We start from the raw sequence: 60,356 nt of genomic DNA, 5'->3' as shown, positions 1-60,356 counted from the left end.
ATCATGAAATTTGGCATGTAGGTAGGTCTTATAGCACAAGTAAAGGAAAAAATCTGAAAATCCTGAATTTTTGGTTTATCACACAAAAAAATGTGTTCACGAAAAATTTAACTTAGGTACTAAATCACATATAGGTGGCGCAGACCGTTATTAACTTGCAGAGTTCTACATAAAGGTGTTAGGTATATTATCTTGTACGATGGCACGGAACCCTTTGTATGTGTGTCCGACTCGCACTTAACCCGTTTTATTATGTATATGTCTAGCTAGTAGAAAATATTATACGGGTGCCCGCGGGCTTACAGCAAAGACTAAAGCGACAAAGTTTGGCCTTGTTACGTCAGTTGTGCAAAATATCCTAACGACTTGTTGGAAGATAACATGGCAGGCTTGCAATCCAAACAACTTCCTTCCTGTATTGATAGATAGATACCAAATAATAAATAGGTACCTACCTACGTATAGGGTTGCCAATTTTAAGTAGGAAGTTTTGAATGAATTAAAGAAGTTTTATAGGTAGGTAAACCAACTAATTACATAGTACATGATATTATGATTGTTATAAATAAACTCCTAAGTTGATTGTTAATTAAATACCTTGTACCTGTTAATTATTTACTTTGCAACAGTAACTAAGATTTAAATTGTTTAGGTAAGTATATAAATACAGGCTACAGAAATATGACTCTACTGATATTCAACTTTCTCAAATTTTTATTCATTTTAAATTTCAAGCCACGTAAATTATTTTAATACAACAAATGAACAAAACTTACGTAACACTTCAGAGCCGCAACGCACACCTTCAGAGTGGAGTTGGCCCACTGGCCAACTCCACTCTGAAGGCGTGCGTTGCGCAGAGTCTTTTTTGATAGCAGCTTTATTTTAATTTGATTTAGATTTTTATATGTATTATTTCACAAAAAATAAATGCAAGACTACAATTTTTGCTAGGCATATAGGCATAGATGGTTTATATTACTATGCTAGTTAAAAATATAATCCTAACAAGGAAGTGCTTAGACACTTTGTGTTACGAGTGTCGTCAACCTCCTCCGCACCTTGCTACATAATATGTTATACTTTCTAGCTTATTTAAAGATGTTGTTAACTTCAATTAATTAGCATATTGTTTTCTCACGGATTAATTTATCAATTGTTGTTTTATAATTATAACGTAATCATTACTACTCAGTTATTTAATATTTATTTACATAATTAGAAATCAATATGCATGTTATTAGTTATGTGTGTGTGTGTTTCTAAATGAAGCTGAATTTAAATTGTTATAAAAAAAATCCTTGCGCTGCTGTGCCTCGGCTCCACTGCTCTCTGTAGGTGTGCATTGTATCTAACGAACGCTTTGAATATTTAACTAGATACAAAATACACCTACTTAGGTATTTCATTTAGATTATTTAGAAATATACGTATATTATTTTTATGATTGCAATAAAACGCGTTTGCTTAATATAGGTTACAGGAAATAGCATTGCTATGTACTCGTAATATGATAATTTTTTGATGTAAGAGGTGCTATTTTTAACTGATTATTTAAACAGGAGGCACTCAAGGATGACCTAAAGGTTCTCAAAGAATTTTAGACGACCCCGACCTACCCTTTCTATTACAAGTGATGACCGAAATTATCTAATAATAATTAATTTTCCTTCATACCGTTGAGCTATTGAGGTTTCTGAATAAATAAAAATTTATTAGAAAGGAAAACTTGAGGGAAAAATAAATTGTGGTTTATTGATGTTTGCACAGAAGGGATTATTTCATAAACATGTATGTACCTAAGACCTAGGTACCACCACATAAGTAGATACGTAGATACCTACTAGGTATAGTGTATTATAGAATATTATTTTTATTTTGTAAAAACAGCACATACAAATTAGTACTTGGTGCTATTTTGATTGATAAAAGTATCTATCTGTATGTTTGCTACTTGCTTATGATCCAACTGCCCAATTCAATTTTTAGTTAGCACAAAGCTGAACAAAACCTGGAGAAGACTGATACTTTTAATTTCGGAAAGTAATTTTTACAGGTTTAAAAATCTGGATTCACATGGGAATAGTCATGGGCAAAATAAGTACAATTTAGTTAGTTTTAGTAGCCTACATCAAAAGTTTTAGTTTTTCCACAAGAAGAAGTTGCCACAAATAAAGACTTTTCTTTCTGTTTTTCTATTCCGTACCTAACTGTGTCACAGAAAGAACTAATGGGGATGCTAAAATGGTTTTAATTTATAAGAGACTGCTTAATTGTTTTAAATACCAGTTCCCCCTGGCAGAATCAGAAAAACTATGTTTCAGGGGTGAAAAATGTAAACCGGAAAAGCTCGCGGCTGGTAAAATTCACAGTGCCTTACCTAGTTGCAGGAAAACGGAACACGAATGAAATCGAAAGGCTATCACTGAGTCAGCGTCTTAGCTTACGTTTAGTCTGTACCAGTTCACCTTGACAATGAAAGTGAATTGGACAATGTGAACCAAGCTTTTGTATAAAAACCGGAGCACAACTTCAGAAATTATTCAGTTGCCAGCATAACCAGAATAAACATGTACGCTAAGGTGTGTTTGTGATTTCAATTTGAATAATTCATTTTTTTATGAGCTTAATAGATATAATTATTCTAATATATTTTTTATCGTTTACAGTTGATCATCGCTCTTTGCGCTTTAGGCGTTGCCCACGGTAGCGTGCTGCACTCCGCCCCAGTGGCGTACAGCAGCCACGCCTACGCTGCTCCCGCGGCCGTCGTCTCCAGGACTATCACCCCCGCAGTCAGCTCTGTGTCTTCCTACTCCAGCCAGACCTCTCACGGCTCTCCCGTCGCTACCTACGCCGCGGCTCCCGTCGCGACCTACGCTGCGGCTCCCGTCGCCACCTACGCCGCTGCTCCCGTGGCTACCTACGCCGCCGCTCCCGCCATCAGCACCTACGCCGCTGCCCCCGCTGTAGTGACCAGGACCATCTCTCCCGCCAGCACCTCCTACTCTTCCTACTCGACCTCCACCTCTCACGGTTCCCCCGTCGCGACTTACGCCGCCGCCGCTCCCGCCGTCGCCTACGCCGCTCCCGCCGTAGCCGTGTCCCGCACCATCGCCCCCGCGGTGTCCTCTTACTCCGCCTACAACACCCAGACCGCTCACGGAGGTATCGTCGGAGCCAGCTACGCTGCCCCCGCTCTGGCCTCATACGCCAGGACCTACGCCGCCCCCGCCATCGCATCTTACGCCAGGACTTACTCCGCCCCGGCTGCGTACGCTAACTACGCTTCTCCTCTCGTCTCCACCTACGCCGCGGGCGCTCCCATCCTCCGATCAGCTGTGTCGTACTCCGCCGTACCCGCCGTGTCCAACATTGCCTACAATGCCCACGGTGCCAACTACGGCTGGTAATCTGAATCAAAAAAAATTGTACCTGTAAATATTATACGAATAAAATGACTTCTCGATAAGTAAAGTTACTAAGTGGTTTTAATATCCTTCCAAACGATGTGGAAAAACAAGGTTTTCATTATGTAAATAGAATTTAGGTAGAGAAGTTACACGTTGCATTGCAAAGTTACACCATATTCAACTTTGATTTATTTTTCTTTTGTGACTGAACAAATAAAAATCTTACCGTTAGGTACCTACTCTAAAAATTCAGGATCATTATTTCAATAAGTAATAGAGACTTTTAAAAAGGGAATTTTCTTTGCAATTTTATTACTTTTATTTTTTGAAATTGATTTCCTATTTATTTCCTTGATATCTATTAGGTATAGGTAGGTACTTGGTTAATTTAATTTCAAGCGGATAAGAATATTAATTAGTTTGATTAAATTAATATCCGTAATCAAATTACCCATTAAAGAATTAATTAAAGGTGAAGCAGTTTTAAAAATAGTCTTTTCAACAATAAATTAGACATTTTTAAAACCAGAGCACCTATTGACATTCCTGGCATCAGATTAAGGCTTAGGTTAAGGTCAAACACGTGTCACTCGAAGAAATATTACAAGTCATAAGTTCAATCAAACATGCGAAGACTTACCTATAGTTTTGTTTTCATTTTTTACTAGCTGATGCCCACGACTTCGTCCGCGTGAATTAGGTTTTTAAAAATCCTGTGGGAACTCTTTGATTTTCCGGGATAAAAAGTAGTCCATGTCACTCTCCAGGTCTTAAACTCACTGTACCTGTACCCATGCAAAAAATTACATTGAGCCATGACAAAGTAACATAAATAACTTTTTTTTTTCCTTTTTTTTCTCTTTTGGCTTTACAAAGATTAGCCAATGTCAAGTTTGTAGTTATTTACAAGTTAGGGAAACTATATAAGTATGGACTTCGACTGTGCCGGCGCTCGCCAACATACGCGCGGCACCCCTTTAGAGCGCTTCCCAGTCAGTTTCACCACCAAAAAACATCGATGAAACACAAAAACCAGCAAAAAAACACTCCAAAAAGACACCGCACGTGCGCCAGCTAACGCCACCACAGACGACATAAATAACTTTTGCATAGATATAATAAGGGTAGTGATAGGATCAATATTTTAACGTTTGTAATTTATAGACTAGCGCTTTGCTGCAATCAGACACGCAAGCAAGGCTTCATCATCAGCCTACGATAGAGCACGCTTACCAAAAACTATTAAAGTGTCAGTAACTATACTGTCAGAGTGAACTAGAGTTTGGGAACTCTCGGTTTAATCCTGATATGTCAAATATTAGGCTATGGTGACGTGAAATCATAAAAATAGGCTACCATGACGGTACCTGCGTCAAATGTAGGTACTAACATTTGACGCCTGCCAGTGACGTCGAGGTCTCAATGTTATAAGTTCCCTAACTGTCGTGAACTGTGCAACTGTTGCGAAGGAAGACACAAATAAAAAACATGGATAATAAACTACAACTTAAAAAGTCATTCAAATAAGCCGTCGATTTATTATAAATACTTAATAAATAATACGAATAATTTTTTAGGTACCTAGTAGGTATAGTTAAGTGTAAATAAAGATATTTTTCATTTTTTTCATAGTTAGAACCACAGAACCACACGTAGGTATAGTTAGAACGGTTAGTTGGAATAAAGTGACGATAGCCTGGGTAGCGTCGTCTTCAGACGTCTGGCATAACGTTCGATACCGCACTTACTTTTTACTTTTCGGAGTTATGTGCGTTTTAATATCAATGAAGCAATTAAATATCACTTGTTTAGCGGTGACGGAAAACTTCGTGAGGAAATCTGCATGCCTTGGGAATTCTCCATAATGTTCTCAAAGGTGTGTGATGTCTGCCAATCCGCAATCGGCCAGCGTGGTGGACTGTCCAAACCTTTCTCATTCTGAAAGGAGCCTCGTGCTTAGTAGTGTGTGAGGCGGAGTTGATTATAGTGTTGATGTTGATGATGATAGTTAGAATCGATAAAGATTGCACTCTAGGTACCCCAACCCTAGTTCGTTTCGAGGGCCAGAACCTACCTTTTTTTTCAAAATACTCGTAATAATAAAATATGTAGTAGGTAACTAATTTATAATATTGAATTATTAATAAAAACAGTGCACTAAATTTGACTAGTACCTACTATTATCGTACTAAGTACCTACACTATCCAACACACCTATAGGCTTTAAGCAGTAAGGCCGCCTTTGCATACAATCGTTTTAACCGACTTCAAAAAAGGAGGACGTTCTCAATTCATCGGAATTTTTTTTTTGTTTTTTTTTTTTATTCTTTATGTATGTTCCCCAATTACTCAAAAGACGCCTGGACCGAAATTATTTTTTACTTTTTAGTGTTTGAAGTTGGTTTTATTTATTTTTTGAAAAGTTTTTTAGTTTTTTGTTTTTTTTCGGGTTTTCCTTTTTTTAAAGCCTCTTATTAGTTTAAATTCTTCTTCGTATATTGTTATCGAACTGTTAAACAATTTTTCGTCTACCTACTCCAATGTTGAAATTTTGCAAAAAGATAATATCTATTATTGGGCTTGGATTATAATAGATGAGGTTTCAATGAGCATTTATGTTATCATGGAGGTGGGAGTGAGACATTATCTGATGATGGCATAATATTATGGAAGGGCAGGCAATTTCGGACTCGTTTGCATTTTTCATGTATATTTTCAAAAATACAATTCCAAGAACCTGTTGATGAAGATAAAAGTGGGCACTGGAACTCCCTGATGGCATATGGCAGCATAGTCATGTTTAACTTCTATATTATGAATGAATGAATGAATATACTTTTATTGTACACCACAAAATTAGTACAGATTATATTATTATGTTTTCATAAATAAGTTTTTAATCGTTATAAGTAGTAGGTGCGAGTTTAGCTTTACATTTAGCTTATTCCATTCAATCCAACTGATTTATGAGAAGTAGATCCATAATATTGTATGCGATAAAATCACTAGCTGTTGTCACACCGACGACGTTCAAGCCGATCAAAGCCTTATCGAGTGTGGCTAAGACCATAGACGACTCAGTACACAACAGCTATGATGATATATAATACCTTGCAAGATGTATTGAGATGACAGCTAGTGTACATATATATATCCTTTCCATAAAATCAATACGATAAGTGAAATATTATATTTTTAACCCCCGACCCAAAAAGAGGGGTGTTATAAGTTTGACGTGTGTATATGTGGCATCGTAGCTCCTAAACTGATGAACCAATTTTAATTTAGTTTTTTTTTAATTTAGTTTTTTTTTGTTTGAAAGGTGGCTTGATCCGAGAGTGTTCTTAGCTATAATCCAAGAAAAATGAAAGTTATCAGCTCCTTTCTAGTTACTGTAACCTTCACTTGTCGGGGGTGTTATAAATTTTTAATTTACACTCGTACATGTATGGAATAGAGTATATTGATAAAGGATTACCTATCTACAAGTAGATGGTACCTAAATTCCTTCACTTGTCGGGGGTGTTATAAATTTTTAATTTACACTCGTACATGTATGGAATAGAGTATATTGATAAAGGATTACCTATCTACAAGTAGATGGTACCTAAATTGCAAAAATGGAAAACCTCTGAGTTTTTTTGAGCGTGTCAGCGATGCACCTACTTATGGTTCCTAGTAGTTTTTTAAGATTTGGAAAAAATCAAACAACAAGTAGATATTATATTTTGTCGTAAGTACGCTGTTAAACTTGAAAACAATCGAAAGGCTATCACCAAAGTCGATCCATATATATACATTTGCCCAAAAAAAGCTGATCCTTGCTTGCCTTGGCAGTGAAAGTGAAACTGAAGTAGTTAATATTGTGAATGAAAATTTTGGTATAAAAACCAGAGCAATCGCTACGGAAATTACTCAGTTTTTGAATTCAATAACATAAACATGTACGCTAAGGTATGTATGCCACTTATATTTAAATATAATTAACTTATTATGATATTAATAATCGAGAAATGTTGGCATCACAAGGAGCTTGGATAGCAACTGGTAAATGCAGCTTTTGTAAAACTATTACTAACTGGATTGGACGGACGATCTCAAGCTGAGAGCCGCTGTTATCCATCGCGTTTTGTCGCGCTCCTTGCGGGAGACCTGTGACCATCTGTTGAAACGTCCAGTGTGATAAGATTCTTCACCATTTTTGCAATGTGAAAGCTTAATTATTCCTCTTTCTTTGTTGCAGTTGATCGTAGCTCTGTGCGCCGTAGGGCTTGTTCGTGGCAGCGGCTTATTGGCGGCCGCTCCTATTGCATACAGCAGCCACGCTATCGCGGCACCAGCTGCAGTCGTCTCCCGGACTATCACCCCCGCGGTCTCCTCCATCTCCTCCTACTCTACCCAGACCGCGCACGCTGCCCCCATCGCGACCTACGCCGCGGCTCCCGTCGCTGCCTACGCCGCTCCCCTAATCTCTAGGAGCTACGCCGCTCCCGCCATCAGCACCTACGCCGCTGCCCCCGCTGTAGTCACCCGGACTATCGCTCCCGCCAGCACCTCTTACTCTTCCTACTCGTCCACCACCTCTCACGGTTCCCCCGTCGCCACTTACGCCGCCGCCGCTCCGGCTGTCGCCGTTGCCGCCCCCGCTGTAGCCACTTACGCTGCCCCAGCTATCACCTCCTACGCCAGGACTTACGCCGCCCCCGCTATCGCCTCTTACTCCAGGGCGTACGCCACCCCCCTCGTCTCCACTTACGCCGCGGCCGCTCCCGTCCTCCGCTCAGCTGTGTCGTACTCCGCTGCACCCGCCGTTTCTCACATTTCCTACAACGCCCACGGCGCCAACTACGCTTGGTAAACTGAGTTCCTGTTACACGACAATTGATAGTCAAAACAAAATGTATAAATAAATAAACATGTTCATGTTATAATCTATGGTTTTATTATATGACGAGTAGGTAAGCACTAATATTATTCTAACATGCCATAAAAGCAAAATATCAGAAAGGTGCAAAACAGTCTTTTTAATATTTCATAAGACAAAGCTCGCCTACCTAGTACCTAGGCATCCAATTCGACTTTTATGAACAAGTTACTGCTAGTATCTAGATTATGATCTTGAAGTTAGTAAACGTATGCATTTAAATATTAAAGGTGTTCCGTTCCTACTATCTACGTCCTACGTTAGTAAAAATCACAAACTTCATTTCTTTATATAAGTGTATATACAGCGAGCTAACGAGCAGATGGGTCACCTGATGCTAAGTGATTACCGCCACCCATGAACAATTGCTGCACCAGAGTAAACGCCAAAAGAAGCCGTTGCTGGCATTTCAGGAATTTGTTGGTTCGCCCCTTGAATAACCCATGTTGAAATCCAGTGGTGTTTCACAAAGTATTTTCTTTATATCGAACGAAAGCCATACTTAATTATTAATTTTATCGGTTGGATCGGTATTAATTTTAACTCTCAATAATGAAGTTATGAGTTATCCTTTAACAAGCTGATTCAATGGAACAAGCGAAAACACAATTATTATAATTTTATTTAAATGCAATAATTAGGTATGCTGATTAAAATAATATTTTTGTCCATGGTTATTATTTTATTGAGTTTAACTTCCTAGCACATACCTACCTACGCATTAGCTTTGCATGGGTCTTCGGGTCTAGGAGAGGACTGTAAACTCTGAAAAATCTTTAGTCATCTGATTTTAATATGATCAGTAGGTATAGAGTGAATTTGGAACTGTTGAAGGCGATTAGGTCTTAGGATTGATTAGGTCTCTAAACCTAGGTAAGTAGGTTAGAGACCTAATAAACATTTCGTGTTCCTTCACACGCGCTTACCTATATTCCATAACTAGTGTTTTGCTCGGTGCGCGAGCTGCTAAAGCAGCTCGCGTGACGTGGTTAGGTTTATGAGTTGTATTAAACCGATTTTTTTTATTAAGATACAAAATTCATCCCAAAAACACCATAAAACGATACCCATATCGATTTTTTTCTTAAAAAGTGCATGTCCGCCATCTTGGATTTCAAAATAAATGTCATTATCAAAATCAGCACCCTGGAAAACCCTGAAAACGACATCCATATTATTTTTTGTAGATTAGGATAATAATTTAGTAGGGTGCGTGGGTGCGCGGACCACTAAAGTGGTCCGCGAGCATGCAGAGTTTGTTCCACCGAGTAGACCTTCGGACCCTGATTATCTTTTGCCAAGAAACCACTCTTCCATCTTTTATAGCCTCCGAGATAGACACCGACGAAATTTGTACGGCGGCCATCTTGTTTTTCCAAAATTTTCCACTTTTTCTATTAATCGTTTACTACATTCTTCAAAGATTGCGAGTTTCAACGAAATCGGTTGGAAAACAAAAGAGTTGCAAAAATCATATAGGCCGCCATCTTGTTTTTCTGAAATGTCATAATTTTTCCCTACTCGTCTCCCCCACCCGAACACATCTCGCCTACATTATCGTATCGTTTTTTGTCTCTTTCCAGGAGAATGAGACATTCAATATTCGCCATACAAAATGTATGGGAAAATAAATTCCGCCATTTTGAATTTTTTTTCTATTCATCGAGTAGACCTTTGGATCCTGATCCTCTTTTGCCAAGAAACCGCACCTCCATCTTTTATACCCTCCGAGCTGGACGCCGGCGAAATTTGTATGGCGGCCATCTTTTCTTCGCCATTTTGAATTTTTTTTCAGCTTTTTGGCAATTGGATGATGTCATGAATGACATTTGGTCGAGCACCCCCCACCTATCTTCAATACCTTGAGCGGACCCTTCACCCGTCTTCGACATCCTCGATCATCAGCTATTTCCAAATTTTTCCTCGATTTTTTTTTTATTTTCTATACGAAACCATCAATGGAAAAAAAAATTTCATACAAAATTTTACAGGAGGAGTTTTTGGGGAAAATTTCGAAAAACTCCCCAAATGTGGCAACACCGTTTACATATTTCGATACTGCTGGTTGAGTCACACAATCGATTCATACATGTCGACTTTCCAAAATGTTGCCAACTGCTTCAAAAACGTGGTCAAAATTTCGAAAAATTAAAAAAAATACAAAATGGCCGCCAACTCGTTTCACAGAAAGATTTTACACTGTTTCATAATTTTCCTATTAACTACAGGATATACCGCTCCCGATGACGTTTCAATCTCTCATCTCGCTCGCACCCACGCGAAAGGGGATACCGTGAAAAAGACCGTGTCGAAAATCACTTTTTCTTTGATAAATTCCAGTGTTGCCAGTCTCCGGCGACAAAAATACCGAAATGTCATTTGTATGATCAAAACACATAATCGCTCATACTCGGATTTTGCGAAAATTCCGTATTTCGATTTTTTTCAATTTCCCGAAAATCTTGAAATTTCCGCAAAAAATGGGGTAATTTTTTCCTCCAATCTATACCTCGAGCCTATACGTACAATCGCTTCATAGAAGCCGAATCGCTCCGATGTTTTCAACCTTGGGATATTTAACTTTAAAAATTGCGTTTTTTCGTACCTCTAACATAATGGCCGCCACGACAGCCGCCATCTTGAATTTTTAAAAACTACCCCCATTCCGTCAAAATTAAGGATAATCGTGGGCGAAACCAGAAAAAAATTATAAGTTTCAATTTCCCGTTTCGGGTCTGTGGCGCCGCGGTTCGGGGTCGAAAAATCAAAAATTTTAAAACGCTACGGCTCGGCCGCCATCTGGTTTTTCCAATTTTTTCCACATTTTCTGGTAATCGTTTACAACATTCTTTGATAGTTGCGAGTTTGAACGGAGTCCCTTAGAAAACAAAGGAGCTGCAAATATCACCTCGGCCGCCATCTTGTTTTTCTGAAATGTCATAATTTTTCCCCAGAGGGTTCCCGAATCCGACCACATCTCCCCTACATCACTATATCATTTTCCATCTCTTTCTAGGAGAACAATTATGTCAATGAGTCAGTCAGTCAGTGAGTGGTAATCGAGCTATATATAGTATAACTAGTGTTTTGCTCGGTGCGCGAGCTGCTAAAGCAGCTCGCGTGACGTGGTTATGTTGACTTTATTATATTTAACCAAATTTATTTATTAAAATACACAATTCACCACAAAAACACATAAAACCCACACCCATATCAATTTTTTCTTAAAAAGTGCATGTCCACCAGCTTGGATCTAAAAATGAATGTCATTATCAAAATCAGCACCCTGGAAAACTCTGAAAACGACATCCATATCATTTTTTGTAAAAACGGGGTAGTTGAGGTTAATAAAGTAGGGTGCGTGGGTGCGCGGACCACTAAAGTGGTCCGCGAGCATGTAGAGTTTGTTTCACTGAGTAGACCTCCGGATCCTGATCATATTTTGCCAAGAAACCACTCTTCCATCTTTTATAGCCTCCGAGATAGACACCGACGAAATTTGTACGGCGGCCATCTTGTTTTTCCAAAATTTTCCACTTTTTCTATTAATCATTTACTACTTTCTTCAAAGATTGCGAGTTTCAACGAAATCGGTTGGAAAACAAAAGAGTTGCAAAAATCATATAGGCCGCCATCTTGTTTTTCTGAAATGTCATAATTTTTCCGTACTCATATCGCGCATCCGAACATATCTCCCATACATCAATGTATCGTTTTCCGTCTCTTTCTAGGAGAATGAGACATTCAATATTCGCCATACATTTTCTATGGGAAAATAAATTCCGCCATTTTGAATTTTTTTTCTATTCATCAAGTAGACCTTCGGACCCTGATCATCTCATGCCACGAAACCACACTTCCATCTTTTATACCCTCCGAGCTGGACACCGGCGAAATTTGTATGGCGGCCATCTTTTCTTCGCCATTTTGAATTTTTTTTCAGTTTTTTGGCAATTGGATGACGTCATGAATGACATTTGCTCGAGCACGCCCCACCTATCTTCAATACCTTGAGCGGACCCTTCACCCGTCTCCAATATCCTCAATCATCAGCTCTCTCCATAATTTTGGCTTACTAAGTTTTTGTTTTCTATATAACACCATCAGTGAAAAAAAAATTTTTCATACAAAATTTTACAGGAGTTTCTTAGTTGAAAATCTCGTAAATCTCCCCAAAAGTGGCAACACTGTTTCTATATTTCGATATTGCCGACTGAGTCACACAATCGATTCATACATATTGACTTTCCAAAATGTTGCCAACTGCCTCAAAAACGTGATCAAAATTTCGAAAAATTAAAAAAAATACAAAATGGCCGCCAACTTATTTCACACAAAGATTTTACACGGTTTCATAATTTTCCTATTAACTACAGGATATACTGCTCCCGATGACGTTTCAATCTTTCCTCTCGCTCGCACCCACACGAAAGGGGATACCGTGAAAAAGACCGTGTCGAAAATCACTTTTACTTTGATAAATTCCAGTGTTGCCAGTCTCCGGTGACAAAAATACCCAAATGTCATTTGTACGAGCAAAACACATAATCACTCATACTCGGATTTTGCTAAAAGTGCGTATTTCTATTTTTTACAATTTCCCGAAAATCTTGAAATTTCCCTAAAAATTGGGTAATTTTTTCCCACCGATCTATACCTCGAATCAATACGTACAACCGCTTCATAGAAGCCGAATCGCTCCGATGTTGCCAACTTTGAGATATTTAACTTTTAAAATTGCGTTTTTTCGTACCTCTAACATAATGGCCGCCACGACAGCCGCCATCTTGAATTTTTAAAAATCACTCCCGTTTTGTCAAAATAGAGGATAATCGTCGGCGAAACCAAAAAAAAATATTATCTTCGATTACCCCGTCTCGGATCTGTGGCGCCGCGGTTCGGGGTCGAAAAATCAAAATTTTCAAAACGCTGCGGCTCGGCCGCCATCTTGTTTTTTCAATTTTTTCGACATTTCCCATTAATCGTTTACTATTTTCTTCAAAGTTTGCAAAATTCAACAAAATCGGTTGGAAAACAACGGAGCTGCAAAAATCACCTCGGCCGCCATCTTGTTTTTCTGAAATCTCATAATTTTTCCCCAGAGGGTTCCCGAATCCGAACACATCTCCCCTACATCATTATATCATTTTCCGTCTCTTTCTAGGAGAACAATTATGTCAATGAGTGAGTGAGTCAGTGAGTGGTAATTGAGCTATATATAGTATAATATAATAACTAGTATTTTGCTCGGTGCGCGAGCTGCTAAAGCAGCTCGCGTGACGTGGTTAGGTTGATAAGTATTAAAACGAATTTATTTATTAAGATAAAATAAAATATAAAAAACCCATAAAATGACAGGCATTTCTATTTTTTGTAGAAAATGTAAGTCCGCCATCTTGGATTTGAAAATAAATGTCATTATCAAAATCAGCACCCCGGGAAACCCTGAAAACGACATCCATATTATTTTTTGTAGATTAGGATAATAATTTAGTAGGGTGCGTGGGTGCGCGGACCACTAAAGTGGTCCGCGAGCATGCAGAGTTTGTTCCACCGAGTAGACCTTCGGACCCTGATTATCTTTTGCCAAGAAACCACTCTTCCATCTTTTATAGCCTCCGAGATAGACAACGACGAATTTTGTACGGCGGCCATCTTGTTTATCCAAAATTTTCCACTTTTTTTATTAATCGTTTACTACTTTCTTCAAAGGTTGCGAGTTTCAACGAAATCGGTTGGAAAACAAAAGAGTTGCAAAAATCACGTCGGTCGCCATCTTGTTTTTCTGAAATGTCATAATTTTTTCCTACTCATATCGCGCATCCAAATATATCTCCCATACATCAATGTATCGTTTTCTGTCTCTTTCTAGGAGAATGAGACATTCAATATTCGCCATACAAAATGTATGGGAAAATAAATTCCGCCATTTTGAATTTTTTTTCTATTCATCGAGTAGACCTTTGGATCCTGATCCTCTTTTGCCAAGAAACCGCACCTCCATCTTTTATACCCTCCGAGCTGGACGCCGGCGAAATTTGTATGGCGGCCATCTTTTCTTCGCCATTTTGAATTTTTTTTCAGCTTTTTGGCAATTGGATGATGTCATGAATGACATTTGGTCGAGCACCCCCCACCTATCTTCAATACCTTGAGCGGACCCTTCACCCGTCTTCGACATCCTCGATCATCAGCTATTTCCAAATTTTTCCTCGATTTTTTTTTTATTTTCTATACGAAACCATCAATGGAAAAAAAAATTTCATACAAAATTTTACAGGAGGAGTTTTTGGGGAAAATTTCGAAAAACTCCCCAAATGTGGCAACACCGTTTACATATTTCGATACTGCTGGTTGAGTCACACAATCGATTCATACATGTCGACTTTCCAAAATGTTGCCAACTGCTTCAAAAACGTGGTCAAAATTTCGAAAAATTAAAAAAAATACAAAATGGCCGCCAACTCGTTTCACAGAAAGATTTTACACTGTTTCATAATTTTCCTATTAACTACAGGATATACCGCTCCCGATGACGTTTCAATCTCTCATCTCGCTCGCACCCACGCGAAAGGGGATACCGTGAAAAAGACCGTGTCGAAAATCACTTTTTCTTTGATAAATTCCAGTGTTGCCAGTCTCCGGCGACAAAAATACCGAAATGTCATTTGTATGATCAAAACACATAATCGCTCATACTCGGATTTTGCGAAAATTCCGTATTTCGATTTTTTTCAATTTCCCGAAAATCTTGAAATTTCCGCAAAAAATGGGGTAATTTTTTCCTCCAATCTATACCTCGAGCCTATACGTACAATCGCTTCATAGAAGCCGAATCGCTCCGATGTTGTAAACCTTGGGATATTTAACTTTTAAAATTGCGTTTTTTCGTACCTCTAACATAATGGCCGCCACGACAGCCGCCATCTTGAATTTTTAAAAACTACCCCCATTCTGTCAAAATACAGGATAATCGTGGGCGAAACCAGAAAAAATAATTATCCTCGATTACCCCGTCTCGGATCTGTGGCGCCGCGGTTCGGGGTCGAAAAATCAAAATTTTGAAAACGCTACGGTTCGGCCGCCATCTTGTTTTTTCAATTTTTTCGACATTTCTCATTAATCGTTTACTACTTTCTTCAAAGTTTGCAAAATTCAACAAAATCGATTGGAAAACAACGGAGCTGCAAAAATCACCTCGGCCGCCATCTTGTTTTTCTGAAATGTCATAATTTTTCCCCAGAGGGTTCCCGAAACCAAACACAACTCCCCCACATCATTATATCATTTTCCGTCTCCTTCTAGGAGAACAATTATGTCAATGAGTCAGTGGTAATTGAGCTATATATAGTATAACTAGTGTTTTGCTCGGTGCGCGAGCTGCTAAAGCAGCTCGCGTGACGTGGTAAGGTTAACTTTTTATTATATAAAACCAAATTGATTTATTAAGATACATAATTCACCCCGAAATTCACCATAAAAAGACACCCATATCGATTTTTTTCTTAAAAAATGCATGTCCGCCATCTTGGATTTCAAAATAAATGTCGTTACCAAAATCAGCACCCTGGAAAACTCTGAAAACGACATCCATATCATTTTTTGTAATAACGGGGTAGTTGAGGCTAATAAAGTAGGGTGCGTGGGTGCGCGGACCACTAAAGTGGTCCGCGAGCATGCAGAGTTTGTTCCACCGAGTAGACCTTCGGACCCTGATCATCTTTTGCCAAGAAACCACTCTTCCATCTTTTATAGCCTCCGAGATAGACATCGACGAAATTTATACGGCGGCCATCTTGTTTTTCCAAAATTTTCCACTTTTCCTATTAATCGTTTACTACATTCTTCAAAGATTGCGAGTTTCAACGAAATCGGTTGGAAAACAAAAGAGTTGCAAAAATCACGTCGGCCGCCATCTTGTTTTTCTGAAATATCATAATTTTTCCCTACGCATATCGTGCACCCAAACATATCTCCCGAACATCATCGTATCGTTTATTGTTTCTTTCTAGGAGAATAAAACATAAAATATTCGCCATACAAAATGTATGGAAAAATAAATTCCGCCATTTTGAATTTTTTTTCTATTCATCGAGTAGACCTTTGGATTCTGATCCTCTTTTGTCAAGAAACCACACTTCCATCTTTTATACCCTCCGAGCTGGACGCCGGCAAAATTTGTATGGCGGCCATCTTTTTTTCGCCATTTTGATTTTTTTTTTCAGCTTTTTGGCAATTGGATGACGTCATGAATGACATTTGGTCGAACACCCCCCACCTATCTTCAATACCTTGAGCGGACCCTTCACCCGTCTCCGACATCCTCGATCATCAGCTATTTCCAAATTTTTCCTCGATTTTTTTTTTGTTTTCTATACGAAACCATCATTGAAAAAAAATAATTTCATACAAAATTTTACAGGAGGAGTTTTTGGGGAAAATCTCGAAAATCTCCCCAAATGTGGCAACACTGTTTACATATTTCGATACTGCTGGTTGAGTCACACAATCGATTGATACATGTCGACTTTCCAAAATGTTGCCAACTGCCTCAAAAACGTGATCAAAATTTCGAAAAATTAAAAAAAATACAAAATGGCCGCCAACTCGTTTCACAGAAAGATTTTACACGGTTTCATAATTTTCCTATTAACTACAGGATATGCCGCTTCCGATGACGTTTCAATCTTTCCTCTCGCTCGCACCCACGCGAAAGGGGATACCGTGAAAAAGACCATGCCAAAAATCACTTTTTCTTTGATAAATTCCAGTGTTGCCAGTCTCCGGCGACAAAAATACCCAAATGTCATTTGTACGAGCAAAACACGTAATCGCTCATACTCGGATTTTGCTAAAAGTGCGTATTTCGATTTTTTACAATTTCCCGAAAATCTTGAAATTTCCCTAAAAGTGGGGTAATTTTTTTCCTCCAATCTATACCCCGAGTCTATACGTACAATCGCTTCATAGAAACCGAATCGCTCCGATGTTGCCAACTTTGAGATATTTAACTTTTAAAGTTGCGTTTTTTCGTACCTCGAACAAAACGGCCTCCATGACAGCCGCCATCTTGAATTTTTAAAAACCACTCCCGTTCTGTTAAAATACAGGATAGTCGTGGGCGAAACCAAAAAAAATAATTATTCTCGATTACCCCGTTTCGGATCTGTGGCGCCGCGGTTCGGGGTCGAAAAATGAAAATTTTGAAAACGCTACGGCTCGGCCGCCATCTTGTTTTTCCAATTTTTTCCACATTTTCTGTTATTCATTTACTACTTTCTTCAAAGTTTGCAAAATTCAACAAAATCGGTTGGAAAACAACGGAGCTGCAAAAATCACATCGGCCGCCATCTTGTTTTTCTGAAATGTCATAATTTTTCCCCAGAGGGTTCCCGAATCCGAACACATCTCCCCTACATCACTATATCATTTTCCTTCTCTTTCTAGGAGAACAATTATGTCAATGAGTGAGTGAGTCAGTGGTAATTGAGCTATATATAGTATAACTAGTGTTTTGCTCGGTGCGCGAGCTGCTAAAGCAGCTCTCGTGACGTAGTTAGGTTTATGAGTTGTATTAAACCGATTTTTTTTATTAAGATACACTAATTACCCCGAAAACCCCATAAAACGACACCTATATCAATTTTTTTCTTAAAAAGTGCACGCCCGCCATCTTGGATTTCAAAATAAATGTTGTTATCAAAATTAGCGCTCTGGAAACCTCTGAAAACGACATCCATATCATTTTTTGTAAAAACGGGGTTGTTGAGGTTAATAAAGTAGGGTGCGTGAGTGCGCGGACCACTAAAGTGGTCCGCGAGCATGCAGAGTTTGTTCCACCGAGTAGACCTTCAGACCCTGATCATCTTTTGCCAAGAAACCACTCTTCCATCTTTTATAGCCTCCGAGATAGACACCGACGAAATTTGTACGGCGGCCATCTTGTTTTTCCAAAATTTACCACTTTTTCTATTAATCGTTTGGTACTTTCTTCAAAGATTGTGAGTTTCAACGAAATCGGTTGGAAAACAAAAGAGTTACGAAAATCATATAGGCCGCCATCTTGTTTTTTTAAAATGTCATAATTTTTCCGTACTCATATCGCGCATCCGAACATATCTCCCATACATCAATGTATTGTTTCTTGTCTCTTTCTAGGAGAATGAGGCATTCAATATTCGCCATACAAAATGTATGGAAAATTAAATTCCGCCATTTTGAATTTTTTTTCTATTCATCGAGTAAACCTTTGGATCCTGATCCTCTTTTGCCAAGAAACCGCACCTCCATCTTTTATACCCTCCGAGCTGGACGCCGGCGAAATTTGTATGGCGGCCATCTTTTTTTCGCCATTTTGAATTTTTTTTCAGCTTTTTGGCAATTGGATGACGTCATGAATGACATTTGCTCGAGCACCCCCCACCTATCTTCAATACCTTAAGCGGGCCCTCCACCCGTCTCCGAAACCCTCAATCATCAGCTCTCTCCATAATTTTGGCTTACTAACTTTTTGTTTTCTATACGACACCATCAGTGAAAAAAAAATTTTTCATACAAAATTTTACAGGAGTTTTCTAGTTGAAAATCTCGAAAATCTCCCCAAAAGTGGCAACACCGGTTGCATATCTCCATACTGCAAGCCGAGATACACAATCGATTCATACATTCTGACTTTCCAAAATGTTGCCAACTGCCTCAAAAACGTGATCAAAATTTCGAAAAGTAAAAAAAAATACAAAATGGCCGCCAACTCCTTTCACAGAAAAATTTTACACCGTTTCATAATTTTCCTATTAACTACAGGATATACCGCTCCCGATGACGTTTCAATCTTTCCTCTCGCTCGCACCCACGCGAAAGGGGATACCGTGAAAAAGACCGTGTCGAAAATCACTTTTACTTTGATAAATTCCAGTGTTGCCAGTCTCCGGTGACAAAAATACCCAAATGTCATTTGTACGAGCAAAACACGTAATCGCTCATACTCGGATTTTGCGAAAAGTCCGTATTTCGATTTTTTACAGTTTCCCGAAAATCTTGAAATTTCCCGAAAAATGGGGTAATTTTTTTCCTCCAATCTATACCTCGAGCCTATACGTACAATCGCTACATAGAAGCCGAATCGCTCCGATGTTGCCAACTTTCAGATATTTAACTTTTAAAATTGCGTTTTTTCGTACCTCTAACAAAACGGCCGCCACGACAGCCGCCATCTTGAATTTTTAAAAATCACTCCCGTTTTGTCAAAATAAGGATAATTGTGGGCGAAACACGAAAAAATAATTATCCTCGACTTCTCCGTCTTGGATCAGTGGCGCCGCGGTTAGGGATCGAAAAATGAAAATTTTGAAAACGCTCCAGCTCGGCCGCCATTTTGTTTTTCCAATTTTTTCTACCTTTTCTATTAACCGTTTACTACTTTCCTAAATAGTTGCGAGTTTAAACAAAATCGGTTGTAAAACAACGGAGCTGCAAAAATCACGTCGGCCGCCATCTTGTTTTTCTCAAATGTCATAATTTTTCCCCAGAGGGTTCCCGAATCCAATCACAACTCCCCCACATCATTATATCATTTTCCGTCTCCTTCTAGGAGAACAATTATGTCAATGAGTGAGTCAGTGAGTGGTAATCGAGCTATATATAGTATAATAACTAGTATTTTGCTCGGTGCGCGAGCTGCTAAAGCAGCTCGCGTGACGTGGTTAGGTTGATAAGTATTAAAACGAATTTATTTATTAAGATAAAATAAAATATAAAAAACCCATAAAATGACAGGCATTTCTATTTTTTGTAGAAAATGTAAGTCCGCCATCTTGGATTTGAAAATAAATGTCATTATCAAAATCAGCACCCCGGGAAACCCTGAAAACGACATCCATATTATTTTTTGTAGATTAGGATAATAATTTAGTAGGGTGCGTGGGTGCGCGGACCACTAAAGTGGTCCGCGAGCATGCAGAGTTTGTTCCACCGAGTAGACCTTCGGACCCTGATTATCTTTTGCCAAGAAACCACTCTTCCATCTTTTATAGCCTCCGAGATAGACAACGACGAATTTTGTACGGCGGCCATCTTGTTTATCCAAAATTTTCCACTTTTTTTATTAATCGTTTACTACTTTCTTCAAAGGTTGCGAGTTTCAACGAAATCGGTTGGAAAACAAAAGAGTTGCAAAAATCACGTCGGTCGCCATCTTGTTTTTCTGAAATGTCATAATTTTTTCCTACTCATATCGCGCATCCAAATATATCTCCCATACATCAATGTATCGTTTTCTGTCTCTTTCTAGGAGAATGAGACATTCAATATTCGCCATACAAAATGTATGGGAAAATAAATTCCGCCATTTTGAATTTTTTTTCTATTCATCGAGTAGACCTTTGGATCCTGATCCTCTTTTGCCAAGAAACCGCACCTCCATCTTTTATACCCTCCGAGCTGGACGCCGGCGAAATTTGTATGGCGGCCATCTTTTCTTCGCCATTTTGAATTTTTTTTCAGCTTTTTGGCAATTGGATGATGTCATGAATGACATTTGGTCGAGCACCCCCCACCTATCTTCAATACCTTGAGCGGACCCTTCACCCGTCTCCGACATCTTCGATCATCAGCTATTTCCAAATTTTTCCTCGATTTTTTTTTTGTTTTCTATACGAAACCATCAGTGAAAACAAAAAATTTCATACAAAATTTTACAGGAGGAGTTTTTGGGGAAAATCTCGAAAATCTCCCCAAATGTGGTAACACTGTTTACATATATCGATACTGCTGGTTAAGTCACACAATCGATTGATACATGTCGACTTTCCAAAATGTTGCCAACTGCCTCAAAAACGTGATCAAAATTTCGGAAAATTTAAAGAAAATACAAAATGGCCGTCAACTTTTTTTGCAGAAGCAAATTACATAGTTTTACAATTTTTCCATTAACTGCAGAATATACCGCTCCCGATGACGTTTCAATCTCTCATCTCGCTTGTACCCACGCGAAATGATCGTCCCTGAAAAAAGACCCCGTCGAAAATCACTTTTTCCGCCATTTTGAATTTTTTTTCTATTCATCGAGTAGACCTTTGGATCTTGATCCTCTTTTGCCAAGAAACCACACTTCCATCTTTTATACCCTCCGAGCTGGACGCCGGCGAAATTTGTATGGCAGCCATCTTTTCTTCGCCATTTTGAATTTTTTTTCAGCTTTTTGGCAATTGGATGACGTCATGAATGACATTTGGTCGAGCACCCCCCACCTATCTTCAATACCTTGAGCGGACCCTTCACCCGTCTCCGACATCCTCGATCATCAGCTATTTCCAAATTTTTCCTCGATTTTTTTTTTGTTTTCTATACGAAACCATCAGTGAAAAAAAAAAATTCATACAAAATTTTACAGGAGGAGTTTTTGGGGAAAATCTCGAAAATCTCCCCAAATGTGGCAACACTGTTTACATATTTCGATACTGCTGGTTGAGTCACACAATCGATTGATACATGTCGACTTTCCAAAATGTTGCCAACTGCCTCAAAAACGTGATCAAAATTTCGGAAAATTTGAAGAAAATACAAAATGGCCACCAACTCTTTTTGCAGAAGCAAATTAGATAATTTTACAACTTTCCTATTAACTACAGGATATACCGCTCCCGATGACGTTTCAATCTCTCCTCTCGCTCGCACCCACGCGAAATGTTCGTCCCTGAAAAAAGACAATGTCGAAAATCACTTTTTTTTTGATAAATTCCAGTGTTGCCAGTCTTCGGCGACAAAAATACCCAAATGTCATTTGTACGAGCAAAACACATAATCGCTCATACTCGGATTTTGCGAAAAGTCCGTATTTCGATTTTTTACATTTTCCCCAAAATCTTGAAATTTCCCGAAAAATGGGGTAGTTTTTCCCCACCAATCTATACCTCAAGTTCATACGTACAATCGCTTCATAGAAGCCGAATCGCTTCGATGTTGCCAAGTTTGAGATATTCGAATTTTAAAATTGCGTTTTTTCGTACCTCGAACAAAACGGCCGCCATGACAGCCGCCATCTTGAATTTTAAAAAACCACTCCCGTTCTGTCAAAATACAGGATAATCGTGGGCGAAACACGAAAAAATAATTATCCTCGACTACCCCGTTTCGGATCTGTGGCGCCGCAGTTCGGGGTCGAAAATTCAAAATTTTCAAAACGCTACGGCTCGGCCGCCATCTTGATTTTCCAATTTTTTTCACATTTTTTGTTAACCGTTTACTACATTCTTTAATAGTTGCGAGTTTGAACAGAGTCCCTTAAAAAACAAAGGAGCTGCAAAAATCACGACGGCCGCCATCTTGTTTTTCCGAAATGTCATAATTTTTCCCCAGTCGAATCCCGCATCCGAACACATTTCCCCTACATCATTATATCATTTTCCGTCTCTTTCTAGGAGAACAATTATGTCAATGAGTCAGTGAGTGGTAATTGAGCTATATATAGTATAATACTTACATACTATTTTCTACTTGTATTCGAATCTAAAAAGTATTTATTTACTAACATTTACCGTACAAAGTTTATAAAAAATCGTGCTCGCTTCGCTCACGTTAAACGACCTACGATCATCGACGACAAACGAAAAGGATCTGGATGAGGCCAATCCGGTCCTCTGACGGACTAAGTCTATGTCTGACCACCAATTGTACCTAAGTACCTTATTTGATGATGGGCGTGTGAGGTAAGCATGGGTAGATTGCAGTATGTAGGTAGGTTACTATAGCACATAATGGCGTATGGTAGAACAGCTGAGTACATGGATAATTTTTACTGTCGTGATAAATTTAGATAAAAGCTTGTTACAAAAGTTTTTTAGGTTTATTTTATTTTATTTTGATACATTAGCAACTTAATTGCTCAACTTAATATCAATTGATCTAAGATTAATGATTCAATCCTTAATCTTAGGTTCAAATCTATCTAATATATGTTAAGAAGGTGAGATTGGACTGGATTCAATAAATTTGGCACGCCATGCTTGGCAGGATATATGCGATTTTACCTAATTTTTAAGACCAATGTACATGCATTATTATATTTATATATATGGTACCATATTATAGCTACAAAAACATTTATTTATTTATCAAGTCTAATTAAAACTTCTTTCTATAGCACAGTTTTTTTGTGCAAATGAAAAATCTACTTTAAATAAATGTGAAAATTCAAAATTGTGAAATGGTTGCTCGGTTTCCTATTTTTTACACGACTACCCTTAGTTCACCCTTACTTCTATGCCTACAAGATTTGAAGAATCCTTTTTTATCCCGAGTGACATTGGCTTTAATTTTTTTGAAAAAAAATCATGAAATATATAAATGTGATTTTTTTTCTTCGTTTTTTGGCAGTTGTGTTTTTATTCGGTACAACTCCTTTATCTTATCATACAGGTTCCGAAAATAATTTAATTTAATAAAATAGTACTTAATCAAATAATATTTAAGCTTAAATTTTGTGTTTCGTTGACATTTACCTTTTACGAGGAATTTCCTCTGATAGTCTGAGATCCGATAATTATACCTAAACGCCATTGCAACACTTTTCGACCAAAGCTTCCGACCGTCCCGACAAATAATATTTAAGCTTAAATTTTGTGTTTCGTTGACATTTACCTTTTACGAGGAATTTCCTCTGATAGTCTGAGATCCGATAATTATACCTAAACGCCATTGCAACACTTTTCGACCAAAGCTTCCGACCGTCCCGACCAAACAGTTACTACCACTCTACTGATTGTAGTGATAAATCTACCTGCTTTTGGAAAACTAAACTGATTAAGAAACAACTCTTTTTTTGGCGAAAAATTACTACTTAATCATGTACCCCAGTACTTACTACACACCATAGCAGGTTTTTGTTCAAAACCTGTTGTTTTAATGAAATCGAGAAAAAAAATACCTACCTAAATCAATGTTAAAAACAACATTTAGATAAATGTTCAAATCACTCGTAATAAAATTATCACAGAATGTTTATTGAATAAATAAGAACTTGCAGTTTTTAGGCTTCCGTAGTGAACAAGGAAACGTTATAGTTTTAATGGATAGTAATCTCTAGAAATTGTATTTAAGGTGAGTACACAATGGGTTAAGACTTCATTCAGTAGGCTCTCAGACTATGATTAGTGCATGCTGCAAGTTTGTCCCAGTTTGTAATAAATGTGAGCCGGGAGTACATAGGTATATGCATTATGTATCGTTTCATATAATTGCACTCAAAATGACGCAATTTCGATTTAAAATTTCATATGAACTAGGTCGCAACACATAAGGATTTCGGCGCCTACCTATTTAATTTATTGAAACTTACATGAGTCCAATTATGCGTATCTATATTTATGATCTACCTATTCTTTAAAAGGTAGATATGATTTTTTGAAGATCTTTTTGGCGCTGTGGTGAGGTCTGTGATCTTATAAGCGGGAGGGCTAAGGTTTGGATTTGGAACCTTCGCCAGTGGTTTAATATGAGTACAAGGTCACTGTTTAGAGCAGCGGTGAACAAAATCCAGTTAACCTTAATGATTGTCAACCTCCGATAGGAGATAGCACTAGAAGAAGATAAATCTGTCTCGTTTTAACTGAAACTTAAGTCTGAACAAAGTCGGCTTAGCTCTAGCTGCTCTAGGCGGCATCAGATTCGCTAGTCTGGTCGTCGTTGGTGCAACCCTTCCAACAAAAATATGCCACCAAGCGATTTAGCGTTCTAATATGATGCCGCGATGATTAGGGATGGGCTTGATACAATTTCAGTCAGTTTCTACAAAAAACTGTAAAGAAAAACTTAAAACAAAAACTAAAATAATTGCCGTAGGTGTCTACCCCCTCGAGGCGAGCCCGCTGTCATCTTAGACTGTTTCATCACTTACCACCAGTGAGATTAATCAATGGTGAGAGGGATAAAGGGTCATGTCATTGAATACAAAAAAATATATTAGCCCGAGATCCTTTGGGATTTTTGAGCTGTTTAATTAAATCTGATTGCTGACTATTAGAGGTGGTTTTTTGCAATTGGAAATTAAACCCACCTGCCTGGGTCGATCGATGGTGGGTTCGAAATTTTAGAATTTCAGGTGGAAAAAGCTCTCAGCACCGTAATTTGACGGCCAAAATAATATGTCATTCGCAATCACTTTTGATTGGTGCTAATTGCTAGGAATAATGGCTCCTATAACTATATAGTTATGTAAGGGAGATAAAAAATCTAAATCCATACGGATGAAGTCGTGAGCAAATGCTATACCAGGCAAAGGATCATAATAATTCTGTAATACCGGTCTATTCGTTACTAGAATTGGGTAATCTCACTATCAAACTGTTGAATTGAAATATAGTAGCACATACATTTATAGGCGAACCGGGCACAATTTTACCCTGACATTGTTGCAGGTTACATAGGGTTTTAGGTCCCTAGTTGCATGACATGACTGGCAAAAAGTAACCTTATCATAAAAACTATAGGTGCATTTTCCTAAGTTAAACCAGTGAGCTTTGGAGTGCAATAAGCTTCTGTAAGAATTGGGTACCAGTACATTCGGTTTAGTATAAAAGTGAATGCATGTGTTTTCCAAGTTACTCTGTAAATAGATTCCATAACTTTAACATGTACTCTAAGGTAGGGATAGTTTTTTTAAATTTTCCATAAAAAAATCTGTTCAGTAACTAAAAGTTTATAAACAATTTCAAATACTTACTCGTATAATTAGGATACATACTGTGTATCAAGGACCTATTTGTGCTATTTCTATATATTTTGTTAGTGTTTGAGAAATTATCATCGCTATCATTGTATCACACCTATTCCTAGAATCCAATAAAGCCAAATTACAGTTTATTTTATTACTGTTCAATTGAAGAGCGATCAATTGTACTAATTATATCGGTTGGTTTGGTCGGTTTAAATATTAGGCTATTTACCATTCAATGGCATACGTATTAATTAAAACCATTCATCCATCGCGGCAACTATTTCAAAAATTTCAATTAATTTGTAGCTATACTGACCCGTCTGACTATATTATTGTAGAATTTGCACGTAGCTAGTTTTCTCAATAACATAAAACTCCCACTATATTATAAAATTTTACCTGAACGCAACCAAGGCGTTTCAAAGACGGGTTAGGTTAGGTTAAATACAATTAAAATAAAAGCTAATCGCTGATTTTTTGTTTCAGGTCATCATTTTCCTTTGTGCCGCGGGGATTGCTTCCGCTGGCAACCTACTCCATGCGGCCCCGGTGGCATACAGCGCCCCTGCCACATCCGTATCTTACTCTACAACCACCACGTCACACGCGGCCCCTGTAGCCGCATACGCAGCACCCGCGGTTTCGTACGCAGCACCCGCGGTGTCATACGCAGCACCCGCGGTGTCATACGCAGCACCCGCGGTGTCATACGCAGCACCCGCGGTTTCGTACGCAGCACCCGCGGTTTCGTATGCTGCACCCGCGGTTTCGTACGCAGCACCCGCGGTTTCGTATGCTGCCAAAGCGGTCGCGCCTGTTGCAACATACGCCGCGCCAGTAGTTGCCAAAGCAGTTGCGCCAGTTGCTTACGCCGCCGCACCATCTGTGTCCCACCAATCAGTGTCGATTCAAACGAGTCCCGTAGCGTACGCAGCTGCTGCTCCCGTGTTAGCGAAGAGCTATGCTGCACCCTTGGTCGCTAGGACATACGCTGCTCCCGCTCCCATTGTAAGGACATACGCAGCCGCTGCTCCCGTTGTAAGGACATATGCCGCTGCCGCTCCAGTTTACGCTAAAAGTTACTCCGTACCTGCGATCTCCAGTTACGCTGCACCTTTGGCTCGTACAATCTCTTACGCTTCCCCAGTGTCATATGCAGCTCCTGCGTATTCGACCTACGCTGCTGCCCCAGCTGTGTCTTACGCCGCAGCTCCCATTTCCGTCGGATATGCTGGCCACGGATGGGCTCGCAGCGCATGGGGTCACGGTTGGTAAATAATAAGGAAAGCATTTTGTAAATACGTACATTTTACCTAAACTAATTAAGACATAAATCTGTTGATTAATATTATTGTTATGGGCGACTATTTAAAAATCAAATAAACTAAAATTATCTAATACGATTTTGTTGTTTTTTTTTGTGTTACCTGTTTGTTGCAATAAATGGCAAATGTAGACATCGACAGAATAGTCTTGAAATTTGGAATTGTTCTAGATTTGATGTTTAGGTTGGATTTTTCTGGATTTGGTTTCCGTGCCCGGATGGGGCATGGTTCAAAGAATTATAATAATGGCATTGGATCAAGTTGGCATGCTAAACAGCGCCGCGTCCGTACCTCATCCAGGCACAAATTATGTATTGTAAACAATTAAAGTCTCAGATAGTAAAATCAACCCGTATAATGCAATGTGAATCGGTTGGAGCGCAAACAGCAACTGAAGCTTGTCGTTCCACGCCACGTCCTCGCCCTAGCGCCATCTTTTTCGTCTCGATGGAGGGGGCTCTGACGTCACGACCACAGCATAACCACCAACACCAAGCAACACCGAACGTGAGAACGAGTTGTTGCCAACACGGCCATGCTGCATGGTGCCCGCCCCGGGCACCCCACGAGTCGGGATAAAATTACTGCAAAATAAACAACCGTTAACACCTGATTCACATTACCTACTTGTAAGGATCCTTCCTAACTTCCTAAGGACTATTGCCCATTCATTGTCACTTATCACTTAACAATCATACGACAGCTCGCAACTTAACAAGATACCTCCACTATGTACTCGTAAGATCCAGGAATATTGTCCATTCGTTATCACTCATCACAACAACAGCTTTCAATTTAAAGAACAAAACAACCGCATCTAAAGGGACTTTGCCACACTTAGGGGACCAGATTTGTCGTAGTTGAAAACCAACTGCACTTAAAGAGCGTTTCGCTCACTTAAATGCAGCAAGTTGGTCAAGACCACTTGCACTTAAAGAATATTTCGCTCACTTAAGCGTACCAAGTTGGTGAAGACCACTTGAAGACTACTTGCACTTAAAGAACATTTCGCTCACTTAAGTGTACCAAGTTCACCTTCAAGTTCCAAACATCATAGAAGACCACTTGAAGACCACTTGCACTTAAAGAGCATTTCGCTCACTTAAGCGTACCAAGTTCACCTTCAAGTTCCAAGCATTATAAAAGACCACTTGAAGACCACTTGCACTTAAAGAGCATTTCACTCACTTAAGCGTACCAAGTTCGCCATCAAGGTCAAGCATCGTAGAAGATCGCTTGAAGACCACTTGCACTTAAAGAGCATTTCACTCACTTAAGCGTACCAAGTTCGCCTTCAAGTTTAAGCATCGTATTCCAATGTGATATTTTATATTCATGGTACAATATTCCCAATTATCTTTCGAATATTTTATCAAAGTTCAAGCTTCGTATCCTAGTGTGATATCTTATATCCATGGTGCAATATTCCAACTAATTAATCTTCCAAAATTTTATCACGGCTCGCTGTATCAATTATGTTGCTATATATACTTAATTTTAAATAGATTACTCAACATAATACACAGGGTAGCCTTGCCAACACGGTTTTTAATACTCCATGAATATTCTTTAAAGAAGCAATGCATTAGCACTCACGATTAAAATCAGATCATACCTCTTTACTAAATCTCAAAATTCTTTACTAAATTCTGAACACATACTCAATGCCATAGCATCGTGCACCCACACAGTGCTCCGACACTATTCATCCACGTATGCAATCACCACACTATCTTTATCTACCGCGCATCCACGCAAGGGATCACCGGTGCCTAGTTCACCATAATACAAGTGATTTGATCTCATAAGAATCATATTTGATCTCATCCATTTTATTTTAACTATCAATGCTTTATTATTATAAACGGATCATTTGATTGTAAAGCTGGTGCTATCAAAGTTAACTTTAAATAATTATTATCATACTAAAACTATCACTTTTTAAACTAATCAATATCTTAACTGCAGTTATATTAATGATTTCACTAGTTCACTGCATTATTAATTACAAGGGTTGGTCACCAAATATAATCTTATAACCCACAAACTATTTTAATTCATGAATTACTCTAGTATCAAACAATAATAATAATTGGTATTTCATATTCCATATATGCAAATATTAAATTACGCTATCTCAAATAATTATTAGGCTAATTAAAAATGATAAACAGAGAGTCATGGATTATGAGCGACACCGATGCATGCCACTGCCAAAACCAAGACTTTCTTTTTAACTCATTCATCTGTCCATTCGCGCAGGGAATTCATCTACTGCCACTGTATGCTATTTAATATTTCTATTCGCACAATATACTCTTACTGTCACTCTTTATTATTTTCGGCCCGTCCTGATTATAGCACAGAATTGCAGCTGAGAGCATAAAAATGTTGCATTTGTCTACCCTCTTATTGTAATCTTTTTAATGAAAATTTCTCAAGTTAATAATACCCACTTAGCTATCCGGACAAGAATATTTTTTTGTTCAACGCAAATGTGAAGCTTTTACCCAAATTTGTAATATTAGGTATTAACTACCAACATAAATCATAGTTATTTTTTTAAATATTATTCTAATTTGCATTATTAACGATATACTATAACTTCACAAACTAAATAAAGCTTCATTATCATATTATACACACCACAATCCGTAATTATTATTTGTTTTTGAAGCAGGTACCCAACAAATGCAACAAAACTTTTGAATTGAACAGACTAACTACAGGCACTAGTTCTAACTCTGAAGAGAAATATTACTTTCATCGTTACTAGTCTGTCTGTGTCTATTTTATTAAAATATAATGTACAATCCTTTTACCTTCGTTCTAGTTCAATCTAATTGACTTGTACATGTATACAAAACGGTTCTCTGTTTGGATGTACAAAAAATAGCTAAAATGCTTTCAGAGGTCAATGTGTATACGAGTCTACTACTATTACATTACTTTTCTCGGGGATAAACCAAATCGGATCACTCTGTTACATTCCGTCCAAGCAAGTTATTACTCCCTAGTACCCAATAGGTACATACCTATAACCTAAAAATAAATTCGCTTAACGCAATTGAATCAAAAGGAATGTTAACACATTTTTTTTTTTTATTACCTTTTTGTAATTTTGCTAAAACCCTTGTATCAACAAAAAAATTCAGCTTTATCTTTAAATAGAAACCTTACGTAAAATTATTCATCTTGTATGCCAAAAGTACGCCCTAATATTATAACGCTCTAGTCAAACATCATATTGTAATGCATGGTAAATTATTTTGACGATTCAAAAGCATTTGTAAAAGTTTACTTGAATTATTATATTATATTCTATTCTTTTATATTATATCATATTCTATTCTAGTCTAGTCTATTCTATTCTATTCTATTGTATATTGAATATTATATCGAAAAGGGGATGCTTATGTCGATGATCACGCAGAATATAAAAAAATAAAACTAAAACTTCATATGTAAATAATCTTTACTGTAATAATTTAAAGTTATTATCTATCTAATTAATTATTTACTTAGGTAGCACTAAGGTAAACCTGTACAGTACTTATTTAAAACTGCAACAAAGGCTCTTTTTTAAATATTTACTGATTTAAATAACCTGTATAGCAATAATAATAGATGAAACAAAAGAAACAATATTTAAACAAAACTAAAAAAATGGCTAATCCAAAAATGTTACTACAGTGTGCATGAACTATTGAATGAATATACCTCAATTATACGATAATACGATATAAAAAAATTGTAATAACTTTGTTAACCACTTTTTATTTGTAAGTACTTTTTTTTTAAAGTCTGATTAATTATAATAGGACATAATTTGAAAACTCCCATAGTCTTTATTTATATGTGACCTTTTTATTTTATTTTTATTTAATGACCATATAATTAATTCATAATTTTTGCTATTCATATTTCATATTTCATAAGAATTGTAATATTACCTTTGATTATTTACATATGTTTTACTTTGCAACGCCCCAACGGGGTTTCATGTTGTAATATTATGATATTTTTTTATTTATGATGTAAGACATGAATGCAAATAAAGAAAGAATAAAGAATTACCTCTATAAAGATACGAAAATTCTAAATATAAGTCACTCGTACGCGCTTCAAACTTGTATTCCTATCAGGAAAATAATAACAGGATATATACACTCCCAATTATGCTTTAAAAGAAGAACAATTACGAAAACTTCCCTAAAAACTAGTATTGTAAACGTATGGATGTTATTACTTACCCACACAATTATTCAATGTAGATAATATGAAGTACTAAAATGGATACTTGTTATCATGTGCGTAAGTACCTACCATTGTAAAATGTAAATAGCTGTAATTCCTGATATTTAAAAGGACTGTTATGCTCTTTATTGATAAATAAATGTTTTTAAACTGAAATCCCTTTACTGACGATTTTGATATGCGCGGACAACTACTTCCGGTATCTCTAAACGCCTCGTGACATGTTTCAAAAATATACACTTTTTAACCCCATATATTATGTAACATTTACTTACAATTAATATAATAACTTATTATTATAATATTAATATTGACATTTAATTAAGAGACATGTTACCATAGAAATTAATTCACTTTTTGGTCTCATCAGGATTATTTGTACGGATTATTCCTGATGAGTATTAAATATTTGCATGCTTATGAAATAGAATATGAAGGTCGCTGCTTAGTTATAATTTTGAACTCAACAACTGATATTCAGCAAATAAATAAATTTCATTTCATTTCAGTATACGAGTTCGGGATTGGTTATCATGATTTATATCTGAGCTAACATTTCACTTGTGAAGTTTGACTAACCTAAGACATTCTTTGATTACTTTTACCACTACCACTATAACATTTTAACTTGTTCGTCACGTATACTACCCACATGTTTAATATTTTTATTATAAAAACTTCTATGTAAATAACAAGCTCAATAGTCACACGTTTTTAAATTATTATCTTCTAAGGACGTATATTACTGATTCTACTATAATAATTGACCCACTATAATTTAAATAATATTTTGTTCGAAAAAAAAGTTGAGACAAACGTGAATTTAACATTTAGTTCCAAAATAAAATTCGAACAAACTAAAAATTAACCATTTTAAAACATATTCCTTTGAATTTGGAACTAAAAGACAATTTCGTTTACCGATCACTATTCCCACGAGGACCACTTATAGACTGTACGCAATATTAAATCGTGCCAGACTTTTAGCTGATACCTTCAACTTAGTTTAGTAACGAATTATCTCACCTGACTATACAAAAGTTTGAGAATACGATTTAGTAATTTAAACCATATTCACTTAATCTTTAATAATTATTCAAAGTACTCACAGTTTCGGTATCTTTACGAGATACCTTATTACGTTTCCATCGCGGCCGACGGTGTCCTGGCACTTGAAGACCTCTAGGTGGAAAAGTACGTTTGCGTTTCGACCGATTTTTCCTCAAAGCGTAAGTTACTACACACTTCTGATGTAAACAATTAAAGTCTCAGATAGTAAAATCAACCCGTATAATGCAATGTGAATCGGTTGGAGCGCAAACAGCAACTGAAGCTTGTCGTTCCACGCCACGTCCTCGCCCTAGCGCCATCTTTTTCGTCTCGATGGAGGGGGCTCTGACGTCACGACCACAGCATAACCACCAACACCAAGCAACACCGAACGTGAGAACGAGTTGTTGCCAACAGTATTAACAAAGTTGAGATTCGCGGCTCTTTCTTCTTAGTAGAATCTTCTTTTCTTACGGTGTCTTGCCATATCGTAAGTCGCTTGTCCTTCATAAAATAAACACATTATAGACAAAAATATAGATTTTTTATTTATAAGTATAAACTTTTACAAAACATACCTGAGTACTTTTGAATCGTCATTTTATCAATTACAAATCTTCGATTCTGTAATATTATGAATGTAATATTATGCTTTCTCGGAGCATAATTTAAATATAAACTAGTGATAGGCAAGTCTTAAATTGATAGCGGAATTTATTATAAAAGATTACACTCATTCCCACAAACGATTTAAAAATGTAGTGAGCTGACCAAGGTAGGGCTTATCATGCTATTAAATTCTATCAGAAATAAAGAATGGGCGAATAGAATGAAAAATGGAAATCGTTTTAAAATACCGCTCATTATTACTGTAGTGCCTGCTATGCAAAATTCGTAAATTTATTTGGTTTAAATATTGCTCTGATGTTTTTTTGGCGAAAAACTGGCCATTCACGTCGAAATCGCATGCAGTTTACAATCACTGCAACAAAATTTATCTACGAATACGTACTATTATTTTACCGCGCATTGTGTGGGTGAAAGGTAATATTTAGTCATTTTAACAAATATAATACCTACATACCTGAAAACTGAATTACCACGACTGCCAAAAAAAAAGTGAAGAGGGATGAACCCTCTACATTCCTTTTGTATGGTCATCTTATATGTATTCATATATATCGCAGCGAAATGGCATAATCCGGGAGTTAGCCAACTCCCTTAGAGATTTATGGCTACGCTAGATTTGTAAGATATAGCTTTTAAATGCCCCAACAGATTTGGATATATTATGAGGTATCCTTAGAATCTCAAATTACACTGGTTAATGAGTGGTTATACTTTTTTTTAAATTATTGCTGCTCATTGCCATAGTTTTTTCAAAAATATGGCAATAGGCAGCTGTAATAGGGTCATTTTCTAATCGCATTATAATTAATTAACTTTTGACACGTTAGCAGTTTCTACTAGTAGTAAATTATATTACTACCTACTTGTCCATGTCACCAGAGTTGATAGACCAGAGGCTGTCCGGCAGGCCCGCTCCGCGCTCCTACTATTTAAGCCTCGATGACACGGGGCGAGTTTACAAGCTGCTAGCGAACTCGCTGCCTTGTAACTTGTAAACTCGCCACGTGTCATCGAGCTTTTTCACAATCTGCTTTTGATTATCAGATTGTAAAAACGCTGCTTGAAAAATAGAAAGCCGGGCTAATTTACTCGCCATTCGCTGGCGTGTTGGCCTGTCTTTAATTGATTTTATTTTTGCCTTCAATTGCTTTTAAACTCGCCGACTAGCAGCTCGTAAATTAGCCCAGTGTCATCGAGCCTTAAAGGCTACACAAGACATCGATGGCTACAAGTGTACATAATGTAGCAGTCAATTCATACAACGTCGGAATAGACCGGAGTGGATACTGAACTAGTTATGCGGAACCCTTCTGTCAGAAGTCGAACTTGAAGGAGTTTTAGGGTTCCGAGCCTCAAAAGGAAAAACGGAACCCTTATAGGATCACTATGTTGTCTCTCTGTCTGTCCGTTAGTACGTCTGTCCGTCTGTCGTGTCTGTCGAGAAAACCTATATGGCACTTTCCGTTGATCTAGAATCATTAAATTTGGCAAGTAGGTATTATAGCACAAGTAAAGGAAACAATCCGAAAACGTGAATTTGTGGTTACATCACAGAAAAAAATTAAAATGTATATTCATGAACAAATGAATATAGTATTTTCAATTTTCAAAGTAAGAACTATACCTACAAAGTGGAGCGTATTAAAAGGCTTTATCTGTACATTCTAAAACAGATTTTATTCTATATTTATGCATAATAGTTTTTGATTTATTGTGCAAAATGTCGGAAAAATACCCGAGTACGGAACCCTCGGTGCGCACAAAGTCTGACTCGCACTTGGTTGGTTTTTTCGCTTTAATTATTTACTTTGTAAGACTAGCTAATGACCGTTAGCACAGTTCACTGCTAGATATTATCGCATCAACTTATCCATTGTAATGGTTCTTCCTGATCATGAGAATATTATCTTTAAACCATGAAACGTAGTTAATAAAGATTCGTTATCGTTGTAATTTATTTTTGCTCATAAAAGGAAATCAATTTAATATTTTTAATTTATTTATTTATTCCATTACAAGTTAGCCCTTGACTACAATCTCACCTGGTCTAAGATGGAAGCTTGCTAACCTGGAAGGGATATGCAGTTTTTATTAAACCCATACCTCTTTGGTTTCTATTACACGGCGTCGCTCCGGAACGCTAATTACTTGGTGGCACGGCTTTGCCGGTAGGGTGGTAATCAGCCACGGCCGAAGCCCACCAGACCAGACCGGAGAAATTACAAAATTCCAAACTCCTGCTGGGAATCGAACCCGGGATCTCCCACTAATAAGACCACAGCGCTTACCACTGCGCCAGGGAGGTCGTTACTAACGTCACCTCATAAGCTATTATTGATGCAGATTGATGTGTAAAAGAAAAAAATATATTTTTACTTATATGTTTATTGACTGCTTAAAAATAATTTAAGTTCATTTCAATAAGTTAAGGTCAACAGAGTAATTTATTTACATATTTGGCTATCAATTAAATTAACTTTTTACCATCCGTAGTTGACTCCCAAACCGGAGTAAGTGACGTGAGAGACCGCGGGCGCGGCGGAGTAAGTGATGGCGGATTTCAATACGGGTGCAGCGGCGTAAGTGGAGTAAGCGGGAGCAGCAGCGGCGTAAGTGGCAACGGGAGCGGCGATGGTCTTAGCGTAGACGGGGCTGGAGTACGCCACTGGGCCAGCGTGGCCGACTGATGAGTAGGACACGGCGGGGTGAGCCACGGACGAGTAAGAGACAGGGGCGCCGATCGTCCTAGTTACGTAGGGTGAGGAGTAAGCAGCGACGGCTGGTGCGGAGTATGTAGCAACGGCGGGCGCAGAGTGGGTAGAGATGGTTTGGTAGGACACTGCAGGAGAGATTGTCTTGGCAACGACGGGTGCTGCAGCGTATGCGACGGGTGCAGCGTGAGCAGTGGTTTGTGATGAGTAGGACACGGAGGAGACTGGCGAGCTGTACGCAACTGGTGCAGCGTGGAGGAGGTTGCCAGCGGAGGCGATGCCCGCGGCGCACATGAAGATTACGACCTGGTGGAGAAATAAATAAAATTAACAACATGTAATTGCGAATAAGTGATGAATAGAGGAAAAACTAAATCCTAATTTAATATTATAAATTTATTATAAATATATTATAAATCCTAATTTAATATTATAAAAGTTTTGATGTTTGTTACTCCATCACGCCATATTGACTGATTTGGCTGAAATTTGGAACGGAGATAGCTTAACTCGAATTTAACTCATAAGCGACTTTTTATCCCATTTTTAAGAGTTCCCACGGGATTTTAAAAACTTAAATCATGCGGACGAAGTCGCAACATCATCTAATACTTAATATTAGTCTCTCTAAAGCCACACATTTCTTTCATAGTCATAGTCACTAAGTAGTCTCTACTATGGGATATAGCACAAATGTGTTTCTCCACAGTAGACTATTTTGGAGGTTTCTACAAAGTAGATGGCACAATGCACAATAACGATGACATTACACTCAATCACTCAAGTTCTAAAATTCGCGATGTAGAAAGTGAGGAAAACTTAGTCGCGAACTACACTTTTCGTGGGCACTTTGATCCTGGTCCTAGGTACTAATATTAGCACAATATAAATTTCCGTTATTGTACCTTGGTGTACATGATTGTTTGTTCCGTGGTTGCTGTTGGAATGATTTTGGGATCAACTTGAGATGCTTTTATATGGTTGTTCGAAGCAAGTCTTGACATTCACGATGTACCTAGCTGCTTAATTAATGCTTCGTGCATTGCTGCGGGCGAATTCTTTTTCAGTGTCAAGGTCCACCTCGGATCATTCGATTCATTATAATCATGAAGTTGGAATTGTATGGTTGAATATTAAGGAAACTTTCAATGCCCTCCAAAATTAGTTTTTCCAATGTCCGCAATTCAAAGTAATTTTACAGGGGAGATAAGGGTGGTGACACAGTATTTTTTTTCGACCTTTTGCACGATAAATTAAAAAATAAAAACTCTACATAAAAATAATTAAAATCTGTTTTAGAATGTACAAGTAAAGCCCTTTCAAATGATATCTCACTCGGAACAGTTATCCCTCCCCCCCCCCCCCCCGGACCCCTCTCTTGGATTCAATTTAAAAAAATGTATTTTTTAAAATCATGTCGATAGCTTTAATAGTTTCTGAAATAATTGACTGTGACAGACAGACAGACAGACGGACACACATGGCACATTTTATCCGTTATCGTTAACTACCCATCGATAACTATAATTTGAAAATTGATACTTACCAGAAGTATCAAGCCAAAAATTTAGGGTTGCGGATCGAGTTGCTTAAATTTCCATCTCAGTTTATATGCAAACCTACCCGCTGATTAAGCACGATGTTAAGTTCTACAGCGCCACCCATTGGTAGCTTTATGTGTAATTTAACAAACATTGCATTGGCGCTCTCCTAGCAGTTTAGAAGATACAGATTGAACTATGTACCTATTTTGTATTTTTTTATTTTTTTTATTAACCCCCGACCCAAAAAGAGGGGTGCTATAAGTTTGACGTGTATCTGTGTATCTGTCTGTGGCATCGTAGCTCCTAAACTAATGAACCGATTTTGATTAATTATTTTTTTTTGTTTGGAAGGTGGCTTGATCAAGAGTGTTCTTAGCTATAATCCAAGAAAATCAGTTTAACCGTTTGAAAGTTATCAGCTCTTTTCTAGTTACTGTAACCTTCACTGTTCGGGGGTGTTATAAATTTTTAATTTACACTTTTTCGATTGTTAGCTTAGAAATAGGAAGTACTAGTAAGTACTTCCCACCTAGTAGCACTATACGTGATCAGAATTTTCCTTGTGCCTATTTGCACTAGTATATAATGTACTGGTGGTAAGGACTGATCTGAAAAAGCCTAACATAGACTGCCATGCTGCATGCATTTATTTTTACAAAAAATTGTTTTGTATTGGAAGACAAAACAAAGTCAAACTTTTTGTTTGGCTCATGGCTTGGTATCATGTTTGCCCTCGCTAGAGGCTTTATATTTTAGAATATAGAGAGTATTTTTTAAACAACATTTTGAATACGAAACATCGAAGAATCGTTTTTAAATGTAAAAAACAAATTCGTTTTTTAGAATATAACATAACAATTTATAAGTAGGTATAAATATATCCTGACTCATTTAACGGGTGCTTATGGGACTCTATTACTAAGTTTCCGCTGTCCGTCCGTCTATCCATCCGTACATCTGTCGTTCAGCGGGCTGTATTTCATGAACTTTATCAGGTGGAGAGTTGAAATTTTTACAAAGTGTGTATTTATTTCTATTGCCGCTATATAACGTGAACTAAGATGTTGAATTTCAAAAAGGCCTCCGTTAAAAAATAAAACTTTAAAAATATGGACGTGGAAATATAATGGAAAATTAATAAACCCTTCGTGTGCGATTACGACTTGCATTTGTCCGATTTTTATTTAAGTACCATTATTAAAAGAAGTAACTCAAGCGATTTGCATACAAACGTAGTTTGGTTCTCATTTGAAAGTATGTATTAACCAGTCATATTACACGTTCTACAAACAAATATAATATGTACTGTACCAGTTTTTTTAAACTGTCTAAGAAACTCTCTTATGGATTTTAAAATAAAAATATCTACCCATTTAACGAACAAACGATAAAAACAGACATCCTGTAACCGACCACCTTCCAGCAGCTTTATTCAGGACAGTTGGGAACTTGTGACAAAACGTTGAGGCTTCGACGTCACTGGCAGGCGTCAAATGTTCCTACATTTTGATGCTAGATAGCCTATGAATAGCTTATTTTTCCTAGGATTTCACGTCACCCATTTGGCTTATCGTCGATTCAGGATCAGACCGAAAGTTCCATCACTCTAGTTCACCCTGCTACAGTGTCAACGGATCTACATACGCTGATACTCAATAGAATTCTTGTAATTAAGTTTACTTTCCATTTAAATTTTTAACCCCCGACCAAAAAGAGGGGTGTTATAAGTTTATGGGCGTGTCTGTGTATCTGTCTGTGGCATCGTAGCTCCTAAACGAATGAACCGATTTTAATTTTGTTTTTAATCGAGAGTGTTCTAAGCTATAATCGAAGTAAATCAGTTCAGTCGTTTGAAAGTTATAAGCTCTTTTCTAGTTTTCTTTTAGAGGTTTTTGTGTCGGGGGTTTTTTAAATTTTGAGTTATTGAATTTATTTTCGAACAACTCGTCGTTAGTGTAGATATTTATCCGTATCCTATCCATACCAATAATATTATGAATGCGAAAGTGTGTTGTCCATCTATCTGTCTGCTAGCTATTCACGGCACATTGTTTAACTGATTTTGACGAAGTGCCAAGATATTATAGGTATCTAAAATTAATAGAGGCGAGTAAAAAAAATATTATCATTATTTCTTTTATTATAAAAACTTCAATAAGTTAAAATAAACATAATAAAGCCTATGTACATCATTATTTTTATTTAATTGTTTACCATGCGTAGGTAGCACCTAAGCCGGAGTACGAGACGTGAGAGACTGCGGGTGCGGCGGAGTAAGTGATAGCGGACTTCAGTACGGGTGCAGCGGCGTAAGTGGAGTAAGCGGGAGCAGCCGCGGCGTAAGTGGCAACGGGAGCGGCGATGGTCTTAGCGTAGACGGGGCTGGAGTACGCTACTGGGGAAGCGTGGGCGACTGATGAGTAGGACACGGCGGGATGAGCCACGGACGAGTAAGAGACAGGGGCGCCGATCGTCTTCGTTACGTAGGGTGAGGAGTAAGCAGCGATGGCTGGTGCGGAGTATGTAGCGACGGCGGGCGCGGAGTGGGTAGAGATGGTTTGGTAGGACACTGCGGGAGCGCTGCTGTAGGCGACTGGTGCAGCGTGGAGGAGGTTGCCAGCGGAGGCGATGCCCGCGGCGCACATGAAGATTACGACCTAGAAATGTACAAAACATAATTAGACCAAAATACAATTTTACCGCGGTTTGTGAAGCTGAAGTTTGAATGGGCAGGGCACATAGTTCGAAAAATCGAGAGACTTTAGGGTCCCAAGGTACTGGAACGGCAACCTCGCATCGGAAAGCGCTAGGTGACCTCCCCACTAGGTGGACGAATAATATCAAGCGAGTCGCAGGAAGCCGCTGGATTTCAGGCGGTGCAAGATCATGGTATATGATCCATATAAGAGACTTATGTCTATCAGTTGATGATGATAATGATGATGACAATTTTATCGATAGTGATGAAAGGTGATCTATTTTGATTCAACTGAAATATTGAATTTCATGATCTATTTTTGTAAACAAAAGCACAGTTCCTACCTTTGTGTACATGTTTGCTTGTTCCGTTGTTGTGGTTGGAATGAATATGGATCCTACAGCAGATGCTTTTATATAGCATAGCCGGTAAGTGTTGGTATTGACATTTATAGTGTACTCGTTTCGTGTGCCATCGCCGTGGGCGCTTTTATTCAGTGTCAAGGCTGTAGGTCGGTCCAAACTTCACAAGTCACAACATTCAGTTCATATTCAAAATGATAACCTTACTCTTATAACCCTTTATCCTTTCAAAAATCGTTTTTGTTAATTTTATTACTTAAGTAGATAGTAGAAGAGGACGTAGTCAAGAAGTTAAATACTGGAAGATTTGATCAAGTGTGACTGACTTACTAATAGGGATGATAACTAAGTGGGAACTAGTCAAATTAGCGACTTTTTATCAAACGCCAAAAAACTTGTTTAGTAAGAGAGCTTGTATGAAATTCACAGATGTGACGTCATACACATGGTTCGCAACCTTAAAACTAGCATCGAATGTGGAATTTACGTAATATTGTAATCTTAATGATACTATGACGGAAACCTTTCCGCAAGATTAAACAACAACAGTGTACATTCATCGCAATCGGATGCATGGTGTAGGAACACATAAGGGACAAATAAACAAACAAAGATACATTAATTTCCTATATTTAAACTACAGACAATTTATATGTCTATTGCAAGGTTTATTGAATTCGGGCAAAGGTTTAGTTGAGATGTTAAAATTGTTATTACTATGTTCAATTGCCATACGAGTATGTTAATCTTAGCCTCAGTCAATGTATTACTTCCGGTTCACTTACTAATAAATGTCAATTTACATCCTTTGCAATTACGAATAGGTATGAGTATGAGAGAAAAAAAGTTCTAGTAGCTATCGATACGTAATCGTTATTGTTCTAAGCATTTCATTAGGTACCTACCCAGTACCTACGCGTAAATGCCTTCGATAAAACAAAATCAACCAAATGAAATTCTTGTTTTCTCTGCAAAAGGTATCTATTTCAATTTTCATGCTCGGAAAGATATGCATCGGTACCAACCACTACCTCCTTCACGCAGTTTTTTAGTGCTGTCGTCTTATAAATGTGTGCTTAGAGGTCCCGGGTTTGATTCCTGGTAGGGATAATTTGAAAATTTATAATTTCTAAGTTGATGAACTAAATTTTACAGTTACGTGGCCCGCGGAGGCACGGAATAGGGAATGGTGGAAAAATCGGAGGGAGGCCTTTGCCTAGATGTGGGACAGCACAGGCTAATTTAGATTAGATTAGATTAGAATTTCTAAGTCGGCTCTAATCTGGTCGTCTTACAAGACGATTCATAGTTGCGGGTATGACATTGTGTTCCTGGTGAGCCTCAGAGTGTCTAGGGACATTTTATTAGTCCCACAGGTAGGTCTACGTCTGCTACTGATATCCCGGCAATATTAACGGCCAGAAACGTGATGTTCAACGGCGTTTCCTATTAAACGTAGATGTAGCCACGATTAACGTACTACGGCATTTACAATGCCGTTTTGCGTTAGACAGTTTTAACCCCAATTCAATTGGCATTAGATGTTAACCGTTCAAGTGAGGTCACTCGGTTTAACGCGTTGAATATCGCGATAATTATGGCGTTGTTGGATATTGACTTTAACCTTGATGTAGCCGCAACGAAATAAATTCTCTGTGACCTCTGCAGACGCCGCTGGCTGGGCTGCGCGATCGAGTTCGGTTCGTAGCCCAGCTACCAGGCGACGGGACACCATGGGGTTTAACTTGGTATGAATCCGTGCCTCCTCGAGCGCAGCGTTATCCATGAGGATTTTCCCCACGAAAAAAAGATACCATGCCATGTGAAAATCGATAAAAAATTAACATATTTTTCTTCCAGCTTAGCCGGCTTCAAGTGTGACTTCAAGAATGCATAATCAAACACCACAAGGTGAGATCATAGTCACAGAGTGTCAAGAGCAAAATTATAGGTACCTACCTAATCAGTGTTCAAGTACAAACTGATCATTAAATAAATGAAAATAATAATAAATAAAGCCATTCGCTAATTAATTTAATTTAATTTATTTATTTTATGGAAACACACAGTACAATAATTAAATAACAGGCGATACATATATAATTAAATTAAATTATTATTAGCTAAAGTTAGGAAGCCCAAGAAAATTTATTAAGGGATGCAATAGGAATGGCGCATCTCGGTGGCCGCATCAGATAAGGAAGCGGGATTGAAGAGAGGACAGAGGACAAAGGCTTTTGTACAGAAACCACTAGCCAGTGTAAAGCTGGGTAATATGGTCGCAGGCTAGTAGCAAAATCCGCTTTTTTGTAAAAAAAAATTTAGTGTTACAGGAAGATCGGAAAAGATTAACTTGGCACTTTTCTTTATTTGGTTATAATATGCTTACTTAATACTACCTGACCCACTCCAGCTCCAAAAATCGGTGAGGGGGTGGAATTCTTGAAAACTTGAAACAAGTGTAAGAAACAACCGATTACTAGTTCAAATACCAATTTTCAAGTATATAACTTGAAAAATGATTTTCACACAAATTTTTACACTCTAATTACCGCGTCATAAGAAGAGTCTTACAGCGAAATTCAGCGATATAACTATGCGATACACTATATACTATAGCGATAGGCTGTGCGCTGACTGTGATCAGTCACTTCATTAGTCAGTCACGTCAATATTAGATAAGTCGTAAGTATGTAGTATGATCGAATTTGATGTTAGGACCGATCTCAATCCTATTCTAGATATTTGATCCAATTTGATGTTACATCGATGATGTTTGAAAAAATCTGATGTGTTAAAATTGACACCTTCCGATTTGTCTAATTTTTCTCTTAGCCTGCGACATTATTTAGACACCTACCATAAATAGTTTTCTGCTCCGCCAAGTAAAGATCGTTCGAAGTTCGCCAAGAAGAAAGCTTTTGTATAGAGCTGTGCAAAATAATACTACCTTACTCAAGAGATTTGATAAATATGTTTCAGAAGGTTAAACTAAAGCAAAAATATAAATACTCTTTTATCAGTTAGTGATTTTCCATAGAAATATGATTTTTTTATTCATTCAATGCACCTAATAACCTTTGTTTAGGGCAAATTAGTTTATATTTAAAAAAGATCATAGTGTAATTACTAAATCCAGATGGTTTCAAACAGCAATAGTAAATTTAATTGTTATTAATTACAGGTAATTCAAGTTATTGTTTATGACTTCTTTGTTCTAGGGTTTTTAGTAGTTTAGTTGTTTTTTAATAAAAAGAAGATAAATAATATGATATTTTTAAAATTTTATTCGCATTGTGTTTTTTTTTTGAAATAAATACAAAATATATATACACATTACTTAATATTAATAACTAGATTTGTACACATTGGTAAAGTGATCACCAGCCGTGACCGTAGCCGCTGTTGTAGCCATAGCCGCCGTATGAGCCATAGCCGCCATATGAACCGTACGCGACCGCTGGTCCAGCAGAGTAAGCTACCGATTTCAGGACGGGTGCTGCGGCGTAAGTGGCGACGGGGGCAGCGTGGGCCGCGTAAGACACGGGAGCGGCGGCGTAAGTCGAGTACGCTGCAGGTGCGGCATACGCGGAGTAAGCGGGCGCGGCGGCGTATGTAGAGATTGCGGGTGCTGCAGCGTAAGTCGCGACGGGAGCGATGGCTTTAGCGATCACGGGGGTGCCGTGGGATGTGTGGCTGGAGTAAGATGACACGGAGGACACTGCGGGTGCGACGGCCTTGACGACGGGGGCAGAGTACGCTACGGGGGCAGCGGCGTACGAGGTGTAGGCGGGAGCGGCGTACGACTGCACAGCGGGCACGGCGTAAGATGAGATGGCAGGTGCGGCGTAAGTGGAGTAAGCTGGAGCAGCTGAGTATGTAGCGTATGAGGCTACTGGGGCGGCGGCGTATGAAGCGCCGTATAAGCCACCAGCGCGGGCGGTCGCTACCGTACACAGGAATAATAGAATCTGTAACGAAGAAAAATTATCCACTTTATTATTACGTCTATTAACCCACCGAATCGTCTTCATCTTTTTTCTTATTTCAATTACTTATTCGTAGTTCATGTAAAATTAAACTTAGACTTTTTTATATTGATTTTAAATAGGAATCTGATTTGAGTAAATCATTTAATTAATGATCATTTATGATAACATTTTGAGCTAAGTCATCTTGCAGGAATATGTCATTAGATATTTTATCTTTATTCATACGAGTGTTTGTAATCTGCAATTAAACTGATTTTGATAAAGAAATTAAAATATTATAAAATATATTTTTATAATATTTGTTTTTACCTTAGCTGCCATTTTATGATATTAAGTCCACTAGGTAAGTGATATGGTTAGAACGCGTGCGCGTGCTTTTATACCATTCACAATTTGTACCCCCGTGCGACGCATCGTGCGCAAACGCAGCTTGCGCCTCGTTCTAGGACATTAGAACCCTGTTACGGATGTCAACATCACTATATTTTATAACAAAGTTCCACTGCAGCGTCTATCTGTCTGTACGTGCGAAACTACCGTAGATAATAATTTATTCAGTTTTCAGCATAGATGTGTCTACTGTAATAGAACTGTCCTACTGATGATTTTTCACAAGTTGATACATCGATTCATGAGCAAGGTTTAGGTGTATAATTTATTGAAGTTCAGCGTAAATTTTCGGAACTGTATGCTGGTACCTACCTAATTTTTATTAAATCGATGAAAATCTAGCTACCCAAGCATTTCTCTAACAAATTACGTAACAAAAAATATTGTATGTAACATATAAGTAGACTATAATATATAAATACTTTATCATTATGTAAAATTTTTACCGATCGGAAATCAAATTTGTTCAAAGATACTTTACGCCATCCGTGAGAGGTCGGGGTGAGTCACTAGTTTTCTTATAGGTACATTTAATTTGCTACGCGCGTTTTAGCATAGCTTTTTACTTTGTTATCCAAAATGGGCATAATTTATTTTTATACGAGTAGGTACTTATCATATTATTCATGAAATCATGACCTACTAATTTCTAACTTATGATTCAGATCTGGTTAAGGTACAGAGTTATTAATAATAATGTAGTACGTACTTAGTTACAAAGTAGTTTTCAAATTTGGTATAGCGACGCTGACTAAGACATCGGCCTCCTATTTGAAGGATCGGGGGTTCGATCCCGGGTACGCACTTATTTTTAGAAGTTACATCCGTTTTATATATGACTTGCTTTAACGGCGAATAAAAACATCGTGAGAAAACCTACATGCCTGAGAGTCCTATATAATGTTCTCAATGACTGACGTTGCAAGACGTGTGCCATACAAAATTGTAGTTACTGGTTTCCGTACCCAAAGGGTGTCAACTCCACTCTATTACTAAGCCTCCGCAGTTTGTCCGTCCGAATATCTGTCAGGGATATGGAGGTCTGTAATAGGTATTAAGTATGTAGGGAGTTGAAATTTTCACAAAATGTGTAGGAATTTATTTATATTGTTTCCAAAACAAGTCGGCAATCGCAAGTCCAGCGTAGAATATAAGTAGAGGTCAATGCTCCCAATTATTATTAATTATTCATTATACAGTTTTTCATCCAGATGGTTATGCAAAATGAACTAAATCCTTTTGATCCGAAATATCGTCGTATTTATTGAATTTTCTACTACATGACCTACATTATAAGATATGAAATCGAAAGATGAATTCAACGATACAAATAACTTGATTTCGATAGAAATTTGTGGAGTTGAACCCTTTTTAACCCCCGACCCAAAAAGAGGGGTGTTATAAGTTTGACGTGTGTATCTGACTGAGATCAGTCACTTAATTAGTCAGTCTTAATTAGTCACGTCAATATTAGATAAGTCTAAAGTACGTAGTACGATCGAATTTGATGATAGGGACCGATCTCAATCCTATTCAAGATATTTGATCTAATCTTATGTTACATCGATGATGTTTGAAAAAATCTGATGTATTAAAATTGACACCTTCCGATTTGTCTAATTTTTCTCTTAGCCTACGACATTATTTAGATACCTACCATAAATAGTTTCCTTCTCCGCCAAGTAAAGATCGTTCGAAGTTCACCAAGAAGAAAGCTTTTGTATAGAGCTGTGCAAAATAATACCTTACTCAAGAGATTTGATAAATATGTTTCAGAAGGTTAAACTAAAGCAAAAATATAAATACTCTCTTATCAGTTAGTGATTTTCCATAGAAATATGTTTTTTTACATACTGCTTAAATTTATGCGTTGAATTTCGTTCATTCGATGCACCTAATAACCTTTGTTTAGGGCAAATTAATTTATCTTTAAAAAAGATCTACTAAAGATTACTAAATCCAGATGGTTTCAAACAGCAATGGTACAATTTAATTGTTATTAATTACAGGTAATTCAAGTTATTGTTTATGACTTCTTTGTTCTAGGGTTTTTAGTAGTTTAGTTGATTTTTAATAAAAAGAAGATAAATATTATGATATTTTTAAAATTTTATTCGCATTGTGTTTTTTTTTGAAATAAATACAAAATATATATACACATTACATAATATTAATAACTAGATTTGTACACATTGGTAAAGTGATCACCAGCCGTGACCGTAGCCGCTGTTGTAGCCATAGCCGCCGTATGAGCCATAGCCGCCATATGAACCGTACGCGACCGCTGGTCCAGCAGAGTAAGCCACCGATTTCAGGACGGGTGCAGCGGCGTAAGTGGCGACAGGGGCAGCGTGGGCCGCATAAGACACGGGAGCGGCGGCGTAAGTCGAGTACGCTGCAGGTGCGGCATACGCGGAGTAAGCGGGCGCGGCGGCGTATGTAGAGATTGCGGGTGCTGCAGCGTAAGTCGCGACGGGAGCGATGGCTTTAGCGATCACGGGTGTGCCGTGGGATGTGTGGCTGGAGTATGATGACACGGAGGACACTGCGGGTGCGACGGCCTTGACGACGGGGGCGGAGTACGCTACGGGGGCAGCGGCGTACGAGGTGTAGGCGGGAGCGGCGTACGACTGCACAGCGGGCACGGCGTAAGATGAGATGGCAGGTGCGGCGTAAGTGGAGTAAGCTGGAGCAGCTGAGTATGTAGCGTATGAGGCTACTGGGGCGGCGGCGTATGAAGCGCCGTATAAGCCACCAGCGCGGGCGGTCGCTACCGCGCACAGGAATAATAGAATCTGTAACGAAGAAAAATTATCCACTTTATTATTACGTCTATTAACCCACCAAAACGTCTTCATCTTTATTTCAATTACTTATTCGTAGTTCATGTAAAATTAAACTTAGACATTTTTATATTGATTTTAAATAGGAATCTGATTTAAGAAAATCATCTAATTAATGATCATTTATGATAACTTTTTGAGCTAAGTTATCTTGTAGGAAAATGTCATTAGATATTTTATCTTTATTCATACGAGTGTTTGTAATCTGCAATTAAACTGATTTTGATAAAGAAATTGTAGGAAATATTATAAAATATATTCTTATAATATTTGTTTTTACCTTAGCTGCCATTTTATGATATTAAGTCCACTAGGTAAGTGATATGGTTAGAACGCGTGCGCGTGCTTTTATACCATTCACAATTTGTACCCCCGTGCGACGCATCGTGCGCAAACGCAGCTTGCGCCTCGTTCTAGGACATTAGAACCCTGTTACGGATGTCAACATCACTATATTTTATAACAAAGTTCCACTGCAGCGTCTATCTGTCTGTACGTGCGAAACTACCGTAGATAATAATTTATTCAGTTTTCAGCATAGATGTGTCTACTGTAATAGAACTGTCCTACTGATGATTTTTCACAAGTTGATACATCGATTCATGAGCAAGGTTTAGGTGTATAATTTATTGAAGTTCAGCGTAAATTTTCGGAACTGTATGCTGGTACCTACCTAATTTTTATTAAATCGATGAAAATCGAGCTACCCAACAGATTTCTCTGATAAAATTTACGTAATTAAAAATATTGTAGGTATGTGACATATAAGTAGACTATAATACTTTATGATTATGTAAAATTTCTACCGATCGGAAATCAAATTTGTTCATAGATACTTTACGCTATCCGTGAGAGGTCGGGGTGAGTCACTAGTTTTCTTACAGGTACGTTTAATTTGCTACGCGCGCTTTAGCATAGCTTTTTACTTTGTAGTCCAAAATAGGCATAATTTATTTTTATACGAGTACTTATAATATTATTCATGAAATCATGACCTACTAATTTCTAACTTATGATTCAGATAATGGTAGGTACAGTTATTAATAATAATGTAGTATACTTAGTTACAAAGTAGTTCCTACATCGGCCGCCTATTTGAAGGATCGGGGGTTCGATCCCGGGTACGCACTTATTTTTTGAAGTTACGTCCGTTTTAAATATGACTTGCTTTAACGGCGAATAAGAGCATCGTGAGAAAGCCTACATGCCTGAGAGTCCTATACATATAATGCTCTCAATGACTGACGTTTCAAGACGTGTGCCATACAAAATTATAGTTACTGGTTTCCGTACCCAAAGGGTGTCAACTCCACTCTATTACTAAGCCTCCGCAGTCTGTCCGTCCGAATGTCTGTCAGGGATATGGAGGTCTGTAATAGGTTGTTATGTAGGGAGTTGAAATTTTCATAGGTAGGAATCTAATTATATTGTTCATAAAACAGGTCGGCAATCGCAAGTCCAGCGTAGAATAGAGGTCAATGCTCCCAGTTATTAATTTCATTCATTAAATCGTTTTTCCTTCAGACCGGCAAAATGAATTGTATCCTTTTAATCCGAAATATCTTCGTATTTATTGAATTTTCTACAATGTGACCTACATTATAAGATAGGAAATCGAAAGATGAATTCAACGATACCAATAACTTGATTTCGAGTAATTTGTGGAGTTGAACCCTTTTTAACCCCCAACCAAAAAAGAGAGGTGTTATAAGTTTGACGTGTGTATCTGTGTATCTGTCTGTGACATCGTAGCTCCTAAACTAATGAACCGATTTTAATTTAGTTTTTTTTGTTTGAAAGGTGGCTTGATCGAGGGTGTTCTTAGCTATAATCCAAGAAAATCGGTTCAGTCGTTTGAAAGTTATCAGCTCTTTTCTAGTTACTATAACCTTCACTTGCCGGGGTGTTATAAATTTTTAATTTACACTTGTTACACTCACCCCTTCAATTACTAGATGATGTCCGCGACGATTAAACTATGAAATCGTTCGTAGTATGCGGCAAGGTGTAAGAGCTCACCGCATTTTTCCCCGAGATTTTTCTCAGGGAAATGCGCTCGCTATTATGTGATTATTGAAACGGGGCACGACCTTGAGCATTGAGGATTATGACGCAGTAATAGCGATGTTAAATGATGTGACTCATGGTCGTTTTGAAAGTGATATTTTCAAGTGCGAAATGTAGATCAATGTCGAAGGCTTAACGCATCGTTGTAGCGTAGAATTTTAGTTGATCCATTTTTATAGTGTACCTAGTAGCTTTTGCACGTGAGTTAGATTGAATTGAGGCTTATTTAAAATACTCTAGGAATCCTTTGATTTCGCCGGTTGAAAAGTATCTTATATGTCTCTTCTTCAGGTATAGATTAGCCAAGCAAATGTGCCAAATTCAAAGAAAACATTTCAGTTTGACGTAAAGTGAAATGTAATAGAAAAAGGTAATAGAAAATGATATTCTTACTTTCGGAATTAAAATATAAGCATAGACTAGTTTTTGTCCTAAGATTCTTGGTCCAGAATATATAATTATGTAGCTTAATTCTGAATAGAGTATCGATAGAATATGAGTAGGTAGGTTGTTTGGGATAAAGTGGTAGGTAAATTTTTATACAAGTTGAAGCAATTCCCCTCCTTACGAGAAGAATTATTAAAAAACTCGGCCCTTATGAAAGTAGATAAAGAAAGGAACAAACAGTTATCATTTTATAATATCAATTTATAAAGAGGAAAAAGAGTAAAGTGGGTTTTGCACAATAAGATCGACATGGCAAAGATTAAGAGTGACATTGTTTTGGTGGTTAAAATCTTTAACAGTCTGGATGCTGGTTCCTTGGTGATTTAAAGTCTATCCCTAATGTAATGATACCGTAACAAGTAGAGATAACAAGATATTAAGCATTATTTTTAAGTAGGCACCAAACTGCATAAGTCTTTCACACTTCTTGTATAACGAATGACTCATATCCTATTACTTGTAATTTAATTGAATAGTTTACGCCATTTTTAATTACGAGATATTTGAAATACATATAGGTACATAAATCGAGCATGTGATACTTTCAAAATTAGTTAACATTCGATTGAATTCCCACAAAAGTTTTCTTTGTCATAACATGAAAGACCCGTATTCTGGTAGGTGCCCAGATGACTTTATTCAAATTCGGGTTTCCCGAAATTTTTGACGCTGGTAGCTAATTTTGCTCTGACTTTGTCCAACGGTTCGTGAAGCTGAAGTGGCAATGGACGGGGCACATAGTTCGAAAAACCAATGGTCATTGGGGTCCCAAGATGCTGGAATGGTAACTTTGCAACAGAAAGAGCTGCGTGACGGACCCCCCGCTAAGTGGACGATATCAAAAGAATCGCAAGGAGTCGCTGGATTCAGGCGACGCAAAACCGTGGCAAGTGGAAGTCTCTACAAGAGTCAAGAGACGGTTGATGACGATTTACGTTTAAACCACCTAGGGCATACTAGACAATTCCGAATTTACTAGGTATCTGAAGGCGGATTAACATCATCCCAAAGGATATTTGAAATAGTTTGGCGATTTACATAGTCCGTGACTCGGAGAGCCGTCTTCGATCCAGTTACTATCACTAACATCTGACATTTAATAGCCGTTGATCTGAGTCGGAATATCTGGGAAATAATATTCTAGAGCCTTATGATGCCCCTATTTTGTATTACATATTGGTTGTGCAATAAACTAAAGAAAATAGCAGTACAGTACAACCAAATTAATAATGCGCATAGAAATCTTCGTCACTGTTCGGCAACGGTCGTATGATACACATGATATTGACTCCTATTTGTTTACAACAAGGTGCAAAATGCAAGTGCATTGTTTAGGGCTCTTACGATTCAATGATTCGGAATATCTGATCGGATTGGAACTGCATGCGCATTATTAATTTGGTTGTACTGTACATAGTATTCTTAGTTAGTAGAAAGGTTCTGCGAGCCTCCATCCCAAAACCATACCACTGTGTGATCAATACGATAGGACACCACCCTCTACAATAAGGATTGTGACAGGGTTACTAGGAAGAATGTAGGTATGCCAATATGAAAGACCCGTGTGTTGTCGTTTTGCAATACTCCCGGTCAGGTCAATCGTGCCTCGCCCTCATGAAACTAAACTAGACTAGACAGGTTACAGTAAAACAAATAACACACCATATAAATACCTACACACTGTACCGCTGCTTTGTTTGACATACACGTCAACATCACAACACCTTCGTACGTGTGCCGATACAATAACAAAGAATTGTTAACTCTACTTCCATACAACAAGGTTGATTATTCAGTAGTGTACATTTTAAGCACGTGCTTAAAAGACAAAACGTCGAGACGAACGTGTGTAATTTTTTTTTTCAAAGGCCGGTTTCTTTATGGATGTTAAGTTATGCAATTACTTAGCTAAATGTAGAGCAGTAATTTTGTATTCGGATATTAATAAAGTGCCTACTTATTATTATTTTAGAAATTTTTATTGATTTTCAAGAGTTATAATAATTTTTATAAGAGTAGGTAGGTACATAAAAGTACTTAATTCCTTATGGGGATTAATTTTTATGGCTTTATTTATTGAAGATGTAATCTTGTCTGATGGATGACCCTTTTGATCTCAAGTATTGAAGTAATATTATGTTTCACTTTTTTTATGGATTTGGTACTTATACATATAAATAAAACACGTGTTTATTGTACAAAATCTAGACATAATTTATTTAAATAGCTACACTATAAAAACACTTAACATAGCATCAACATAAATAAAACTTAATTAAGATGTCAGTCGCGCATACCATGAAAACTTCAAATATATTAAATTCTAGATTATGCTCGCGACTTCATCTACGTGGATTTAGGTTCTTTAAGAATCCTGTAGGAACACTTTAATTTTCCGTGACAAAAATCCTATCCTATGTCCTTCCCCGGGATACAAGCTATCTATGTACCCGTCAAAATCAGTTTAACGGAAAGAGCGTTAAAAACTAACAGACAGACAGACACACCTTTGCATTTATAATATTAGGATGATTGTATTGATATGGATTATTTGCCACGTATATCCAAATACTTAATAGTATCTGGAAAAGCTTGAGCCTTGACCGCCATAATATATGCTATGGGACGTTACAGGGGATTCTGAATAAGAGATAGTAGCTGGACTATGTAAAGAAAAAGCAGGGTGTCCATATGTTGTCGCAACAACGGGGCCAGAGTATGAATTGACTAATGGGCGTGAATGGGTATGAGTAGTGAAAGTCATAGGTCCTGTATTTGTATTGATTGCTTGTGGTGGATTGTACGCGGGTTGGAATAACACGCGATTTTGTATCGCTTGAGATAAGTACGGAGTACGGGTGCCTGTATTCACAATTCTGTCGGATCTACTTTCGCTTGGATACGGAGTGTTCAAAACATGGAAAAATTGCGACTGTTGTGACGTTGACTGGATTGGCAAGCCTTCCATATTGTCTTCATATATCGGAGCAGGAGTCGTTGGATACGCTCTTCTGGTACCTGGGCGATTGTCGATTGAAGAGTAGAATCCTGCGGTTGGCGAAGAGTACTGTGTAGAGATGACATCCGTATAGGCAAAGGACAAGCAAGCCAATACGGTGACTATCTGCAATTTGGAAAAGTCTTTGATGATAAATGTTACAAAAGCATCTATATTTTCGATCGTATGACGTTACAATAGCGATTCTTTATTTATTTATATTAATAATTACATGCACAAATAGAAAACTAGTCTTAGAAGATGGAAGGGGTCATTGAAAGAATAAATTGCCGCTAAATACTTTTATTTCTATTAACATTGTGATCCCGCTTATAAGATAGTTTAAAGAAAGCTCCCAGTTACAATCATTCAGATCGCTTGCGATATTTAGTTGTTTTGTCAGTCAGTTCAGTCATTTGTACTACCGGAACATACTTAAAATTATAATATTACCTTATCAATCATTTTAATTTCTTATTCAGGCCCAGTTTATAAAGTGACGACGTCCTTTCAAAAGTCATGCTTTTTATACGATGTATCATGTAACCGCGTAGAATTAATCTTACTTCATCTACCTACATCCAGCCTTTTTTGTAAAAAAAACTGCTTTTACATGGCTTGTTTTTAAGACCAAAACCAGTCCTGACCTTTTAACTCTGCCTTTAGCTATATTCAACGCACGTTCCAAAATAAGTAAAAGGTATAATTCTGCGGAATTTTTAATGATGTAGGTATGTATTTTTGTGTTTTTCAATAGCATAATCTCAGCTGTGAGTTCTAGATGAACCTAATTCTAATTGTGAACTCTACCAGTTACGATTATCTCATTAAGTATTAAAAATGCGTGATTTCTAATGAATGACTTCCAGTTTTATTACTACGCAACTATAGTCCTGCTTATTATGAGAGAAGATCTTCAATAGACAACTTTGACGGTAGACATTGCAGTACCCGTTCGGTTGTACCTAATATGGAGTGAACTACACCACATATAAAAACTTATACAAAAATCCTATACAATACTATAAAAAACCGACGATATACGATACGACTTGGAAGCAAGTAGTGATTAAAAATACTTAATTTGATGTATTTTTTTTTATATAAGTACCTACCTACTAACTACTTACATACCTATCTTTATTTTATTCGTCAATTAAACTAATATAAAGCATTAGACCGTACGATTGTCGTTTCTACTTCTAGTACCATAAACAAGATGTGAACCAGTTTGAGTATAAAGAAAAACTAGGTACCTACCAATTTTACTGACGAATTTTTCAAAAAATGTCTTTCGTTCGCGTGAATCAAATAACGAATGCACGCCACAACTAAGTTATACACGTACGAAACACGAATATTTTGAAGGCCGACGCAGGTCATGTTCTGCTATCGGTCATTTTTCACAAAAAATAAACTGCCGAGGACATTGGATCTCCTTTGGAACTGTAAATTGCAATAGGTACTATAACCTACCTACCTACCTACCTATGTGGAAGGATCTGGGAACCGCATCATATTTTATTATGTCAGGAGAACCTACCATTAGGTACGTGCTTAGTTGGGAAGGGGCACCACTCTCAGCAATTTTATATGCTAAACTAAAATTATACAAATTTCTCTTCAGGCAAAGATTTTATCAAAATAATATTATAATGGGCTATGTTCATAATATTATATTATGAGATATTTTATAGGAACGCAATTTTTATTTAACAGTTCTCTATTTACACCATCGATATTTACACTTTAACTTCGTCTGGTTTTAACTGTTTTTTAATTTACTTACAAATCGGGTGTTGATTTATTCATCCCTCTATTATGCAGATTGTTTATTGTTTTATTCATGCCCACATTGTTATTGGCGCTTCGATATATTTTCAGTGTTTTATTTATACTTAACTGTTTAACTATTGTACATTATTTCTTGTTTTGATGGTAATGTCATTATGCCGTATTATTAAAAAGGGGTAGATTTTTGCCGTATATTTTTTACCGCCTGTAAAGGTTTTCGCTGGACTACGGGAGTCCCACTCGTTTAATAAGGTATGGTTCTATAAATCTCAAAAAATGCCGTATATATCTTTAGTATAATCCATCCATAATATTATATTATATGTTATATCAATAATATTTAGTTGACGAGAGCCGTGTAGAGGATGGTAAACACCTAAGTAGGTATAGTGGGCATAGTTCTATACTTATTATGGAAATCACTCACAATAAATTTAAATGCTAAAATATTGTATGCGTCTTAGATCGTAATATAACCACAAAATAAACACAGGTTTTATATACGCCCAGATAAAACAATGAAAGATTAATGCGCCTCAGTTCGCATCAATAAAACATGAAATGAAAAGTGCCAGCCCATGTCGGATCAGAACGAGTTTTTTTACGAATCTTACTAAGGCAAAGTAATTGAATTTTAAATAAAGGGCTCTATTTGTGCGGTACAGATTTGTAGGTGGATTTTATTACAATGTTGCGCGCCAGTCTATTTTGAAAAAACCGGCCAAGTGCAAGTCGGACTCGCGCACCGAGGGTTCCGTACTCGGGTATATTTTCGACATTTTGCACGATAAACCAAAAACTATTATGCATAAAAATAAATAAAAATCTGTTTTAGAATGTACATGTAAAGCCCTTTTATATGATACTCCGCTTGGTATAGTTATATTACTTTGAAAATTGAAACACATTTTAATTTTTTTTAATGATGTAACCACAAACTCGCGGTTTCGGATTTATTCCTTTACTTGTGCTATAAGACCTACCTACCAGCCAAATTTCATGATTCTAGGTCAACGGGAAGTTCTGTACCCTATATGTTTTCTTGACAGACACGACGGACCGTAATTTTTAAGTGATAGATTTTAATTGGCGTTAGAGCTCTGTCTCTCAAAAGTCTGTCTGTGTCAAAGTAAAAACTTTGCGGACCCCCCCTTGTTAAAGCTATAGCTACGTCCGTGGAATTGGCTATGTATTTGGGAAAAAGTCTACATGGCAGGCCTACCTTGGACTGCCTATAGTACCTACTTCTTAGTTGCTCAAATCTGATTTGCTGAGTCTAATAAGTGTATACGTGGTGAAGACGACTGAAGCGGTAGATTCACTTAGTTAAAAGTGATTATAAAAGTTTCTTTGAATAAAAAATCTTTCTATTTCTTTACTGATACTTAACCCATACTTATTTGGTATGAATTGCGAAGGAATTTTAAACGTCATACTTATTTACTGGTTGTAAATGACTTAATAAATGCAAAAAATTATGTATTAACTCTACATAGGCAGTTCTAAGTGACTTATGATTCTTATGGCATTCGACCTTGACCTTTTTGTGAATTGTGACAAGTGTATATTATGTAGGTATGAATGATACAATGTAAGCAATGAGAAGTTTGATATTAAAGTAATAAAGAATCCACTTCATAGTCTAGCCGACTCATAATTACATAGACTTAGCTGTGGACTTAGTACGCTTTGAATGAGTGTAGAATTTCATTTATTTTTATTGTAGGATGTACGGTCTGCAAAAAAAAATTATTAAAGACTCCCAATTTATTCTGAGTACCTATTTGAAAAGAGTTTACTTTTTCCTACGCCACTGATGATTGCTATTTTTTAAACATCTTTAATTTTATGTGAACTTTTATTTCTCTCAATTTATGTAGGCAGTACATTATATACTACATGATCATACATGAAAGTTTGTGCACGTGGATAGGAGTTTTGAAAATCTCGTGAGGACTCTGAATTTCTGGGATAAAAGGTAGACACTCTCCAGGTCTTTCACTATATTCATGAAAAAATCACATCGATCCATTGATTGAAGAACAAACGGACTACCCAAGTAACCAACACACTATACATGCTAAAATCACTACTTTGATGTTATAAATGCTATTTATAACATCAAAGTAGTGATTTTAGCATGTCCTTTGCACTTATCGCTTTAAAATGTTTTTTTTTTTTTTTTTAATTAATTATAATGGTTTTTTAAATAATTGTAACTTCCACTAAACAAGTTTCGCTTCAACAAAAAATTTAAGTACGATGAATTATGTATAACGTTCTTAACAAAATACTTATGTATTACCTATGTGTTTTTTTTTGCGCTCGCTTCACGCACATTTTGACTCGTATGTGTAATACTGGTAAGTGCTTGCAATTTTCTAACGTTGTCTCATACCCTGCTTACCTATTTGATTGCTTAAAATTGTAGGTTCTACGAATTGCAATATTTTAAGTTACTTAGGAATAAATTAAAACCCATTTGTTATTAGAGGTGGTGGTTGTAAGTAGGCCTTGCTCTATTAAATAGACTATTTTATTTATAAGGCTTATAATATTTTAACATAGCGTTTTACTAACAAAAGCAGCAAAGCAGTGATATCTTCATAATAAATACAAAATATTATTATGATAATAAACGCTACTAATAAAACATTGATAATAATAAAGATAAATTTTATTCGAAATATCAAATAATTATAAAATACCTACATCAAAAATTAATAAATCCTTATCGAATTAATAAGAAATCAAAGATGAAAGTTGACTAACTCTTTCCCATCCCATTCCTCCTAAAAAAATTACATTACTAAAAACCTGGGAACAATGAATATAATTTTGTCCTTTTAGACAAAAAGGAGAAAAAACATTTTTTTTAGTTTTTAAGTATCACTTTAGGCATAACTAGGTATCTACGTATCTTACCCTAGACAAATCTGTACCGCTTGGGATTTTGTTCTCGTAACCCTTATCAGTGCTAATTGGAAAGTTAACTTTATTTTTGATTATTTTATCATCTCAACCCATTATCAAGCAAGGGTTTCCTCTCAAAATGAGAAGCGTTTAGGTTGTGTTAAGTGTGAATTGTCAGACTTCATAACATTAATTATTCCGAACCCTCAGGCATCCAGGTTTCAGTCAAGTGATAATTAATTGCATAAAACGCACCTAGGATTGAACCCCGGCCCACTCAAAAAGGTGGCCGAAGTCTTAACCACCAGATTTTCACCACTTTTACATAATATATGCACACATTACTTTCTAGCTTGATATTTTAATCCCTATTTACCAGGAAGGTACGTACAGTTTACTACCCAACCATGCGAGAGCTTGTTGCCAGTGCAACAATATAGGTAATAGAGCCAAACTAATTGCTACTGATGTCGTACTTGGGTCATAAGCCTAAGCCAAGATGTATGTCGGTGGTAACACTGACAATGCCGCTTAATATATTACCCCTATAATGGTAAATTAGCAAGCCTATACGCTGATTAAAGTTTGTATTTATATACTAATCTAATGCATTTATCAAAGCTGTGTAAGAAAATAACCTTATAGGAAGGTTTGCTCTAATTTTTTGCTCATATGGGTCTTTTTTTGGTAACAGTCCGATTTTATGTTTTATACATCTGTTTTTATTAGAGTTTCAAGATAATATGGTTATTGAAAGAAGATAGATTTGGTGTAACAACACCTTTTGATCCATAAAAAAATAAATGGCAATAATATAGATAAGTGAACAGTTTCTTAATCAGAAACCTAATATTTTGATAGAAGATAAATAATAATAATACGAGTATGTTCTATAAAATAACTAGCCACAAATAAGCGCTTTTTCATTTGTGGGGTATTTTATTTGATTTAACCTTACCTAGGTATTCAGTCGTTGAAATATAATTACTGTGAAGTTGTTTATCTAGCATTATCGTAGAGCAATGCCCTTGTTTATAAATAGCAGTTTTAACGACATAATTAATGCCGTTTTTGCGACAATTAGCAAGATTATCTTATCTTATACAATAGTATTACGATCTTTGAGCCTAATTAGAATAAGGAAGACTAGACCGTCGTATTATATTGCTTCATCAGTTCAAGACAATGGGAGTTGTGACACAATACAATGCAAATTAGATAACGAAAATACACTGATTAATTAATCTATACAGTACACACATTAAGAGACTGGTCCGGACTGACTGACTGATCTACATATTATTATCAACGCACAGACTAAACTTGAAATTTTGACAATATTTTATGTTCCTCTTTTGACCGCGTAAACGTTCACAAAAAACGATTTTTTGAACCTTCTCGCATAAGTGGCTTACACAATTTTTATTTACATTACAAAGAGAGTGTTTGAATGAAAGTCCGTCATTTTTCAAGTTATGAAAATAATTGGTATTTGGGCATTTTTTTTTCAACATTTTTGCAAATTCTACCCTCTCATCGATTTTGAAAAATTCTAGGTATCTAGTAAATCTGCAGTTAACCGACATCGTAGACCAAGGGTAGACCTAAAGTTAAACTTGCCACAAAATTTTACTTACCAGCAGTGTCGTTGGGGCAGATCCTCATTGCAAAATTACCCATACCAAATTATGTTTAACAACATAGTTGCTAAACCAACTGCAACAGGGGGGCTTATAAGTGTTTACTTAAAAGGTTGAAAATATTAAAACCGGAAATCTTTTACCAAACCTATTAATTTTCCTATACGAATATGTGCTAAACAGCTAGTAAGTAGTTATGAATTACTTCTTGATTAGACATCGTATGAAAATGTAAATAGGAACGCAAAAGCCTACCTGCATGTACACTTACTAATATTATGTTGATAAAAGCACGTTGCAACACTGCGTATAAAGTTTAGCGCCCACAGCATAGAAAGTTGCGATGTCAATACTCAAAGAGAGTAATTAAGAATAGATAACATTGTTGAGAAGTCAGCCTTTTATTTATAAACTTAAATATAGAAGAATATCTTTTTAATGACTATCAATTATTCTTTGTTTACTTCGCGATGAATAATATGTTTTTATATGAACAAATAAATACCTGAGATCAGGAAGACAACCAATTTGTGTTCTACTTGAACCTCACAATTTTCACAAAAAGCATAGATAGATTTCTCTTCAACCTTCGATTCATAGTCATTGCTAATACGCCAAAGAGCTGGATATACTTAGATATCTTGTAAG

The 60,356-nt window shown here is 37.2% G+C and overlaps 7 protein-coding genes across 7 annotated transcripts; 3 read left to right on the top strand and 4 right to left on the bottom strand.

Moving 5' to 3' along the window:
• The first annotated feature begins 2,343 nt into the window (after positions 1–2,343).
• Positions 2,344–3,481, top strand: LOC123870040 (cuticle protein 16.5-like). The gene is made up of 2 exons (XM_045913202.1): positions 2,344–2,582; positions 2,670–3,481. Exons 1-2 carry the CDS (start codon positions 2,571–2,573, stop codon positions 3,411–3,413), a joined length of 756 nt encoding a protein of 251 aa, XP_045769158.1. The 5' UTR covers positions 2,344–2,570; the 3' UTR covers positions 3,414–3,481.
• A 3,945-nt stretch (positions 3,482–7,426) lies between these two features.
• LOC123870492 (cuticle protein 16.5-like) lies at positions 7,427–8,271 on the top strand. Its single transcript, XM_045913818.1, has 2 exons — positions 7,427–7,460; positions 7,601–8,271. Exons 1-2 carry the CDS (start codon positions 7,427–7,429, stop codon positions 8,269–8,271), a joined length of 705 nt encoding a protein of 234 aa, XP_045769774.1.
• A 17,685-nt stretch (positions 8,272–25,956) lies between these two features.
• On the top strand, positions 25,957–27,417 carry LOC123869995 (cuticle protein 16.5-like). Its single transcript, XM_045913142.1, has 2 exons — positions 25,957–25,974; positions 26,534–27,417. The coding sequence occupies exons 1-2, from the start codon at positions 25,963–25,965 to the stop codon at positions 27,320–27,322; spliced, it is 801 nt and encodes a 266-aa protein (XP_045769098.1). The 5' UTR covers positions 25,957–25,962; the 3' UTR covers positions 27,323–27,417.
• An 8,372-nt stretch (positions 27,418–35,789) lies between these two features.
• On the bottom strand, positions 35,790–36,937 carry LOC123869999 (pupal cuticle protein C1B-like). Its single transcript, XM_045913146.1, has 2 exons — positions 36,926–36,937; positions 35,790–36,326 (listed from the first exon to the last, which is right to left on the bottom strand). The coding sequence occupies exons 1-2, from the start codon at positions 36,935–36,937 to the stop codon at positions 35,790–35,792; spliced, it is 549 nt and encodes a 182-aa protein (XP_045769102.1).
• A 2,804-nt stretch (positions 36,938–39,741) lies between these two features.
• LOC123870490 (pupal cuticle protein G1A-like) lies at positions 39,742–44,937 on the bottom strand. Its single transcript, XM_045913817.1, has 4 exons — positions 44,926–44,937; positions 44,009–44,595; positions 40,607–40,784; positions 39,742–40,221 (listed from the first exon to the last, which is right to left on the bottom strand). The coding sequence occupies exons 1-4, from the start codon at positions 44,935–44,937 to the stop codon at positions 39,775–39,777; spliced, it is 1,224 nt and encodes a 407-aa protein (XP_045769773.1). The 3' UTR covers positions 39,742–39,774.
• Positions 44,938–47,179: 2,242 nt separating this feature from the next.
• Positions 47,180–48,161, bottom strand: LOC123869998 (cuticle protein 16.5-like). The gene is made up of 2 exons (XM_045913145.1): positions 48,130–48,161; positions 47,180–47,801 (listed from the first exon to the last, which is right to left on the bottom strand). The coding sequence occupies exons 1-2, from the start codon at positions 48,139–48,141 to the stop codon at positions 47,211–47,213; spliced, it is 603 nt and encodes a 200-aa protein (XP_045769101.1). The 5' UTR covers positions 48,142–48,161; the 3' UTR covers positions 47,180–47,210.
• Positions 48,162–52,935: 4,774 nt separating this feature from the next.
• On the bottom strand, positions 52,936–53,826 carry LOC123870489. The gene is made up of 2 exons (XM_045913816.1): positions 53,815–53,826; positions 52,936–53,487 (listed from the first exon to the last, which is right to left on the bottom strand). Exons 1-2 carry the CDS (start codon positions 53,824–53,826, stop codon positions 52,936–52,938), a joined length of 564 nt encoding a protein of 187 aa, XP_045769772.1.
• Positions 53,827–60,356: the final 6,530 nt, after the last annotated feature.

Source organism: Maniola jurtina, chromosome 12 (assembly GCF_905333055.1).
Source record: "Maniola jurtina chromosome 12, ilManJurt1.1, whole genome shotgun sequence".
In the NCBI taxonomy this organism is placed as follows: Eukaryota; Metazoa; Arthropoda; class Insecta; order Lepidoptera; family Nymphalidae; genus Maniola; species Maniola jurtina.
This window is presented reverse-complemented; position numbering and strand designations above follow the sequence as displayed.

What these genes read in the sequence shown, in the direction of transcription:
- LOC123870492 (XM_045913818.1), top strand. Translation starts at nt 7,427, where the DNA reads ATGTTGGCATCACAAGGAGCTTGGATAGCAACTG. An exon ending in AGGAGCTTGGATAGCAACTG is followed by an intron (nt 7,461 to 7,600) that starts GTAAATGCAGCT and finishes CAGTGTGATAAG; the next exon opens with ATTCTTCACCATTTTTGCAA.
- LOC123870490 (XM_045913817.1), bottom strand. An exon ending in AGCGGCTACGGTCACGGCTG is followed by an intron (nt 40,785 to 44,008) that starts GTGATCACTTTA and finishes TGACTTGTGAAG; the next exon opens with TTTGGACCGACCTACAGCCT. An exon ending in AAGCAAACATGTACACAAAG is followed by an intron (nt 40,222 to 40,606) that starts GTAGGAACTGTG and finishes GTACATTTCTAG; the next exon opens with GTCGTAATCTTCATGTGCGC.